Source organism: Pseudochaenichthys georgianus, chromosome 16 (assembly GCF_902827115.2).
Source record: "Pseudochaenichthys georgianus chromosome 16, fPseGeo1.2, whole genome shotgun sequence".
Taxonomy (NCBI): Eukaryota; Metazoa; Chordata; class Actinopteri; order Perciformes; family Channichthyidae; genus Pseudochaenichthys; species Pseudochaenichthys georgianus.
Window position 1 is genome coordinate 11984190 of NC_047518.2, and position 57500 is coordinate 12041689.

Consider the following 57500-nt stretch of genomic DNA (forward strand, 5'->3'; position numbering starts at 1 on the left):
AATAAGGGCAGGCTACATCAGACTTGGTTTTTCGTTAGGAGATTTCGTTAGGATCCTGACTCTTAATGGCAGTTTGTCCTTTTGAGGGTATTTCAGTGAAACAAGGCTGTTTTGAACATTTGACAGATTTATGCTTAAATTCTCTGGTAAAGTTACTGAAAGATACACTTTGTGTATAAAAAGCTGAAAAGTAGATAATGAAGTACTTTGTGTCAGTAGATTTCATTAAGAATCTTTGACGATTTATGCTTAATTCTCTCAAGAAGGTTACCGAAAGATACACTTTTGTATTTAAAAGCTGAAAAGTAGATAATGAAGTGTGCTTTGTGTGTACAAACACACAGAAAACACTGAAAAACACAACAAGAAGGACTGTAATACACATGTATAAGACACGCTCCCCTTGCTATAATGATGACAACAGTTTTTAGATGTAAAAAAAACACTTTTTTAATTTTTTTCACACAAAATCAATAGTTATACTGATTGTAGCATCCCCAGGACAGTCTCCAGCTCAGAATTCCCCATATTACTGGAGATATCGTGATGGAGTTTTTCACTTCAGTCAAAATATTCACGTGTATGCTGTTTTCGACGCAAAGATGCATTACATCTACAAACAGAGCATACAATGAGAGCACATGATACACTTTTGATGTTTGTTTCATTTCTGAGATAATGTTACAGAATGTTTCGGAAAATGAAGATTCCAGGACCACTTTAAATGTTTCGTTTACAATCGTTTCCCAATGACCCGGAATAGTACTGCCAGAACGAACGATATCCAAAATGTCTTCCAGTTTACAAACTTCGGCCATTCTTTTTACACAGGGGTCACTACTCGTTCTGTTTTCAATCGTCCCCATCACCACACTTATTAAAAGGGTAATGACTACATTATGATCAATATATACAGAGCGTTTTGCATAGTAGTTTCCCATTTTTATTTTACTTAAAGAAAAAAGTCAATGTATCGAACAAGTCCCTGGCTTCTCCATCCAACTGCTGGTTGTTAGTCTTCTTCTTCTCCATCCAACTCGGCATGGATCTTTTCAAGTCTCTCCTTGAGGCGTCTGCAATTTTGAGATTGTGAAGAAAAGCCTCCGAAGCGCCTTGGATCCTCCAATCATCCGTGAAAATGTCTTTATCATTAAGAGTCTGGTCGATCTCAGTAATGAAGTCGGTGAGCCAGAGTCTTTTCATTAACGCGTTGTAATTGTTTCTGAAGTAAAAATCGGACATGTCATTCAGAAAATCGTGTTGCCTCTGGCCGGGGTGACTGACTCGGCACCCGTTGCATATTTCTTCTCTGTACCGATGTATCACCCTCTCCACAATATCAACCAACACCGCTTTCACTGTGTCCATAAACAGAGACGTTTTGGCCCAAGGAGCAAAATCAGCAGCAGTAGTATTGCAAGATTCGGGTTTCCCCCTTGGTGGTGATGATGGTAGTCCAGTAGTCTGTTCCTGGCTGCAACTCGCGGGGGGAGTCTTGGCTTTTCTCTGCTCCATGGCTAGTTTACAACGGTCGTCTTAGCGAGGTCCTTCGTTTTAGATGATTTGCTGAGTGGAGGGTGGGGCTTATTGCGTTGAATGGTGGTAGTCAATTATAGAATTGAGAGTTTTTAGAAAAAAGTTCTTTAAGCGTTGTAGCTTTTTCATCTCATCTCCAGCAATAGGTCATCATTTAAGAACAAGTAATAGTTTTGTCAAGATTCTACAGAAAAAAGTCAAAAAGTATAGTATGTCAGAAATATGGAAAAGTCATATAGTATGTTGAAAATCAAAAAAAGAAAACTCAATTCAATACAAATTAATGAATATTTTACCCTGTTCTAAAGTTTTGCACCCTTAAAGAAAAACCCCTTCCTTACCAACTACTTCATATTATACCCTTTGTTAAGTGTTGCGTACATCAGGGTGTATCTCAAAGTATCTTGGTAACATAAAATAACTAAAATATGTAAGTTTATCAGAAAAGAAAAAACCTTGTTTATCTGAACAAGTGTTGCATACACCAAAGGTGTCTAAAAGTATCTTAGTAACACAAGAAAAAGAGAAGAAAGCGTTGATGTTAACAAAAACTGGATTGTTCCACTGAAATAATTAATAAATAATTTCAAAAAGTGCTCTTAAAAAGAACAAATGTATTCAGATAAAAGTATTTTGTTAGACTATTAAGTCCACGATGATTACATTTAACCCCTAACCCATTTGTATTATATGTTTGTTTTCCTAATAAAGCCAGAGTCACCTGAAATAATTTTGCCATGGCTGTAATGAAGGACTGAGCGTTGATTCTGTTTGCTTTTATACATCTTTGATTTCGTCTGCATCAACCCAGCTGTTGAATTTTTCGGGCCAATTATGCCAAGATACAAACATTTGTTTTTTCCCTCTCACCACACGCCTTTTTAGAATTTTCTCGACTTGAAAAGCCTTGTCATTGGCTATCTTCACTTTTTGTAACTCTTTCTCATAAAAAGTCCCCTTGATCTCTTCTCCATCATAATCTTTGAGCTTGTAAACAGGTGGCTGCCGAGGTAAGCCTTCAGACACCGTAAATAGTTTGTCAGTATAACTCTGCTCATATTTTTTATCAAATACCCCTCTCAATTTGGATATCCTTACAAGTTCGCCCTCCTTAAAGTTCATTTTGGCAGCAGCTTTTTTACGTTGGCTAGAGGGGGTATACAGGTTCCGAAACACTTGAGCCGCATTTTCCTTTGTCACCTGCATTGGCGTCATTTTAATACTTCGGTGATAACTATTATTGTAACTTTCAATTAGTTCAGGTAAGACGTCTATATATCTATGAGTGTTTTTAGCTGTAAAATACCTCCACATTTTAGTTTTCAGCGTACGGTTAAATCTCTCTACCACACATGCCTTCATGTCACTGGCTGTTGCATAATGTGCAATACCTCTTTTCTTCAACAAGTTTTGAAAAACTTTATTAAAGAACTCTTTCCCCGCGTCTGTTTGTATCTTTATAGGAATCTCGCTGTGTGTTAAAATTGTATCAAAGGCCTTGGTAACCTCAATACCCGACTTCTTTTTTAATGCTTGAGCATAGGCTTTTTTCGAAAATACGTCTACGACTGTTAACAAATAATTAAAACCATCATTATATTCGGACAGCGACTGCATATCGCAGAGATCTGCTTGAAATTGTTGTAGCGGTCTGAGTACAAAAACTCTGTTTCTTACAAAATGCACCCGTGCCGGCTTATGCAAAGTATATGCATCCTGCTCCGATAAATATTCTCTGACTTTCTCTACATTTACTTGTTTACCCATTTCATTCTGTACAGCTCTATGGAGTTTATCCACACCTCCTAAACTCCCTGGATTAGATGGAGTGTAATACACCCTATGCATAACACGTTTCTCAGACATGTTTCCTGTTACAGCCCAATGAGGTAATGAGTACAACAGTTTTTCTTACAATGCATTTTATTGATATGTATATACAACATTTCTCCAAGCAGAGAATAATAAAAGGAAGGACACACTATATCAAGTAAAATTAAAATAAAACATACTTTAACGAAAAAGTATCAAAAATAAATAAAAACTCTTCCTAATGCTGCCATTAAGGGCAGGGAACACTAACACTATCGCACATATAGTGTTCTAAATCTGCCTACCTTCCCTGCACTTTTGTGTATAAAAGCTGAAAAAGTAGATAATGAAGTACTTTGTTTTAGTAGATTTCGTTAACCCCCTGAGGCAGTCCAAAAACTAAGAATCTGTCTCTTAACCCACCATCCCCCGAGAGCCATAACATACTCAACTCCCTACAGCAGCTCGGGTGTGAACTCCCAACAGAATGTCAGTCACTGCGTAACACTTTTTTAGTTTTGGTCGATGTGAGTGCTCGTATATCTGAAATCGTTTTAAATGTTGCCAGTTTTTGAATGATTTTAATAGTTTGTTTTACTTCGCATATTGACTGGCTAATGTGCCATTTTATTTGTGTTTTACAGCTGTATTTGTCTGCCTTTCATGTCTGTGTTTTATATGTTGTAACTTTGTACATGCTGCCCTTCTTGGCCAGGTCACTCTTGGAAAAGAGATTTGAATCTCAATGAGTTTTTTTACCTGGTTAAATAAAAGAATATATATATATATATTAGTGACACTCTGCAGATTTATATGTAATTCACTCACAAAGGAACTGTAAGATACACTTTAATGGATGCAAACCTATAGTTAATAAAAGTAATTATACATTAGTTCACAATCCTACAACTAAAGGAACTGTAAGATACACTTGTTATGTATGCAAAACCTGTCATTTTGGAGAAACCATCTCGAGTGAGCTATAATTTGAAAGTACACAAACGGGGGGGGGGATATATCCCCCTTCCTTCAGACTTCCTTACAGAGCCCCTCCTCCAACACACATGACCAGAAAGAGGCTGTACTCTGAACCCATCCCCCGATGCTGCATTCGTTTCTTGACTGGCGCTTCAGACGGTTGACTTGGTAAGCTGAATTGTCTGTCTTTTTTAAATTTAGTTTTGAGCATATCTCTATATGGTCGTAGCCTAGTCATTTATACAGAGGCTTTCATCAGTGTGAAATTACATATCACATCAAAGGGCAGGCATCAAAGGCTAATTAGATTAGACAACAAAGGGCTCTGAGGGGCAGGGGTCAAAGAGACTATCTTATTCAATACATCAAAAGACCTATACAACAAAGGGACTGCCTGGGGGTAATCTAATTGCGGGGCAATTACTCCACTCTCTGGGTCAGGGGTCAAATACCTTATTCAATACAACAAAAGACCTATACAACAAAGGGGGCACCTGGGGCTAATCTAATTGCGGGGCAATTACTCCACTCTTGGGGTCAGGGGTCAGATACCTTAATCAATGCAACAAAAGACCTATACACAAAGGGGGTGCCTGGGGCTAATCTAATTGCGGGGCAATTACTCCACTCTCGTGGTCAGGGGTCAAATACCTTAACTATCTTAATTGATACAATAAAAGACCTATACACAAAGGGGGTGCCTGGGGCTAATCTAATTGTGGGGCAATTACTCCACTCTCGGGGTCAGGGGTCAAATACCTTAACTATCTTAATTGATACAACAAAAGAATCATGCCGGGGGGGCTTTCACGCCAATCTGACATCAAAGAATGGGAGACGGGACATGGGAGGCGGGACTTAGCTCATTGGCCAATGGGAGACGGACTTAGATCATTTGCATAATTGGGGGCGTGTCCACCTGTCACTTTCTATGCATACTAATTTGGCGAAAGGAACATGATTACTACTACTAACACTTCACGCCGCTCTGTCAGCACATGGCGTGAAGATTTTTCATCACGAGGAACAGCTGGGCATAGTCAGACAGGAAATGCGAGAGCTGAGAGGACGCCAGGCCGGGATTCAGGAAGACTTATCTACACAGATGCAACAACTGGTTGCCCAAATGAATAATTTGTTCACTCACCAACAGACTGCTCCTTCGGTGACGTCATCCACAGCTGAGAGGTTGCCTGTCAATACTCCAGCTGACTACCCAAGTCAGGCTGTTTCTTCCCCTTTACGGCTGGCTCTTCTGGAGAGATTTTCCGGAGATTCCCCGAATTGCAGAGCCTTTTTGGTACAGTGCGATCTGCATTTTCAACACAACCCAGGAGCTTTTTCATCTGACCATGGTAAAGTGGCGTTTATTGTGTCACATTTAACGGGACAGTGGATGGAATGTTCCGGCTCTTCGTGACGCCTTCATGACGGGACTCTCTGAACCGATAAAGGACCAGCTGGCTCCACTGGAGACACCCCGGGATCTGGAATCCCTCATCGCTGTGGCCATCCGGATCGATAACCGTCTTCGGGAAAGAGAGAGGGAGCGTCGACGCAACCGAGATGTTATTCCCAGCTTCCAGAATTCGTCTCGGAGGGTCGCGCCGCCAGCTGAGGATTTCCAGCCCATGTTACTGGACCGTCAGAGGACTACACTTCCGAATGACTCCGGTGAACCCATGCAGCTGGGAAGAACCAGGCTTTCTCTGGAGGAAAGGCAGCGCCGTCTACGGGAGGGTTGTTGTTTCTACTGCGGCCAGCGGGATCATCAACTCGCTTCATGCCCGGGAAAAGATCGTGCTCACCAGTCAAAAGGAGGGCGCTGGTGAGCAAGTTTCCCGCAGACTTCCCTCCTCGACCTGTTACTCAGGTAAACATTTGTATTAACAATCAGACCATTGACCAGGGTGTGTTAATAGACTCAGGGGCTGACGAAAGCCTTATGGACTGGGGCGTAGTAAATCAGCTAGAAATAAAGACTGTTCCGCTATCTCATCCTATTAATGCCAGTGCCTTAGACGGCCGCTTGTTGTTCAGTTACCCATTGTACTGAGCCTATTCAGATTACTGTGAATAAGGACCATACCGAGAGCATGCAATTTCATATTTTTGAGTCGGCTCAGCACCCGATTATTTTGGGGTTTCCATGTCTGAAGACCCACAATCCTCACATTGACTGGCGTTCAGGGGAAATTAAGGAATGGGGAGAGGATTGTATGGGCAGGTGTAAACTTTCGCAACCTGTTAATGTACCAACAGACTCTAGTAGAATCATTATAGATCACCCTGCCTATCCTGATCTACAGAAGGTACCTCCCTGTTACCATGATTTAAAGGAAGCCTTTAACAAGTCCAAATCCCTGTCGCTACCTCCTCACCGAGATTTTGACTGTTCCATTGATCTCTTATCGGGAGCCCCCATTCCCAAGGGGAGACTTTACTCGATTTCGAGACCTGAGAGCAATGGACGAATACATCTCCTCTTCACTCAAATCAGGGATTATCCGTCCTTCATCTTCTCCAGCCGGAGCGGGATTTTTCTTTGTGGGAAAGAAAGACGGGTCTCTGAGACCTTGCATAGACTACAGTCCACTAAATGACATTACGGTGAAGAACCGCTATCCTCTGCCACTCATGTCATCTGCTTTTGAACTGCTTCAAACTGCCAAGATATTCACCAAGTTAGATTTAAGAAATGCATATCACTTGGTTAGAATAAGAAAAGGGGATGAGTGGAAGACAGGATTCAACACTCAGAGTGGTCACTATGAGTACCTAGTAATGCCTTTTGGACTATGCAATGCACCGGCTGTGTTTCAAGCTTTTGTGAATGAGATTTGCGGGAATTTTTGAATATTTCAGTGTTTGTGTATCTGGATGATATTCTGATTTTCTCCCCAGACGCAAAATCTCATGTTAACCATGTCCGCCAGGTTTTGCAGAAACTGCTGGAGAATCAGCTATATGTTAAGGCAGAGAAATGTGAGTTCCACACAGAAGAGGTGTCTTTCTTAGGATACATAATCTCACCTAATCATATGCAAATGGGTCCTGCTAAAATCAGTGCAGTATCCCAGTGGCCCACACCAGACTCCAGGAAGAAGGTTCAGCAGTTTTTAGGGTTTGCTAACTTCTATAGGAAGTTTATTAGGAATTTTAGTTCTGTTGCTGCCCCTCCGCATGTTCTGACTTATCCTAAGGTTCCCTTCAAGTGGACTCCCCAGGCGGACTTCGCTTTCCAACGCCTCAGAGAGAGATTCACATCAGCTCCCATACTCACCATTCCAGATCCCCAGCCCCAGTTTATGGTCGAGGTTGATGCTTCCAATGAGGTAATTGGAGGAGTACTGTCTCAACATTCTGCAGAAGACAACAAAATGCATCCATGTGCTTACCTATCGCGGAAGTTGACAACGACAGAGCGGAATTATGACGTGGGAAACAAGGAACTGTTAGCTGTAAAAGCTGCCCTCGAGGAATGGAGACACTGGCTAGAGGGTGCAGAGCAGCCGTTTTTAGTCTGGAGAGATCACAAAAATCTGGAATATATAAGAAAGGCTAAACGTCTCAACTCCTGTCATGCCAGGTGGACACTATTCTTTAGTAGGTTCAACTTCACACTCTCTCTTCGTCCCGGGTCTCAGAACCAAAAACATGATGCTTTGTCTCGTCTTTACGATCCAGAACCACTTGCGGTAGAGCCCAAGACCATCCTTCCACTTAACCGTGTGATCGGAGCCTTTTCCTGGCAAGTGGAGTCGGACGTTAAAAAGGCGAATGGCATGAATCCAGCACCTAGCGAGTGTCCCAACAATCTGCTGTTTGTTCCTGAGGCTCTTCACTCCAAGGTCATCCACTGGGCTCACTCATCTGTGCTTTCGTGCCATCCGGGAGTAACAAGGACAATGTTCAGGATTCAACAACGTTTCTGGTGGCCAGCCATGAGGAAGGATGTGGCGGAGTACGTAGCGGCTTGTCCGGTGTGTGCGTGTAATAAGACCTCATCTCAAGTCAAGATGGGCTAGCTCCATCCGCTGCCGATTCCCCAACGTCCTTGGTCACACATTTCGATGGATTTTGTGACAGGATTTCCTTCATCCAGAGGCAAGACTACGGTCCTAACAGTGGTGGATCGATTTTCAAAGATGGCTCACTTCATCCCATTGACCAAGCTTCCCTCTGCCAAAGTCACCGCAGAGGTCATGATGAATCACGTATTCAGGATCCATGGATTCCCTGATGACATTGTTTCCGACAGGGGTCCACAATTCATTTCCGTTTTCTGGAAGGAGTTTTGTCGACTCATAGGTGCCACCGTCAGCTTGTCGTCAGGATATCACCCTCAGTCAAATGGACAGTCAGAGCGTCTGAATCAAGAACTAGAGACTACGCTACGTTGTCTCGTCTCCCGGAACCAGACCACATGGAGTGACCACCTCACATGGGTCGAGTTTGCCCACAATACACTTCCTACGGCAGCCACAGGTCTCTCTCCATTCCATTGTGTCAATGGTTTCCAGCCTCCGCTTTTCCCTAACAAGGAGGAAGAGGTGATGGTTCCATCGGCTCATGCCATGATCAGACGTTGTTGCCGAGTTTGGGCTGGTGCTCGCCAGTCTCTTCTCCGAAGTTCAGCTCGGATAAAGGCTGTTGCAGACGTCCATCGCAGGGTCGCTCCCTCCTACAGTCCAGGCCAAAAGGTTTGGCTTTCCACTAAGGACTTACCACTCCATGTCGCCTCAAAGAAACTGGCTCCGAGATTTGTGGGTCCTTTTCCGGTGTCCAGAGTCATCAACCCGGTCTCTGTACACTTGCAACTCCCCAGGACTATGAGAGTGCATCCAACATTTCACGTCAGTAAAATCAAGCCGGTGTGTGAGAGCACACTTCTTCCCACCTGTGTCTTGTCACCCTGTGCTTAAATTCCCCTGTCTCCCAGTGTTCTTTGTCAGTTCGTATTGTCTTATGCTATGGTCAGGTCGATGTTTCTTGTGCTCGTGAAAAATGTCATTCCTCACTACGTGAGCGCTTTCATTTTTTGTTCGCTATTTTTGTCATCTCGGCTAGAGATTGATAGTTACCCTTTTTGTTGTTCACTGCTGTATTGAAAAATAAAGTATCTTACAAATACTTTACCTCTGTCTCCCGGGTCGTGCAATTGGGTCCTACATCCTAAGTGTCTGAGTTCGTAACAAACCCAACCCTGTCCGCTGTATAGAAAACTGTAGTTTCCATAGTTTCCCCACAGCAGCAGACGCACATTTATGACGTCTGCTGGCGCATCATAAACACGTCGGATAGTGAAAGTGCAGTCTGAGGCTGCAGTCGAATAGTCCAAAAATCAACTCCTAAGTTCTAACCCTATCATCTATTCCTTGACCTCTGAGTGAAACGTCACGGGGTTAAGGGCTAGTGGATAGGATAATTCAAAAGGACTTAGGAGACTAGGCTAGTGCATTGCATGATGGTTAGTCACTTTGTCCGACTTGCTCTGGAGGCTCGCCTACATGAGACGTTGAAATCTCGCGGGACAAAGACGCCTGCAGACTTGAGAGCGAGGCACGGCCGGCGAGGCGGCGCAGTTCCTCTCCACGCGTTGTGGAAGCTAAATGCTTGATGGGAAACGACTCGCTGGTATCTCGAGCTGAGCGCTCATTGGTGGTTTTTACCCCGTGCTGGTGATGAAACTCTCCATTGGCTCGGCAAAAGTTTGTTGTTGTTTTGTGTAAATTTTACGTCGCCACATCCATTCACATTTTTCATCATTGTTCCACAATGTTTATCATCATGAAATTAATATCTATATATTTTATACTATAGAGTGGCGAAGTCCCTCCCCTTCCGGGGGAGCTCCATGGGACCTTATTTCGGAAAAATTATGTATTGAAGTCTATGGAGAGAGAAAGATTATCTTTCGATCCCGTTTGAATTGTGCCACGAATTACACATATGATGTTTGTCAATTTAAAAGATAATTTTGCAAGTCAAAACGCTTGTGTGAAACGCTTAATGAACTACATCTCTGGTCTTGCAGACTCTCACAACAACACACGTCACCAAGATGGCCGTCACTATGTCTTGTCAAAAAAGTGATTGACTACCCTCACTATCAACTCAATGAAACACGTCCAGAAAAATGTCATGCAAAGCTGCCTGCCTGCCTTCCTTTGATTCTCTCTGAACTGCCTGATATTTGTAATGTTTAATGGCAACCATTTGTGCAGATAGCATGAAGTAGAACAGATCACCGGTGCTAATGTAGCGTTAGCGTTAGCATTTCTCCCCGGGCTTAAATGGTGTATTATAGAATAATCACACCGGTGTGACAGTACTCTTCAAAGGGTTCACAAAATATGACTACTACTCTTACTGTTTAACATTTTGGGTTACTTCATGTTACTTCATGTTAAGGCTAATACAAATGACAAGGCTAAGACTGTATTGCTAACTAACATGCTTGCTACTAGCTAGGTAGCTAACTTGATCCAGCCAGCCAATCCTGGTCCTTTCATCAGACGGGAAGCGAAAGAACGAGCAAGACCCATTGCTGGTATGATAACAACCTGGTACTAAGCACACAGGCATCTTGTTAGAGTTATATGTGGGCGGCTGTGGCTCAGTGGATAGAGTGCTGGACTTCGAATCAGGGGGTATAGTTCGAGTCCCACTTCAGTCAACATGTAGTTGTGTCCCTGGGCAAGACACTTCACCCCAAATTGCTCCTGTGGGGATTGTCCACAGCAGGGGCGGACTGGGGGGAAAAAGTGGCCCGGGGATTAATTGACAGACAGGCCCACTTAATGCGCAGCATGTATCGGCCGGCCGACGACGAAAGTATGTTACTTAACAAAAAATCCTATGGATTTTATGTTATTTTGGACAATTATTCATATAGTAATCACATTAACTGAGCCCTTGAGTATAGAGCAAAAATAGTTACAGCATATATTTATTCATTTTAATGTTAACAGATCATTGATGCAATAACATTTGGACCCAATTTGCCTGATTTATGGAATAAAACATGGGCAAAGGAAGCATCCTCAATGTGGGCAAGACAATTTAACAGGGGGTGTGGGCAGGTGGTGGCCCAGGGGCAAGCTCCCCCGGGAAGATTTTTTTTAAATGTTGAAGTTAAATGCATCAATCTGGTGCACTTTGAGAGGAAAATTAGGGACTATGACATGTAATTATCTTATCTTAGCTATCTCTTATATTTAGCGGAGGAAAACAATTGTGACATCAGTTATGACATCACTTACGCGACTCTGGGATTTGTAGTCTTTCTAGTTGCGTATTTTTCATAGTCTTATATTTCAACAGTTTTACGACAAACTGTGACTTTTTTGACAAGGAAATGATTTTTTAAGATTGACAAACATCATATGTGTAATTCATGGCACAATTCAAACGGGATCGAAAGATAAGTTTTCTCTCTCCATTGACTTCAATACATTATTTTTCCGAAATAAGGTCCCATGGACCGGACGTAGATGGGCGTGACTTCGCCACTCTATAGCTCCTCCAGAGAGCCTCCTCTCCCTCCATTCTTACATGAATGAGTGGATGAACGTCTCAACTCGAGACGGAGTGAATGAACAATATTTGAACAAAAATGGCCGCTCGGCACTACCGGGTCAGAGCACGGCATATCCGGACAGCGACAGCAGTGACGCTGCCCTCTAGTGGCCGGCGATAAACTCTTCATCCCCCCCAGACCGGAAAACTATGGGCCGGAATAGATTAACGGTCTAAATCCAGCTGCCGGACTCGGGCTCGTAACGTGCAGGTGGCCTCCTCACGCGGCCTGGCCGAGTAGGCTGGGGCAGCGTCGGCGGCGACTGCGGCACCGGGAGCGGTGCGCCCAGGAAGGCACCCGTAGGAACGGTGAGGTCAGAGGACGCCTCACCAGCAGGTGCCGGTGGGGAAGCGCCCATAGCCGAGTCGCGGGGTCCAACAGCCGGCCGCTGAGCAATCCCCTGGGTCGCCCAGCCCGGGTGGATAGGTGGGGGCTGACTGCCCAGAGCAGCGGGCGGCGGCAACGGCGCAGCCGACTGCTCACGGGCGCAGGGTGCCCATGCCATAGCAGGCGGATATGCGGGTTCGAGAACTTCTCGAGGCGGTTCACGAAGGAAAGCGAGCCACGAAGGAGAGCGAGCCACGAAGGAGAGCAAGCCACGAAGGGGGCGGGCGAAGATGATCTGCGCCGGCGAGAGGTTGCAGTCGGGGTCAGGCGTGTTTTGCAACTGCAGCATAGCACGCAGGATGCGGTCCTGATCAAGGCTACCCGACGGGCCGGTGTTGGACATCGGGAGGCGCTTAGCAGTCTTAACCGCAACTTCCGCCCTCCCATTCGACTGCGGAAAGCTAACGGAAGACACACAGTGTTTGACGTGCCATAAGCGGAGGAAGTCCTCAGTGTGGCTCGCCTTGAATTCCGGACCACCGTCGCTCGAGAGCTCCTCCGGTACGCCGAAGGTGGCGAAGAACGAACGGAAGTGTTGGACCAGGCCAGCTGAGCCCGCCAGGGCAGAGCCCGCCAGGGCAGTACCCGCCGTAGAGCTCAGGACCTCTTCGGATTCGAACTCGCAGCCGGGGACAGGGCATCCAACAACGACCATGGTGTCGTCATGAAGAAACACACTCCTCAATGTCAATTTCGGTACTTTAATGACAAGGATGACGACACCCTGAAACAGAGCAATGCAGCAAGATAAGCTGACAAAGTACTAGATAGATACTAGATAAGATAAGCTGACAAAGTACTACATACATGCATGTCATGACCAATACACATATATTCAATTACATTCAATCAATCAATCAATCAATCAATCAATCAATCAATCAATCAATCAATCAATCAATCAATGTTTCTTTATATAGCCCAATATCACAAATGTTACATTTGTCTCAGTGGTCTTCACAGTGTGTACAGAATATCAGTATATTCAATATACATTGAGTAAAGACACACCAAACAATAGTGGAAACAATCTTACATGAATGAGTGGCTGAACGTCTCAACTTGAGGCGGAGTGATTGAACAATATTTGAACTAAAATGGCCGCTCGGCACTACCGGGTCAGAGCACGGCATATCCGGACAGCGACAGCAGTGACGCTGCCCTCTAGTGGCCGGCGATAAACTCTTCAATTGTGTTTCGCAACATGTTCTCTATCTATGGCACGTCTCTACTGGGAGTTGTAGTTTTAAAAGACGTTTTCGTATTTCCCATAATAAGAAGTTGCCAGTATTAAACTGTGTACATCCCTGGAGGTTTAGGGGATAGGAAACACTCAAATTTAAAACATATAATTATAAATGGGTGAAAATTGCTTGTGCCCATAATGGGCAGCATTAATATATATACCCACATGCCAGCTAAGGTCAGAAGAGCTTTATTTAACAGCTGGTGTTATGTTTATGACCCCTCCTATTGTTAATTGATAACATTACATTACATTAATTGATAAGCCTGACACGTGCACTTGTCAAGGTTCAGAGGCAAATTTTGCAAATATGGCAGTAGCCATCGATCAGCTTAAGATAAGATATACTTTATTGATCCCAAGTTGGAAACATTTGCATTACATCAGCATGTGTAACAGTTGTAAATATGCAGTGGTGTTTATTTGTAAATCATTTAGTATAATCACACAAATTCTGTGTTTTATATTTAACAATTCTGTGTTCTTTATTTATTGATTGTTCAATACCTGACAAGGCCGGAGATGAAATATCTACATACATCTTATAAGAGTATAATACATATGTATAATATCAGTTAAAATAAGTGCTTCAACATAGTTAACATTGCTGGAGGTCTGCACAAATATTGATAGAACCTGAGACCCAAGTTTTTCATTCAATGCATAACTACACCGTTTGTGAATATGATATGTCAATAAACCTTAGAAAATCTTGAAATCATGAAAGGGATGTGCAAAATAGTCATTATATACAGTCTTTAATTAACTATTAGTAGAGAATAACGAGTAATGAATATACTTTATAGGGATCCTATTAATATCTAATAATAAAAATAATGAAATTCAATAACATGCTTTAACCACTAGGTGTCCCTTTCAGCTGTGCACCTTTATGGTGTAAATACAGCCTATCTACCAATTGGATCAAATATAAAAGTCACCCGAATTAGTGTTGATACTGCAAGGAGACGTATTGTGTGAAAAGAAATGTAAGATGTTGTTTAATTACTGATATATTTATGATCCACGTCATGTTTTCAGTGTTGGCGGCAGTTCCTCATGTTTGTCTAGAAGTCTTCTCATCAGGGCTCTATAAATAGAGAACTACGGCAGATATGTAATATTTAATGCAGCCTAACCGTGTATTACAATGCCGTTATGTGATGACTTTCAAAGAGAAAAGCAAGCACACTCGGAATAAAGTATTATTTTTTTTGTTTTAAATGTTTTCGGTCTGTTTCCGGTATTTGTTAATGACGATGTGCTGTGAGATGTGAGACTGGAATTGCACAGGGGAAAATAATGTATCTTTAGATGCGGATTTTGTTAAACTAATACGTTTGCGCTGTGGACCAACACTATACATTGACGGGGAAGGGGGTAGCAATAAAGATAACACCATTAAACAGTTACACAACATAACAGAAATAATATCGATAGCAGCGTCCCTAGCAACCACCTTGGTAACAATTAAAACGTTCTATGGACGCAATTTCCTGAAGTAATCTTCGTAATAACTAGCAAACTAAAGATCATGTACATCCACTGCACACATAATCTGAAATAACAACTCATATTTCTCGCATCAAATGACATCAAAACGCATTTTAATGGCCAAACTAACTTTAAAATAGGCATTTTCCACCGAGAATAAAACGAAGTTCGGCAATGTTTTTTTTTTCTGCAGGGAGAAATTTGAAGATCACGTGACATATGCCAGCCATTGGAATGAATGGTGAAAAAAAACGGGGTTTGTCAAACAGATCACATGGTGTTGTCCTAAATGATAGCTGGGGATTCTGGGTAGTGTAGTGTCTACTGCCATCCTTTATTCCGTAAAAATATTTGTTTCTCCGAATCGAAGGGGAAAAATACAAAAGCATTGCACACAATTTAAACCAATCAATGTTGTGTAATTAACAAGGATAATCTGGTGTTTTTTAGTGAGTAGTGCAGATATCACTGTAAAATCAATCTACAGTAAGGGGAATACTTACTTCCGGGTGTACAATTCTCCGTTATCCAATGGGAATGGACGCTCACATTGCCTTTAAGGGCAGCCGACACAAACGAATGCTGTGCTTCCATGAGCGTCAAATCCCGCCGCAGATGGGAATACATTGCAATCAGTTGAAAGCTATTTGCGTCCCTTTATGAAGCTGAAGGAGCCTAGGAGCGTCACAACTGCACGCCATGGGACCCTGACCCAGGGGCGGACTGGCCATTGGGAATACCGGGAGTTTCCCCGGTGGGCCGATGCTGTGTGTGGGCCGGAGGGCCAAAAAAAAAAGGAGGTTTTCCTTCTATAAAACAGCTGGGGCAGCAGATACTGTGAGAGTCACAGACATGAATACATAGATCAAGGCCAACCTGATCATTAAATGCATAGGGTTTTTTGTTAAGTAACATACTTTCGTCGCCGGCCGGCCGATACAAGCCGCGCATTAAGTGGGCCTGTCTGTCAATTAATCCCCGGGCCACTTTTTCCCCCCAGTCCGCCCCTGCCCTGACCAAACGTCGCTCCTGGACGATTATGGAGTGAGAGTGTGTTGGGAGAGACGCAAGGAAACCACGAGAAGCAGGGAAATGAGTTTTAAGATAAATGGGACGTCCTTTCTTCCAGAGCATCACATGAAGTGACGTTCGTTTGTGATGACGCCGCACAGCTGTTCGTCTGACAGCAGCCAGCTCTGTCCCCGTTATTTCCACAAACACCCCCGCCTCTGTTAGTACACATTTACTGACACAAACATTTGTATCATCTGTTGTAGACCCAAATACATTAAATAAAATAAGAACTCATTCTCAAAAAAGATAAACGCCATTCTTAAAATGTATAAACGAAAAAAGCGATCATGAAAATGTTTCCAATAAATGAATAAAACATTTTTTGACCACTTTGTTGTTCAGATATATCACATATTTGTAACTAAATGATACATGAATTGAAACAAAACACAGTAGGCCTATAGACTGAGGAGTGACTCTCGTGAGTTTCATGTATTTTCTTCACTCCGCAGGGAAACTGCTCTCATGTCAAGAAGCATCAGATCAGTGCATGCTCTGCATCGTCCAATCAGTGAGTGATACGCAGTAAGGGGGCGGGGCGAGTATCTGTGGATTTCATCGGAGGATGGTCTGGTGATTCCTCGATTATCGCTCCTCCATTATCGCTCCTCGCTCCTCGATCCTCGGTCCTCCAGCAGAAATAAGCGCCATGGGACGGTACTCAAGATGGCGCAGACAAATCAACTTCCGGTGATACCGAGGAGCGAGGAAAAGGAAATTATTGACCTGAGAAGGACCCCCTGCTTCTCATGGTTTCCTTGCGTCTCTCCATGCTTCCGTGGTGGGAGGGACTAAACGCAGGGAAACGACGCAAGTGAGGGACGCAAGGATTCCATTTAACCGACCTGAGACCTGAGACGCAGCCCAATTCATTATAATGGCTGCCATCTTTATTTCAGTGTGCAGTACATGATGTTGGCCACTAGGGAGCAGCAGACTGCACATTGTTGAAGCAGAGGTTGTGCAGCAGCGTTAAACTGTTTTCGGTTCTTAATGGCTGCTAACTTATTATAGATATATTTCAACATCAATATATGTGTGTTACATTTTTCTGGTGAAATAATATAGTGATTACATTACATTGCATTTAGCTGACGCTTTTATCCAAAGCGACTTACAATAAGTGCATTCGACCAAGAAGATACAAACTTGAAGAAAACAGAATCATATAGGCCTAAGTACATCAGCTTCATAGAGCCAAAACATTTCAAGTTCTACTCAACTAGCTTTAGATAAGCCAGTCCTTTATTAGTATATAAGTGCTTTGTTAGTAATTCTTTGTTAGTAGGTTCTATCGCTCGAAGTGGAGTCGAAAGAGATGAGTTTTCAGTCTGCACCGGAAGATGATTGAGTTCTTGCTGCCACAGCCCTTGCTTATCTTACTGGAAATGCTGCTGAAGGAAGTGCGTAATCATTAAATAAACAGTGAAGTATCCCGAGCCTGGTTCATAGTCCGGTCACAGCCGAACAGGATTGCACGCCTGGCACTCTCAGCATTAGCACAAATAAAAGGCTTTAAAAAAAGGGAAATCCTCAGTTTACCTCTGTGCTGATCTGATCCTCCCTGTGTTGAATCAGCCACTTCCATCTGTACCTGTATGGAACAATATCGTTGTTATGGTGTTATAATACAGATGAGAACATTTGCTGACAAAGTCTCCCTTCTAAAAGCACATTGTGTCATACATTTCTGGGAGGCATCATGTGAAGGTTCAGTGTTTCACACTGTGTGGCTTTTTCTTCTCTTGTTTTGAGAAGAGTCTCGAGGAGTGAAGCAACCACAAGACCGAAGACCACAGTGGTAAAAAAGCTACAAGCTGGTCTGACAAATGCCGTTGGCCTATTTCCAAGGCAAATGAAATACGGTAAATTCCAGTTGTTTATGTGTCAAACCAACCACATTTTTTTTCTATGGGCTCAGAACAGTCTCATAATACACACATGCACACAGAAGGATTCACACTTGTATTTCATGATCCGCAAAAGGATTCACACTTGTATTTCCGGATCCACACTTGTGTTTTTCAATGCACACACAAATGTGTTCCGTTTCATATCCATGTAAATAAAATCCAATTACAGAAAAAAGTTTTACATGTGTATTTTTGATCCTCACATATTTGTTTTCCGTTTAAAACCTCTGCACCTGCAAACACAACCCGCTTTCTGTGCACGGATCGCTGTGCATTCGTGTGTGGGTTTTTTGAGACTCCCCTGACGCTCACCCGATTCGTACTTGTAATTTTTTCTATCTATAGCCAATCAGATGTCTCCTTCATTCTAAGCCAATCACATGAGCGCGCCCCCACAAGGGTATGCTTTATTGCGTTCATGACACTTCATATACACATTTTGCGCAGTCCGGTCAGCTCGCTAAACAGAGGGCGGAGCTTCAGGTGATCATGCAGAGCTGCGTCTCCGTCAGACTCAGCAGCTGATCTGATCTCTCTGGCGTGCGGTTATACTTCACCCGCGTTTATGTCCAGATCGATCAGATCCAGCTCTCCTGATCGGCCTTTATAGAGAGCACCGATCAAACTATTAAGAGTGAATATCGGCCGATAAATTCACTGTCTAGCACTGGCTTCGTAGTGCACTGATCGATTAGGCTAAGCTAACCTGTAGCTGCTCCCTCCACACTCACAACAACTTCGTACAGACATAAATAAAGCAACTGTATTCGCCACACAGGAAACACACATTTAAAACGGTTTTGCCTTCCGTTTTTGTGTACACAAGCATTCATCAATGGTTTGGAAAGTGGCGCTGTACCTTAATAATATAAAGGCTTGTATTTGCGTGCATTTCCTGTTTGGAAAGTGGCGCTGTACTGAGAGTGGAGGTGTCCTGAGATTAGCGCCTGCAGGCAGGCTCCATGGAGCTGTCAGCTCCGAACTGAGCAAAATGCGTACATGAAGCGCTACGTCATGAACGCAAGAAATCTACCCTCGTGGGGGCGCGCTCATGTGATTGGCTTAGAATTGAGGAGACATCTGATTGGCTATAGATAGAAAAAATTACAAGTACGAATCGGCTGACCGTCAGGGGAGTCTCAAAAAACCCACACATGAATGCACAGCGATCCGTGCACAGAAAGCGGGTTGTGTTTGCAGGTGCAGCGGATTTAAACAGAAAACAAATATGTGAGGATAAAAAATACATATGTAAAACTTTTTTCTGTAATTGGATTTTATTTACATGTATGAAACGGAACACATTTGTGGATCCGGAAATACAAGTTTGAATCCTTTTGCGGATCATGAAATACAAGTGTGAATCCTTCTGTGTGCCTGTGTTATGAGACTGTTCTGAGCCCATACTCCCCCCCCCTCTTGTGAAGCAGTTCTCATCAGATGCATGCTGCCTCGGCCTGTGGTGGATCAGTTAGAGGTAATTGACAACATATTGGTTTTTATTGATGGATTCCAGGCAGATGATCCAGGCCTGCAGATCATTATTAAATCATGGACAACTGTGCTTTACTGAAGCACTGAGGAGGAGGAGGAGGAGGAGGAGGAGGAGGAGGAGGAGGAGGAGGAGGAGGAGGAGGAGGAGGAGGAGGAGGAGGTGGAGGAGGTGGAGGAAGAAGAAACATGTCCATGTATAGCCTAAACTCATAGGCAATGCTTGTCCTTACATGGGCTTTTGAAATATAAACAGAGTGCAAAATAATACACAAGCAGCAGGCAATCGGTCATTAGATGAAAGTCTCAATATTACCCTGAAAACATGCCTTCAAAAAACTCAAAACGATCCCATATTATTTTTATATTTTTATATATTTAGATATTTTTTAGTTTAGTAGTGAATAATTTCCCCTGAAAAGTTTTAACAATCGAGCTCCAGTACTTTATTATACCAACATCTAAATCTAGAGCAGACATTATAAGAAGACAATTCAACATGTCAGATGCTCATTTCTGACTCCAAACAAAGAGCTACAACATGAAAGTTAATGATGATATAATTAAAACCAATAGGAAACTGTTGATGGGAAGCCGGTATGTTCCAGTAATAAACGTGGCTTCAATTAATGAGGTCAATAGTGTGCTATGTAAGATGATAAAAGAAAATGATGCCAGTAATTTTCCCTTCAAGGTTATTGCAGGACATCCATAAAGGGAAACAAATTAAATTAAAAGGAGGAAGAGAGGGTGGGGCTAGGCGGGAATGAAACGGAGGCAAAACATTTACTGTAACAGCCTTGGAGAATAGTTTCAGTATGACTCCCAAATATTTGGCTGTGCTGATATTTCTCTACTCATGTTCACTATGAAAATGATTTTTCTTTAATAGCAGGGTTTCTGCCTTGTCCCTTAAGGCTTTTGTAAGATGTTTTAATACCACAAAGAATGAACTTAAAAAAGGAATAGGGCAGCTTTTTTCAGTACATTACCGACAGTACATGGTGGTTGTTATGAAAAAGAAAATAGATAGAAGGAAGCAAAGAAATGCTGCTTTTGACCGTGGCAGCACATACCAGATATTACTCCTTTGACCAAAAGCAGTAATTATAGAAACACAAACAAGCTAACAAGAAAAAAAAGGTAGGAAGTAGTAAACCAGCAAGTTGTTTTCTGTAAGACTGTTTTTGACAAAGGAGTCTGGTGGATTTGTTTGCTGTTATAACAATCCTAATGCGATTGAAAACCAGAAGGGACACTAAAATGATCTATTATCATATAAATGAAATGCAATACTTTAATAAGACCTGAACCTATACCTGAAACTGGCAGGGAGCCCATTTTTCCTACCCTCTAACGTAAGAACCACTTTTACAGAGACAAACATACCTTTTGTTACCTTTATTTAATTATTTAAATGAAAAACAGAGGTGCTTTTTCATGTGATTACAGGAAATAAAAGACTTCAGTGTACATTGAGATATCATCTTCTACAGACAGCACAAGTGTTTCTTTCATTTAATATACTTTATTTAAAAAGAAATCTGGTATACAGTCAAATGATTTGGCTTTGGTTAAGAAAAGCACATACAGACATTACATGACAAACAATATCATCCCTTACACAATATGCTTTTAAAATAGAGCCACTGATGGAACCATTAGCTGCATCAGCCATTTTGGCACCACTGTCGCCACGTTTTGTGAAGCTTTGAATTCCTGTTTAGCTGGAATTAAAAAGAGAGCTTTGGTTCAATCCTAATATGACCGGAAAAAGAGTAGATCCCTTTTAGTGTGCACTCGATCAGATACACACACAGGCTCATAATTTCATCTTTTACTTCTTCAGCATTTCATTTTGAAGTCTAAAAATGACATTCTACTTTAGCATATACTTTTAAGAGTGTTAATACATATTTACAGTCAACAAATCTTTTTAAAGGGCAGCTATATTTAGCCCATCGGACAATCAGACAAATCCTTTTCTATTGCAAAACAATAACCAAAAATGAAATTTGACACAGTTTTGATAATCTTTTGCTATTTGAACATGAAATATAAGTCTTGGTATAATACTTGAGTGGAAGTCTTTGGACAGGTTGAAGCAACATTAGTCTATGGCTGAACTTTTAAGGCATCGATTTTGAAACATATTTTACAACCAAAACATGATGATGTTTAACGTTTCATAGAAAATAAATCCCAAACACAAAAACAGGCTGAAGAAATATGAATCTTTGGAATCTTGTTGTCGTTACTCTCTACAGTGTTTTAGAGTAATGGATTACAAGGCCATACATTTTTTATTTAAATATCAATACAATTGTTACCAAAATCTTTTTTGACCACTACCTATGTACTTGGTGTGCTCTGAAAATCTAATGTAAAATGAGAGTGGGGACTGAACATATGTTTAGTTGTTATGCATATTAAGCATAACCACGTAGAAGATGATGGATAGGACGGTGAAGCCGATACCGATCCCCAGGCCCACGTGGTTCAGGATACGGGCCCACTTGCTGTTGTGCTCCGCCTCCATCTGGTTCCCAACGTGATTGGCTTGACGGGTCTGAAAGTGAAAAATATATTTTCCAATTAGATACAAGTGAGGTGAACACATGAACATTTGTATATGGTATTATAATATGGTTAGATTGATGCACTGAATCTGTGACAACCATACATTTGCATCACATTATCAAAGCACATGGCATATTGCTAACATTAGCGAGAGCTGTGCCAGACCTCAGGGATGAAGCAATGAAACCTAGAATGGTATTAAATCAAATGTTTTCTTATGAAGTCAGTATTTAGCTTACTTCTTTTAAAATACACTTTAAACTTACAATAACAACATTGACATACATTTTAAGTTAATATGACTAAGTATCAATACAGTTAGTAACTTGAAATAGACAGATATGAGGAAACACAAGCTAGCTAGCCAACGTTTCCGCACACATTTATATACAGTTTATTTCCCCTTTTTTGGTCATGTTATGTTTACTTTTTTCATTACACTAGAAACAGGTTATTTAGATTTTGTTGTTTGAACATAGCTCCATACCCTAATAGAATTCTGTTTAAAAGCAGTGCCAACTATGGATAAAATGTATCCAAGAAGTCATCTCTAACATGCTTCAAACAAAAATTATGACAAATTGATCAAAGAATAATGCTAATTCACGTCCAGATGTAGGCAATACAAGCTAGAAAATGCTTCAGCTCAGGCAACTGGAGCAGCCCATTAAAATATCAATCAATCAAAACTTTATTACAGACTCAGGGTCCAGATAAAAGACAAGACATTACATATAATAAATGACATACACAGCATAAAAAGAAGAAGAATTTAAATCAGTGTCCTACAAAGACACAACTATACCAATGTCTCCACAGCTGTGATTGGTAGCGTGTAGTACTAAATCTTATGTTTGATGAGGCCACGAGGATTTCATTACCAGTCATTAAGCAGGCAAATACATTTATAAATGAGATTTCTTAAAACAGCTTGTAGAGTATTGACTCCTGCAGCCACAAACATTTCACTTGCACTCGACCATCGAGGTCTCTTCAGCAATATTCTCATGGCATCATTATAAGCTACTTGACGTTGCTTTTCTGTAGTTTCACCACAAATATACAGTATAGAGCGGTGTGCAATATGCTCTGAACAGAGACATCTTCACTCCATCTGTACACGCACCAAACCTACGTAGGAGAATGTTTGCTTGTGCATACATCATGCGGCATTGCCTATAAATATCTTCATCATCTGTAATTTGTTCTGTAATAAAGTGTCGAAGATATGTTAACTTATTACAGACACTAAGATTAATATCAGACAATTTAAAATCAGGACATTTTAGACATTTATCCTCTTTGGTTCTAAAGATCACAACAGCACTGACGTTGTATTTGATCTCATGTTCCACACCATACACAGAAAAAACAGTCAGGAGCTTCTGAAGACCAGCGCTAGATGGACTCAGCACAACAAGATCATCTGCATACGGTTCACTAGAGTACTACCAATCATGCATCCAGTATTACAGGCTTTCAGTCGCTCGGGCAGATCATCAATTAAAAATAACTGGGGACATAGTTCCACCTTGTCTGACACCATTGCTAACCCCAAATGGGGCTGAGACCCTATTGCCCCATTTGACTTGCACAGTCTGGTGCATACCAGTAGACCAGAATTCTCTCAATGTATTTGGGCTCCCCGCTTTGACTCAGTTTATCAAATAACTTCCTATGATTAACACGATCAAAGGCTTTAGAAGCATCAATTAAAACACATAAGAACTGATGAGTTATTACCTCTATATTTGCTAACCATGTCCTTTAAGGTGTATATAAGTCAGTGCCATGTTTAGCCTTAAAGCCAAACTGGTTATCTGTTGAGTTAATAAAGTCATCTAATCTGTCCAGCAGAATTCTTTCTAGGACTTTTGACAGTATGCTGGCTCACGCTATGGGCCTATAGTTATCTAGGCTTCCCACTTTACCGGCTTTGTCCTTAATAACTAGCACTAACAGAACAGACAGCATTGAGTCTGGTAACAAGCCATGACTCATAAAGGCAGTAAAGCAAATAGAAAGGAGAGGAGCTATCTTTACACTGGCATATTTAAGATGTTCAGCAGAAATATGATCTACACTGGCTTTGTTATCAGACAGCTTGTTTATAGCTTGGCACACCTCATGTGCCATTATCACCATTGACTCATTGTTATCAATATCATCTACCCTACACAGTTCACTTTGGACACAGTTGAATAAGGTACTATAATGCTGTCGCCATAACTCCGCAATGTTGTCTGTTCCGGATGTTCCGTCAACAGTGCATGGTAGAGATATTTTGCATTTATTAATAGCCCTCACTTCTTTCCAAAAATCCATAACATTGTTACTTAGCAGCTTCTTAGCCATGGAATCGGCCCTCATGGCTTGCTCATTTTTACAGATGAAGCGATAGCATACTTGTATCTTGCATTAGTAAGCTTCTTGTACTCAAATACAGACCCTTGTCTGGGTCTGCCTGCCATAGCCCATGATTTGGTGGCTTCACAGGCTTCAGCATGATACTCAGCTACATACCTATTCCAGCCAGGCCTGATGTTATGTGTTTATTGTTATGTTTGTAGTAAGGCTTACTGCCTTCATACAGAGCACTTACTATATCACTGTACATGGAGCAGATATCACTCCTATGCTTTGCATCCTTACAATTAACATCACTACACATAATTGCATCTCTAGGTAGATAGAATATTAGTTAAGGATGTATCCGTCTGAGCATAATAGGATGTACTGTAAAGTCTTCCTTTGTGAGGGTTGACCAGTCTAGTTTTTCTGTTTGAGCACTATTTACATTTCTGGTTAGCCCAGGTAGATGTTCAACATTTAATGTCATATCAAGAGGTATATGATCAGTCGTTGCTGTCCCATACTGCTCATACACTCAAGTGAAGCATGAGCATCAGCTGTACTAATACAATGGTCAAGCCATGACGTAGTATGCCAGGCCTCACTAATGTAAGTATAGCTATCTGCAGGCTAAAGCACCTTGCTTGACAATATAAAATTGTTATCGTGACAGAACTGAGCCATATGCTTGGCAAATAATGAGTTCCTGTCTGAGATATCTGCATTCATATCCCCAATGACATACACACAAGAATAATTATTGCTTTGAATGAAGGAATTAATGAAAGCAAGCCTATTTAGATATTCATCCTCATTCTGATGACATTCATAGGGTGTATACACATTTAGAATAATACATTCCTTGTCATTGTGAGTAAACTGTATTGAAATGCACTAGTCGGCACAAAGCCCAACCACATTTATTGATGAGTCAAGGTTCTTATTCCACAGGATGGCCACACCCCCTGATATCCTTACTCTGACTATTCCCATGCCAAAGTCAGTTGTTGACTCCCCAGCCCCATGGAAATGATCATTGAGAGAGTTCAGTTTTTCCAAAAATGTCTCTTGCATACATAGTATGTCACAGTACTTCAATGCGGCAAGCTTTATCCACTGCGCTCTGGCCCATATGAAGGCCATGACAGTTGTATGACAAAACCCATATCGTCATTTAGCGAGACAAGTGAGTGCCCATATAGCACATAAACAAAAAGACAAAAAGCAAAACATGACAAACAAGACAAACCACGTACAGTCTGTTAAGTACAATTCAAGTAATACATACAATCATTACAATCAACAATTTGAGAGACAGTCGAGCAGATCAGTTTCATCAATATCAGTTTCATCAATAACAGTTTCATCAATAACAAGTGCAGACCCGTTGAAAGTGAGATGATAATGTTTAAACATACACAATGATGCAAGAGATCTAATAGCAGCAGGTAAAGTATTCCAGTCTGTTGGGGCTTTGAACATGAACGCTCTTCTGCCAATAGATCTTTTTGCAGAGGGGACAGAGAAATAAATCTGGACAGAATGTCTAACTTGATGATTTGGTGAGTAGGGTACAACATACTGCTTTAAATAAGGGGGATAGTTAAGATAAATGCATTTAAATATCAGCTGAAGGCAATCCGTGTGTCTTACATTTAATGAAGGCCATGTTGGTTATACATTGTGCAGTGATGTGTACGAAAAGGACAACCAGTCGTAGCCCTCTCCACGTCCAGAAATACTCTCCATTTAAGACTACTATTTAGACGTGATATGAACTTAACCCTTTCTGGTGGCAAAGCTCTAACAGATGTACAGCTACTGCTCTAGGGAATAGTTCATACTTGGAAAAATAATTATATAAAATTATTCTATTGTTCTGCTGAGAACCACGGCCTCAGATTTGGAGGTGCTGATCCTCATCCCAGCCGCTTCACACTCGGTTGCGAACAGATCCAGTGAGTGCTGAAGGTTGCAGACCGATGAAGCCATTAGAACCACATCATCTGCAAAAAGCAGTGGTGCAAGAGCGGGATCCACCACAGCCTGTTACAGGCCAAAGTGGCTGGGATTCCAGCGATGGTGTGAAGAGGGGAGAATAGAGCCCCTATCTTGTACGATGGGCTCTATTCTGTCCTACTTACAGTTACTGGTGGACAGAGGGCTTGCTCATTCCACAATTAAAGTACATGCAGCAGCCATCTCGTCCTGCCATGAGGGATTTGGCGGCAGGTCAGCCTTCAGTCAGCCGCTTATGTCGCGGTTTTTGCCGGGGGTCAGGAGGCAGCGCCCAGTAGTGCACGCCTCCGCCCCGCAGTGGGACCTGCCGTTGGTGCTCGAGGCTTTGGTCACAGAAACATTTGAGCCTCTGGAGCTCTCCTCCCTGAAAGCACTGTCGTGGAAGACAGCATTGCTACTTGCCTTGACTTTGGGTAAGAGAGTGTCAGAGCTGCACCCAAGTTGCTTATTGATCCGGGGTGACCATAGCGGGCGACACTCAGACCGAACCCCTCCTGTGTTCCCAAGGGTCTAAGGAGCTCGTTCAGTTAGGGGGCTTTAATCTTCCACCCCATAGTGGGGCCAGGGAGGCTAAATTGCACCTCCTCCGCCCGGTGCGTGCGCTAGCATGTTATGTGGAGCGCACAAACTTAATTAGCTAAATTAAACTTATTTGCAAAGTAGCATCAGACCTGGCATCGAGGACGAAATCAAGGGGGGCTGGGCCATGAGCGTTATTGTCAGTGTGTAAGCCATGGATGTATATTAGAAACCTGTGGGCCAGAACATATTTTAAATGTAAGCTGATGTGAAGACAAGAAACGTAATGCGTGTGAATGTGAGATAGTCGCCACATTACAGCCTTTCAGAATAAACACGTCTTTGAACAGAGTGTGAGAGTCTGGTGGTCAGCCCTGAGCGACACAGGCATAGGAGGAGATACGGCAGAGCAGGATTATTTTCACTTCACAATTCATATCTTCAAAATAAACATCTGTGTTTTCGGTAATGTTACACCTACATGATTGAGACATGTATTTTGCATGTAAATCAGTAGCCATAACGAATTAAAAAGCATAAAAAGAGAGCATGTTTCTTAAAAAAAATAAAAAAGGGAACAAAAAGTCTGTCTGCCTCCTGTCAGCTGTCAAATTCCACCTATGATACCAATACGTAAAATAATATTAATTTGGCTTTTGACCAAGCGTATCTTTAGAGCAAAAACAGGCAGAATGAATACGTTTAATATAACACGCGCTATCCCAGGAAACTTCTAGGAAATTATGAGGAAATGTTTCAACAAAAAGATCTTTAACAGGATATAAACAACTTCGGAGGAGCCACAGAGGAGGTATTCATCTTCTATCCGCATGTCGAGTTCAGAAATAAAAAACAATGGATACTGCATCCTCTTGGATTACAGTTTCTCCTTAAATGTCAAGTACAATGTGTTATATTGTAGGCTGCAGTAGTTCTGCAGGATGTGCTCCGTCTTCGTGAGTGGAGAGCCTGTCTGTGGCTCTGTTTGCATGAGAGCAGTCTGAGTCATTGTGAGGAAGGATGGGGTTGGGAGAGAAGGGGGCTGATATTTGTGAGAAAATTGCAGAACTGAAAAGAGCTGATGAAAGAGAGGATGGAACAGATACCAAAGCCCCTCACACACAAAGACAAAATGAATGTCACCATGGAGGAAGCCTGTTAATTCCACATGGTGAAAACCCGCCACACAGCCATGTGTTTTGTATCTTCCACTCAGTCTTTCACTTTGACCATTTGCTGGAACATTTGATGACACTCCCTCCACAAAACAACCCCAACCCCAAACCTTCACGACAACAGCTTGACTCCTATTCAGCCATGAGCCTTCATCTGATTGGCTGATGGCTAAGTCAACAGGGGGGAACGCATTATACTCTGTGACATTGGTCTCTGCATGAGTTTACGCACGTGTACCTGTCTTTCGTACTGAACACATTTACAGATGCAGGGACACAGCCTCCGTGTGCTCATGTCATGTGGCGGCTGTTGCTCATGTGTACGCTAAACAGGCTGCAGCCGACTTCAATGATGCCTGCCTCACCAAACTTAGCTTTGTGGGATTTTAACTTCAAAGGGTTCTCTAGTTCAGTCTCAAAATCCCCCACCTAAATGAGATTTGTTTTAAAGTCTCGTACTCTGGTGAGACCCAAATGGTGGCTTTATATCTGCCTGGGTTTTGGTTGAAGTGCATCCAAATGCTGCTGCGGCTAATTTTCCATCCGAAAAACACGTCGCCTACCTGTCCTGTACCACTTGTTATGACTTCTCTCTCTCGCGCGTAATCCGTTAAGACGCACCCCATCTCACTCCTTGTGCTGAAACCTACCAATCAGAGTAGGGGGGGGGGGGGGTCTTCACAGAATACGTTTGCGGAACAAAATCATGCTTTTTAAAAGGCGAGTGGATTTTGGCAGGTAGGCCCAACGATTGAACGATAAAAAGAACGGCTCTTACCAAGTACGACTCGGTTCCCCTCGTTCGTACCAAAGAGCCTGAAGAGTTTATCGCCGGCCACTAGAGGGCAGCGTCACTGCTGTCGCTGTCCGGATATGCCGTGCTCTGACCCGGGAGTGCCGAGCGGCCATTTTAGTTCAAACATTGTTCATTCACTTCGCCTCGAGTTGAGACGTTCATCCACTCATTCATGTAAGATTGTTTCCACTTTTGTTTCTCTGTGTCGTTGTATATATTTGTATTGGTCATGACATGCATGGATGTAGTACTTTGTCAGCTTATCTTGCTGCATTGCTCTGTTTCAGGGTGTCGTCATCCTTGTCATTAAACTACCAAAACGGACATTGAGGAGTGTGTTTCTTCAGAGCCGTTCAAAAGAATTGGCTCGTTCGCGACTGACACATCACTATTATGTGTTACAATGGCGTTAGCAACCAGAAAATGACAGCAGTAATGACAAACAAATGAGAATGCTGCACGGGATCTGGGGGCTGTGTTGGCGGGACGTTGTGGGGCTCGCTGCTCCGCCCTTTGAGGCTCGAGGAGCGGACAGTGTGAGCTGGATTACTGGTGTTGTTTCCTGGTTGCTGCGTGGGGTCTATGAGACAGCGAGACACCGCGGAGCTCACACACAGCCTGAGCTCCGAGTGGTTGTGTGTACGGAGCTCCGCACAGCACCGCGGCTGTGAAAAGATAAGGCTGAGTGAGTGTGTGTGTGCGTGTGACGGAGCGGATCACATGAGTGACTGACTCCGCCACTGACAGCCGAACACACACACACACACACACACCACACACACACTAAACATTTCCTGCTCTCTTCCTAAAAAGGAACCATGCAATTAATTATTTATTGTGCGTTTGTTAATTTGTTAAATGATTATGTTAACAGGTGGTTAACCTGTTTATGTTTGGGTCGGATTTTTTTATGTTGACAATGTGGTTTGAGGTAATTGCGTCACCTGTTGACGGTAAGCCTGTGGGAGGGGCTCTGGACTTTTGGCCCTGGAGGATGACTCGGAAGAATGTTGCAATGAAGGCAACAGCTGGGACATGTTCGGGAGATGGTTGCAGAGAAGGCAACACCAGAGCATGTTTACTCTGATGAGTGATGGACGGTTTGATTTGGACATTTATTTTGTTTTGTTTAAGTTGTGCTGGTTCGTTATTTTACGTTTTGCTGCTGTTATTAACATTTTGGAGCTTAACCCAACCGACTAGGCCAGTGTTTTCATACGGACAATAGAACCCCGTCAACATATGGTGTCAGAAGTGGGATGGCTAGTCGGAGGAAGCTGGGCGGCGGAGCGGCGCACGGGACTACGATTCCGGCGTGAGCAGCAGGAGGAGAGCGCGGCTGCCGGGTCGGAGCGGGCATGGGAGACGGAGGGCGATGATGAGGACGGGTCCTGGGTGGGCCCAGCGGCTCCTGCGGCCTCGGGGTCGGCCAGTGAACCAGGGCGAGAGGAGTTCCTGTTGGCGAAGCTCCGGGACCTACGGACTTCAGTTCCGGTTGGTGGTCCGTTTCCTCAATCGGACTCCGGTGGCCAGCCTGATCGGCCGGCGCCTGGGTGGAGGCACTGTGCGGTGCGGAGATTCCACCGTACCAGAGCGGTGAGGACATGCGAACTGTTTGTTGCGGTCTGGACGCATTGCCAAAGCGTGGAGGTGGCTGCTTGCCTTTCCAGGTTGCCGCACATCGGCAACCTTGGGGAGGGAGAGGATAATGTGACGGAGCGGATCACATGAGTGACCGACTCCGCCACTGACAGCCGACACACACACACACACACACACACACACACACACACACACACACACACACACACACACACACACACACACACACACACACACACACACACACACACACACACACACACACACACACACACACACAGTCACACACACCAAACATTTCCTGCTCTCTTCCTAAAAAGGAACCATGCAATTAATTATTTATTGTGCGTTTGTTAATTTGTTAAATGATTATGTTAACAGGTGGTTAACCTGTTTATGTTTGGGTCGGATTTTTTTATGTTGACAATGTGGTTTGAGGTAATTGCGTCACCTGTTGACGGTAAGCCTGTGGGAGGGGCTCTGGACTTTTGGCCCTGGAGGATGACTCGGAAGAATGTTGCAATGAAGGCAACAGCTGGGACATGTTCGGGAGATGGTTGCAGAGAAGGCAACACCAGAGCATGTTTACTCTGATGAGTGATGGACGGTTTGATTTGGACATTTATTTTGTTTTGTTTAAGTTGTGCTGGTTCGTTATTTTATGTTTTGCTGCTGTTATTAAAATGTTGGAGCTTAACCCAACCGACTAGGCCAGTGTTTTCATACGGACAATAGAACCCCGTCACAGTGCGGAACTCCGCAGCATTACGTCACTATGACCAGGAAGAAAAAAATGGGAAAGAAGAAAAATCTCCAACGAGGCGTTCTGGGGCAGCATAGGCAGGTCTTTTCTGTGTTAGAGTTTTACTCGCTACAGGGTGTACTTTGAGGGTTTGTGACTCTGCAGACAGTTTACATGCATAAAAAGCTACATAGCCTAACACACAAGGGGACGGGTAATAACCGGAAAAGCATGTAATGGGACCTTTAAAAGCAGTAAGTATACTTTTCTTTAGCGAAGACTTTACCTTAGGCCTGCTATGTTGTTGTTGTTGTTGTTGTTGTTGTGGTCTGCCAATCACTTACAGTATGCCATGCTGCAGAGTCCCAACGCCCTCGGCCATCTTGACTAGCAGGCAACAGCAGTTTGGGTTCATGTTACTGTCTGCAGCTCAGTGATTCAGTGGGACCTGAATCCCTTCAACTGGCAGCATAACAGCATGCAGTGCAGTCGGAAGGAGCTGCATTCCTGAGCCTTATAATATTTATTCTCATTCTGAGAGTTGGCTAGATAAACCATCTTGGAAAACAGGATGTTGATAAGTGTTTAGAGGAGCATAGGGGAAATGATCTCAAGCTGCCAATATGGTGAAACAAACCTCTGAAATACAGAAACAGCCAACAATTAATTATGTTCACGATGATGTTGGATTATTTTAACTATTGCAGAGTTAAACATTTAAGTAACTTTTAACATTTATATTTGGTCTACTGATAGTGCAGGATAGGTTTAATAAGTGATTTTCTTTGATTAAATGGATGTAATAATCCAATACAACGGTAGACAAAGAATATTTTCATGTCAGAACCAAGGTTGGTTAGAACTGTTTGTTCTGCAGATAACAGGAATTAAGGATCTTGGCTTTGTTATTATCTGGATGTTCATCCACTGCCAGTTAAAGCTCATGTTTTTGGAAACAAAGGACTGTTTGATGATGCGTCACAGAAGCGAGGAATGGCTTGGAGCTAGACACACAAAGTGCTATGTCGGATCCTGACAAAAGAGTCTCTTGTCGGGACACTCCAGTAGCTGCTGTGTTGAGAATTTCAACTCTTAATTAATTCAGAGTCCAGCAGTAAGTAACTCCTTTTTTCTTGACGTTATCAAAGTCCACACAAAATGAATGCATGGCGAGCAGTGCGAATATTGCTTTTTTTCTCAGCAGGAAATATTTTAAAAGAAAGGGAAATTAAGTCCAAAATGGTTCGATTGAGAGGTCACTTTGCTCTCCTTCACTGAGGACTTACAGAAATCACGTGAGGTGAGAGATTCCTGCAGCCAGCTCTACACCCCACCACCACTAACCCTTTCCTTGTCTCTCATTTCCTGTCCTGGTTTAGCCTCTGCCTCCTTTCCTGTTTAGCCTTCCGGCCAAATGCTTTGATAGTTTTATCAACAAAAACTTACTCTTAAGGGCTTTGTCTCTTCAGCATCTCTTCATCTAGGTCCCCTTGTGTTAGCTCAGCTACATAAGAGTATAATGGGGACACAATGAGACACACAATAAAAGACTGCATAATGAGGACACCATTATACTAAACAGAATTGTTTTCCTCCCCCTACCTTTTGTCATATGTGCTCTTTTACCTTTCAAGGGAAGTTCAGTGAGGCTCCCCTGTATTTATTCCAGTTCCTTGCCCAAAATAGGGCTGATCCTCTGGACGTGTTGATAATGAGTTTCCTGTGTCCTAAACACATTTCCTAGCATCCCCAGGATGCCAATAATTCATGTGGCACTACTATGGTTCCTTTAGTGCTCTACATTTTCAGGCATTCCTGAATACAAAGGAATTTGTGGGGGGGGGAACTGAACATATTACTCAACTTCCCTTTGCAATAACAAACCAGAAAAAAATGTGATGTTTGGGGAACAACAAACTTGGTAAGCGTGATTCTTCCCTCCTCAAATAAAGAGGACCTTGTAGCTGTTTCTAAGGGGGGAAACTAACATTCAGGTGGCAGCTGGTTGGCATTTGTGCTCTTGCAGTGTTGCCTAACACTCAGGCCACGTTTACACGGAGACGAAAACTAACCTTAGTCAATTTCAAAAAAGTCTTCCGTCCACATGGAATCAGCTCATGAAACGTGTCCGTCTCTGTGTAAACGTGGCCTTAATGGCATGGCCTATACGTGTTTAGCGAGCTCATTCTGATCAGAGAAAGTGAGTGGGTGTCAGGTTTTATCGGATTTATGTCGCCACTCCACATCCTTTGGGCGTAGTCCTATTACCGAGCTCCGCTGCTTCCAGTTAGTGAGTAAGTGCTTGGATTCTTGGATCCCTCTCCCAGGACGGACAGACGTGCAATAGATGCCGTGTGTAAATTGAAAAGATAATACATTTGCAACATAGGTAGTCCAAATGTTTGGAAATGCATGTGTGTATAATAGGAAGATGAATCCACGAGGATATCCATACAGGACTATATATATATAGTATGTTTATCTTTTGTTTGTCACAGCCCCTCTTCTATTCTTGGTGTGAAAATGTGGATATAAGACCCTCTGCAGACCTTGTGACTTTTGTACTTCGTTGCAGACTGCTTGACACTCTCTAACGATGTACCTTCTTGCAAGAATAAAGTCCCTAAAAGACTGTCTTATTCCAAGAATCTTCATTTCAGTATAACGGAAAGTTTCCTCATCATTATTATTATTTACTAGTTTGTCTTAGTAAGTTTCCACCACAGTCTCCAATTACAATATCTGACTACGAGATATTCTTAAGAACAAGGAACTGCTGTCATTACCTGTTGTTCTGGTGGACCCTTTGCAAAGGAATTGATCATTTCATACATTTTAGGATCTGAAGTATGAGAAGTAATGAGAGGAAGAAACGGGTCTGCCGAGGTCGTGAAAGTGTTAGTTGTAAAAATAAACTATACCAAAATTCTTGTCTTGAAAACAAAGTAAATTAGATTTCGGCCATAACTATGTTTAACAAATATTTTTTGTAATATTCTGTCACTGCTAAATGAAAAAGCATAAACTCTGCAGGATTAGAGAGCAGGTTGAGAAACTGGAGGCAGAGTTACAAGGAACACAGTCAAAGTTATACTGGGGGTTTCCATGAGGTTTGTGAGCTTAGGCTGAATGATTAACAAAACTCGAGTTCTGTTTCTTTAACCGTTTCAGGATCATGCTTGATCTTGCCACTTATTTTCCAAGCGATTAAAGATTAAAAGGCTTCAGCAACGTTAAGGTAATTAAAGTTGTTTTCATGTAATGCATGAAAGAAGAGACGTCCATTACCAACGTCAATACCAAGAAGAAAAATATAAACATACTTTGACAAAAATATGTTTTTTGTTCTGTGTAATATACAGTATTTGCATACTTAAGTTCTTGTTATATCTAAAATTCCATCATCACGTGTGAAAACCGGCAAAACATCATGAGAATTGTATTGCATTTAAAAAAGACATTTCACAGCACATAAAAAAGGCCAAAAAGTCAACTACGTGAATGCGCTTCAATGTTTCAGGGCCAAATAGCCTACTTGTTAGATATGTGGCTTTTAATTTGTTTAAGAAAATACGGAGAAGGTCAGACAAGAGTATTTTTTTCTTCTCTGGAGGAAGATTAAACACAGACCACATGGAAACTATCAAATAACTTTTCTTCCAAAAGACATGTTTCCTTTCCATATGTCAAACCACTTCAATGTGACACACTCAAAAGCAAGCTCTTAACTTATAGACGACACAAAAACAGGATGACCTAAACCTGGGGAATCAATCTCAAAGTGTTGTGGTGTTTAACTTTTTACTAAAGTTCTCATGTATTAAAACTACATTCCAAGTTTGGTGAAGGCTGCCTTATTTAAGCTGGACTTAAATTGCACAACACACTTTGTGAATTATAACTGTTACATAATCAACTGCCACACACTGCAATTACCAAGGAAACTTGATACTTTGATGATTGCCAGACAAACCTCTGAGGATGTCAAAGAACAGTGTGAAAAATACAATTGTGCAAAATATACATGTAACGCAGGCCAGGGAACTTCTCTCACCTAATACAAAATTCAGGACCACAAAATATCTTCTCTGTTCTGTAGTCGGCAACATACGACCTGTTATCTGACTCGCTCCCTCCCTCTGCTCTCTTCCTTATAGAGCACCACCCTTTCAGTAACTCTCATTCACTTTCCCAAACTTGGCATTTAGTCTGCTAACACACCCATGCCCATATAAATGAGTTTGCTGTGTCCTGAATCAACTATTTTCAGGTGTTGGATATTGAGCTGACCAGTGATTTCTTTAGATAAAATTAGTCCTTTACATAATGATATTTAATAGATAAATGTTAACACAAGACTTTGAATTTGTTTTCCACATGTCATGGTCTGGGGCAGATAAGGTAGAAAGCACAACATTAAACTATTATTTGGATGAGAGGTTGCTTCTCTTTTCAAAACAATCTCATCAAGCCACTATCATTACCACAAAACCAACAGTGCTGCAGGATCACAAGTGCCTCAAAAGCTCAAGTCAGCACTGTAAAGCTGACCCGACTCTCACAAATGACTTAAGCCAGTCATTGTGAGAAGCTAGCAAGAATGCGGGAAGAATTTTAGAAACCATAAAAAAAAACCCGGCCCAGTGTTACTACCTCTTCTCCAATGACAGAAGCTAGCAGCACAAGCTTTAAAAGTTGATAAATCTTGCAAGAAAGTAGCCAAGTTGGCAAAACTGACGCCATTTGCTTCAGGCTTTCCTTAATTCAAAAGCCACTCCCCCAAATGTATCATGATTGTTATCATAGATGAGAGCAGAGCTACGTCACTACCTGGTGAAATGATGTCCAATCCTGGGATAGCCACACATACAGCATTTTTTTGTCAAAGCAATTGATTATTAGGATTTGAGTTGGAGGACATTTTGAATAGAAAAGTTGATCAAACTCACTGAGATGGAGAAGATGAGGGCAGCGATTCCCAGGGGCAGGCAGCAGCACAGCATGGTGAAGATGGAGTAGCACAAGTGGTCGTTGACAGGGTGAGCCAGCGGGCCCTGGGTCACATACACTGTGGGCTGGACAGTGACGGTGGCCTGCTGACCCATGGGGTACGGCTGCTGTCCAACTGCACCCCCATACTGCGGAGGGGAGCTGTAGCCCTGCAGGCCAGACACAGGAAATACACTTCAGACTCACTTTCAGTAGCATGAAAACAAGTTTGGGAGGGGTAGAGTCATTTACAGATGATGTGGAGGCTTCACATAAAATGAAACTATTGGAACTGGACCACAGCCATACAATGATGAAATGAGATTTTACAATGAAAAATAACAGAACTTTGACAAGTTAGAAAATATTTAAGGGAGTCTTATCCTGTTTACCATCAGTATTTCCTGCTGATTACAGAGACTTCATGTTCAAGGTTCAAGGCTTTTATTGATCATACGAACATAGCTACATTGTATGACCATTAAAATCTTAGCTCACAGGCTCCTCCAACAGTGCAACACAATAAAACATTAACAAATAGTTAAAGTAAATAGTAAATACAAAAAGAAAAATAGTAAAAAAGTCAAATAGTCAAATAGTGCAATAAGAGTCTATATACAAGTTATTGGAATATGATACATTAGATAAATAATGTCTAAGTAGCAGCCAGATTAGGTTATGGATGTTGTTTGATTCCACATAGATATATGTAACCTCAATATACTGTATAATAAAAAGGGCATACTGATCATCCGTTTAATTCAAACAGTATCCTCATTAATTTCATCATTTAAAACGTGATTCATGTATTTACAGCAAGTAGTTACTTATCAGTCAAGAAAAACACATTAACAATAATACAAAAAAAAAACCTTCAAGACTGATTTAGTAGACTACAGTTAATTTACTGAAGTTTTAAACATATACATTTCTTATATTTGTACAACAATATATGATAAGGCAATGATTGAATAAATAAAATGTTCTCAAATTGCTTTTCGAAATGAAATTAAAGGACCACTTTCGAGGAAATTAACATGAACATGGAATATTGGCAGTGTCATCATTGGCCCGGTGTTGGGCTGCATACCTGCGGATGCGGAGGGTATCCAGGGCCGGGCTGCGGGTACCCCGGGTACGGCTGGTCCTGGTAGGGCGGAGGGGGCGCATGGCCCATGGAGGACTTCTCACCAGACCATCCCGCTGGAGGTGCACTGGCACATTTGCTGGGGTCCATAGCAGAACAGCTCGGGCTCTCAGTACAGAAAGGTTCCCTTTACCGACGGACTTTTTTATTCAAGTGTTTGGAAAGTGTTCACTGCTGTCTAGCTTTGTTTACTCCACTCCCTGCTGCTACAAAATAAATCGTCCAATGGTGGGGGGATTTGATACAACTTTTGACTTTACTGTCAAGTCACGCAGAATGGTAGAGGAATCTGGGAATTGACTTCCAAAATAAAAGCCCCCTCGAATATGCTGTCTTCTGATTTGATTTATTAATAGTGAAGTAGGCCGCCTATACATCCACGTCGTAATTTGAGATAAAGTCAAATGAGTCAACCCTTAGGAATTGAGCATGGCAGAATAATTCGAATACAATATAACAAATGGATTGACAGATAATTGATTTTAGATTACTAGATCAAAGTTGTTTTGTTTATTAAAAGAGATGAATACACATAAAACATATTTTCGAGGTACATGTATTTAGCCTTTTGAGAAAAATATAGGAAGTGGCCAAAAACACTCTTACATTTAAAATCCCCTACACTACATGTAGATTTAATTGTGGATGACAGAGCTCTGGACAATTTCAGCTGCCAGTATACATCGTGTGTCCTTCTCAGACCATGTATGTGCATATCCGGACTTCTCCAAAAAACGTTCCATACAGGGACATCATGTAAGTCACCAGTGTCATGAGATTTGTTGCAAGGATAAACTCCTTGAGGTCAACTATCAAGGATGCATTTGAAACAAATATACAATCACTTGTTAACAAATACATACAAACAAAAGCTCTTCTTTATCCTCACATGAAATGTACAAAAAAAACTGCAAGGGGTTCAACATTCAAGAAGCTTCTGAAATATTTTAGGATTTCATCTTTTAATTTGTCTCGTTTCCGGTCCTATCCTGGCTTCCAATAGCTGACTTGATGTCCCTAATTACAGGCAGCCAATCAATGACGAGGGAGGGGCAATGGGGCCGAGGTTGGGGCACATTTCAGGAAAACATAAACTCAACTCGACGAACAAAAACCCTCCTCAGGTCTTTAAAAATACAACACACTTCATGCAGTGGATAACATGCTGCCACTCTTCCATTTCTATATACAGTGTGTGTCTTTGTGAATGTGCGAAGAAGAAACAAAGAATGCAGATAATTGAAAAGCGAAAACGGAATGTGTTTGTTCAGAAAATAGACTATAACAGCGTCCACTAGGGGAAGCCAGAGCCTTTCAAATACTAAATAAATGACCCCCAAGTATTAATTCAACCTTTATTTACACTGGAGACAATAGAGAACCGCAGTGACGCGTCCTAAAACCCGGATGTAAACTTCTTCCGGTTCCTTCGTCAAAAACGCAATGCAATTTCTCCATAGGATTTTGGAAAATAGCTCGAAATAAGGTCTGTGGTTGACACACATTTAAGAGAAGGATCACGTTTTGTTCAGCCGGATAATCTCCACATGTCTCTCCTACTTTTATAATTTTTGAATCATAAATCTAGTCGCCAAAAGCGAAATGCTAACGTTATGCTATAAACGAACTACAAGCCAGTACAGCAGCGTCGCACGACTTCAACGTCACGCCAACTTAAGATCGTTTCAACTGACTTGCACTGAAACTGCACTTTGAACACTTTAAATATATTAACATTTTAAACTGTATACCCCGTTTATCTAGGCCCTTTTTGTTTTATGTATAGGCTACATGTCACACTGTGGGAAACGATATTTCTGGATGTATAACACATGTAGAATTTGTTTACAATAAAGCTGACTTTGACTTCCGCGTGCTTGCATATTTTAACAAAGCTTTTCATTTTAGCCACACTGAATTTAACTAGATGTCATGGCTGTGTCAATTACCAGTCTGATATCGTTTTACAAAGATGACAAGAAGAATGGAGATAGAGGAGAGAACCACTACAAGTCAGGACACGGGCAGCCTAGATGAAGGTGTGCTTACCGGTGTTGTCAGGGCTAGCATGAGGGACAAGGTGTATAGAGTGTCGGTGAGTAGTTATAGCAAGAGTACCGTTAACCTAGAGTTAATTTATTCACATTAATTCCCATCAACAAATCCATTTTATGTGTCACATGAAATCTTTATTAGGCAAGGCAAGTTTATTTATATAGCACTTTTCAACACATGGCAATTCAAAGTGCTTTACAAAAAATGAAAGACATTAAGAAATGGCATTTAAAATCAGTCATTAAAAAGCAAAGCTAATAAAATAAACATTAAAAGAAAAAATACATGGATAAAAGTTACAGTGCAGTTTAAGATGTGAATAGTTCAATTAAAAGCAGCGGCAAAAAGAAAAGTCTTCTTGCTGGATTTAAAAGTAGTCAGCGTTGCAGCGGACCTGCAGGTTTCTGGGAGTTTGTTCCAGATGTTTGGAGCATAATAACTGAATGCTGCTTTACCATGTTTAGTTCTGACTCTGGGGACAGAAAGCTGACCAGTCCCTGAAGACCTGAGAGATCGGGATGGTTAATCATTTAGCAGGAGGTCAGAAATGTATTTTGGGCCTAAACCATTCAGTGCTTTATAAACCAGCAGCAGTATTTTGAAATCTATTCTTTGACACACAGGAAGCCAGTGTAAAGACTTCAGAACAGGAGTGATGTGATCCACTTTCTTAGTGTTAGTGAGGACTGCAGCTTCCTAATAGATGTTTTAGTGAGACCTGTGAAAACACCATTGCAGTAGTCCAGTCTACTGAAGATAACGGGACAAGTTTTTCCAAATCCTGCTGTGACATTAGTCTTTTAATCCTAGATATGTTCTTTAGGTGATAGTAGGCTGATTTAGTAACTGTTTTAATGTGACTGTTGAAACTCAGGTCAGAGTCCATGACTACACCTAGATTTCTGGCTTTATCTGTTGTTTTGAACATTGCAGACTGAGGCTCAGCGCTAACTTTTATACGTTCCACCTTGGCTCCAAAAACCATTACCTCAGTTTTATCTTTGTTTAATTGGAGAAAGTTCTGACCCATCCAGTCATTGATTTGTTCAATGCACTTACTCAGTGTTTGAATTGGAGCATAGTCTCCTGGTGAAATGGTTAGGTAAATGTGTGTGTCATCTGCATAGCTATGCTAACTTATTTTGTTGTTCTTCATTATCTGAGCCAATGGTAGCATGTAGACGTTAAAGAGAAGAGGCCCCAAGATTACACATTTTACACACCAGAAAACACAGAAATATCCATGAAATAAACATACAGTAGGCTATAATTGGGAAGGCATTATAAATGTAAATATATTTTAAATAATAAAACAATCCCACCACCACAGGTATCTACAGGAGAAGAGGGAATTCTCTCCACAAAATGTGAATGCCCATGTGGAGAATGGAAATGCAGTCATGCGGCTGCATTAGCCATCTTTGCCATCCACACTTTCAGCTGCACTGACACCCCCTGTCAGTGGAAGAAGCCAAAGGCAGCTAAACGTACGCATTCAGTGGAGGAGCTATTTCCTCCAACCAATAACTCATTCAACCCGCTGACAAGAGAGCCCACCTCCGAAGATCGTGACTGGCTGAGGGACAGACTCGGGGGCAGGTTCTCAGGAATGTCTTGGCTTCTCTCCCCCGAGCCAGAAGAGGAACACTACAGCTTGGAAACACTTACTATTCCTAAAATTCTCAAATCTGTTGGGCATCAGGGACCTGAGGCAATTGTGGCAAGCATGGCATTGTCTGAGGAGCAACAGAGGGCAATTCAGGTGGCTACACTGGTCAGCGAACCAACCCAAACTGGCATTTGTTCAGGAAAGGAAGGTTGACTGCCAGCAACGTTGGAGCTGTCCTGAGGTCAAAGCGTGTGACTGCTTCCCTTATTGCCAGGGTGCTAGGGCAACAACAGGCCCTTGGTGGTGTTTTGTCTGTACAGTGGGGGACTATGAATGAATGTGAGGGCGTCAGGGCATTCACCACTGCAACCCAGATGCAGGTCCATGAGTCAGGTTTGTGGCTCTCCCAATCAGGAGTGTTGGGGGCATCTCCAGATGGTCTGGAAGGGTCTCCCGCTGTGCTGGAGGTAAAGTGTCCCTACGGAGCCAGGGAAATGACAATTAGTGAAGCAGTGCAAATCAAGGGTTTCTGTGTCAGTAAGGAAGAGAAACATTCAGCCTGCGTGAGGAGCATCCTTACTGGCACCAAGTGCAAGGTCAGCTTCACCTCACTGCAAGAAAGAAGAAGAAATTGTGAATCGTTTTTAATTTACATTTACTCGCCTTTGCAATGTTGTGGTTGTTAGAGTGTTACCCCCTAAACGCACCAGGAGCGTCTGCGCCGCGTTACGTTGCGGCTGCGCCACGCTGCGACCTCCTCCTGCGACCTAACACACCAGGCGCGTTTCAAAACGTTGCGGAAGCGGAGCGTCGTGTGTGCAGCCTCGCAGTTCTTAATTAACTTTAAAACATTAATATGTAGTTGTTACCTTCCACTCCACAAACTGCAGCGACTAAAAACCAGGCCTTGTCCTTTCTGATGTTGTCCTTGTAAAAAGCATTGGTTACATCGTATACAATGGTGTGTTTCTCCACTTCCATTATGAACTCCTCGTCGTCCATTGTGCGTATCGTAGTGGAGGTGTTGTGATGAAGGAGAGGGGTCTGCTAAATTAGTATATACGCGGGATGGGCCTGGCCCGGATGCTCACCTTTCCACTTCCTGCGAGGGGGGGGCTGCCTGTCCGACCTTACGGCTGCGCCGCGGCAAAAATAGGATTCATCCTAATTTTAGAGAAGCGCTGCGCCGAGCCGCTTCTGGGACGCGTCTGAGACGTAACGCGGCGTGTGTGGTGGAATAGCACCCATTGACTAGAGTGGCCGCGATCCTTACGACCGCCGCGGCGCAGCCGTAACGCGGCGCAGCGCAGACGCTCCTGGTGCGTTTAGGGGGTTAGGCTTCCTGTCAGCTCGTCTGTTGGGAAGATATAAAATATTAGTTTCATGGAAGTCACATCGTCACAAATAAGAGCATTAAGACATACAGTACATAGGCTAAAACATAACATCTAAAGATATAACCTTGCACTTTGTCTCGTGAACATTTTCACTATTTTGACATTTTTATAGATCAAAATTGAACTAAAGAAATAAAGGTAGATTAATTCATATTGAAAATAGGTGTCAGCTGCTACACTAATTATAATAGTTATATTTCTTAATTAATTAAGATATTACTGTATTGATCCCAATTGGGGAAATGTTTGTGTTGCAGCAGCATAACAAGAAAAACAAAATATAAGTTATTATATATACAAAAGTATGTTAGGGATGGAATATTAAATTGAATATAAATGTAAAATGTACATGTGATGTTACGTCCAAGAGAAGCTATGGAGCAGAGAGTTCTCTGCCAGCCAGAGGTGATTTGTTATTAGTTCAATATGTCAAACTGATTTCCCTGACTACAATCTTTAGTTACATGGTGAAACGTTATGCTGCTTGTACTAATTAGACTTATCATATAAGCCACACAGGTTTTAATAGGATGTATTCATTATCTTTACTTATTTTGCGGTCTTTTCAGCAGTGCCATCTCTAAAACGGCGATACACTACCCATCATTTACATTTCACCGTGACATGGACAACAATGTAACGTCAGCTTACCTCATGGCACGAATCCAGACTCTCCTTTGGAAAACATTGGCCGGGAAACGATAGAACGAGCACGTTTCATGCGAAGACCTGTGGCTGCAACCCGGAGCAAAGCAACAAACCATTGCGTAGCTAACTAGTAGCGCTAGCTTTAGCTAACGTTAGCCAATGAAACGAACTGCCGAGTAAAATTGGAAAACACTGGCAATTAATTGTTCTATAATTTATAAAACTACGGTGTTAAAAATGACCATTTCAAAAATAGAGATTCTAATGGTAAGATATAGATATACAGATACTAAAGAGACTACAGATAGGCTACTAAAGATAGGCAGGTACTTGCTTTCAAGCAGAACACAGGGGAAAACAAACTTAGCGGGAGTGTTTACGTGTGTAGGCGTAATGACGTACAACGGACTCGACCATTTCTGTAGTCCTATTCAGCCACTCGGTAACAACCATCGTTTTTCAGACACGTAAACTCTTCACAAATCACCAGTGGGGTCACTGCTGATGTATCTACTGTCGTAGAACAAAACGTGATTTATCTCTTAAATTTGTGTCAACCACAGACCTTATTTCGAGCTATTTTACAAAACCCTATGGAGAAAATACATTGCTTTTTTGACGAAGGAACCGGAAGTGCTAAAAATGCTAACTTACTTCCGGGTTTTAGGACGCGTCACTGCGGTTCTCTATAGAGAGGCGAAGTTCCTCCCTTTCCGGTGGACCTCATGGGACCTTATTTCGGAAAAATTATGTATTGAAGTCACTAGGCTTGTTTGAGACAAGCAAGACTGCATTTCGTTGTCTCAGTACCTGTAATATGTGCAATAACAATAAAGTTTCTCTTTAAGTTAAACCAAATCATTAAAATAAAATCTATTGTGATGTAATGATTTGGTTTAACCTTATTTATTGAATACATCATTTAAAATGGCAAGATTAAATCAAATTACATCCATGTTGTACACATCATAAAGCTTAAAGTGGCAGCTAAAGAATTAACACAGCAGCAGGTCTGTTCAATTCATGCTCATTCAGCTTCATGTGTGCGGATCTGAAGGGACTGATCATTTGTATCAGTTTTGCAAATATTAAGAGGGTGGAGCATTTCTAATTATGGAACCCAGTCACTGGTGTGGTTCATCATCATGACTGAATTAACAAACCTATATAAAGCAATGGAGATCACCTTTGTCTACAGTGGGTAAAATGGAATTTCCGCCATTGCAAACCCAGCCAGTCAAGCCGACTCCGAGTCCGAGCTGTCCGACTTAAGACGAGCTGTTTGACACCTCCCCCGGCTGCGATCGGCTACTCTCGTCTACTTTCGAGGCGAGCCGCAATAGCCGCGTTCACACTGCGGTACTTTTCCCACAAAGGTTCATGCGAACTTAGTTCATGAACGCGTTCACACCAAAAAGAGCCGGTACTAAAAGTAGTTCATGCGAACCTTTTTACCCCGCGGCTCTTTTTTGAGAAAAGAGCTATATTCCTGATTGGCTGGGCGGATTGCAAATCACGTGTTACGAACGGGTGAAGCAGGTAGGACTCAAATGCCGAATAGCGAAAAGCGAGCTTTATTAAATAATAAAGCTGTGGCAAAAACAAGGCAGAATCCAAAATATCCAAAGCAGCACAAGGAACACAGACCGTGGAATAACATGGAGGGAAAACAGACATAAAGCAGACAGGCAGGAAACGGGGGTGAACACTTTACACAATAAAACCCAAGGACAAGAAAAACACCAACACAGACAAAACTACAAACGTGACAAAACATGAGAATCGTGACAGAACCCCCCCCTCAAGGGACGGATCCCAGACGTCCCAAAAAAAAAAGGTCCAGCAGGGTGGGTGGAGGGGGACCGGAGGGAGGACACATAACTAGGGCCAAGAAAGGGTGGGTGGAGGGGGTCTGGAGGAGGGGTCTCGGGCGGACGGCCCGGGGGAAAGGCAGAGACCAAGGAGGGGGTCTCGGGCAGAAGGCCCGGGAGCAAGGCAGAGACCAAGGACGGGGTCTCGGGCGGAAGGCCCGGGGGCAAGGCAGAGACCAAGGAGGGGGTCTCGGGTGGACGGCCTGGGGGCAAGGCAAAGTTCAAAAAGGAGCGAAGGCCACAGCGGGCAAACTCAGGGGGCCGTGCATTAGGGCAAAAGCAGCGGCAGGAAGAGTCAGGGGGCCGGGCCCGAGGACGAAGACCGCGGCACTCAGGGGGCCGGGCTCGAGGGCGAAGACCAGACAGCTCCGGAGGCCGGGCAGGACCCGGTGTCGGCCGAACAGGAACCGGAGCCGGTGGGACAGGCTTCGGCAGGATCCCCCACGGAAGAGGACCAGTAGTTGGCAGGACCCCTGGTGAGACAGGTGATGGTGGGGCCTCCAACGGAACAGGACAAGGGGTTGGCAGGACACCCGGCAGAAGAGTTGTCGGCGGGACCCCCAGAGGAACAGGACATAGGATTGGCAGGACCCCCGGCAGGAGAGCAGTCGGCGGGACCTCCAACGGCACAGGACATAGGGTTGGCAGGACCCCCGGCAGAAGAGTAGTTGGCAGGACCCCCGGCAGGAGAGTAGTCGGCGGGACCTCCAACGGGACAGGACAAGGAGCTGGCAGGACCCCCGGCAGAAGAGCAGTCGGCGGGGCCTCCAACGGCACAGGACAAAGGGTTGGCAGGACCCCCGGCAGGAGAACAGTCGGTGGGACCTCCAACGAGATGGGACAAGGAGCTGGCAGGACCCTCGGCAGAAGAGCAGTCGGCGGTGCCTCCAACGGCACAGGACAAAGGGTTGGCAGGACCCCCGGCAGGAGAGCAGTCGGTGGGACCTCCAACGAGATGGGACAAGGAGCTGGCAGGACCCCCGGCAGGAGAGCAGACGGCGGGACCTCCAACGGGACGGGACAAAGGGTTGGCAGGACCCCCGGCAGGAGAGTAGTCGGCGGGGCCTCCAACGGCACAGGACATAGGATTGGCAGGACCCCCGGCAGGAGAGTAGACGGCGGGACCTCCAACGAGACAGGACAAGAAGCTGGCAGGACCCCCGGCAGGAGAGTAGATGGCGGGACCTCCAACGGGACAGACATACGATTGGTAGGACCCCCGGCAGAGGAGTAGTCGACGGGGCCTCCAACGGGACAGGACATGGAGTTGGCAGGACCCCAGCGGAACCTCCAACAGACCAGGACATTGGGTAGGGACTTGAGACGTGACTCGAGAGGGGAACTAGAGACGGAACTCCAGAGGGGACTAGAGGAGAGAGGAGGAACAAGAGGAGGGACTAGAGGAGGAACTAGAGGAGGGAACTCGAGAGGGGACTTGAGAGGGGAACTAGAGAGGGGACTCGAGGAGGGACTAGAGAGGGGACTAGAGGAGGGACTAGAGGAGGGACTAGAGGAGGGACCTCGAGAGGGGACTGGAGAGGGGACTCGAGAAGTGACTAGAGGAGGGACTAGAGATGGGACTAGGGAATTGACTAGAGGCGGGACTTGAGTAGGGACTAGAGATGGAACTCGAGAGGGGACTGGAGATGGGACTAGAGAAGGGACTAGAGAAGGGACTTGGGAAGGGACTAGAGAAGGGACTTGGGAAGGGACTTGAGAAGGGACTAGAGATGGGACTAGAGAAGTGACTAGAGGTGGGACTGGAGAAGGGACTAGGAAAGTGACCTGAGGAGGGACTAGGGAAGGGACTAGAGAAGGGACTAGAGGAGGGACTATGGCAGCTGGGACCAGGACTGGGGCCGGAACCATGGCTGCTGGGGCCAGAACTGGGGCTGTAACCATGGTTGCTGAGGCCGGAACCAGGGCCGGAACCATGGCCGCTGGGGCCAGAACTGGGGCCGGAACCATGGCTGCTGGGACCGGCACTGGAGCCGGAGCCGCTGGAGTACGGGCTGGAATCCTGGCCTTGCATCTTCCAGAGACCTTTTGGAGGCTCCGTGGACCTCCAAACGCCAGACGGGTTCCTGAGAAAAGGTCTGAGGTTGGAACTGGAGCCGCTGGAACCGGAACCGAGGCCTGGACCATGGCTGTGTGGGCCAGGTAATCGAGCAAGGAAACATAGCTCTGCGGGCCGGTACTGGTGCAAGGGCAAAGAGGCGGTGCTGAGGCGGAGCCGAGGCGCGACAGGGCGGGACCTGCTGCCACCGAGCGTGACGTTCCAGACCTAGCTCAGGCTAAGAAGCTAAGCTAACATGCTCTCAGTATTAAGCTAACAACCTATGCTAACAACAGTCTATGCTAACAACCCAGCTTGCGGTCACTGCTCCTCGTTCCCGGCATATTCTGAAGGTAAGATACCCTGTAACTTTTGATTTCAGATGGTTGACATTACACACAAACATACTATACATATATGTATATATACATGTGTGCACAATTGTAGATAAACAGCACACAGTATATACATATATATATATATAAACTGTGTGCTGTTAATCTGTTTTTTGAGGTTTTGCTCTCTTGTTACTTTTAACCATACAGGTATGATTTCATAGTTATTTTGCATGTTATTGTCAAAGGAACAAAATGAGAAACCCTTTATAATTCATTTGATATTCCTCATTATCTGAAGCATTTGTTACTCTCATTTATTTTCCTCCCAGTGACTGTATGGATAATCGGAGACAGCTATGTCCGGCGTGGAGCCCAGAGAGCTACAGAGACCATCAGCAGCAACCTTGGCCTCGACCTTAGGGTGTGCTGGTTTGGTTGGGGTGGACTGCGCTGGAGAGGTGTCCTCCCTTTCTTTTCCTACTCCCTGCGAGGAAGAGCAGTCCCGGATGTCCTCCTCATCCACTGTGGCGGAAATGACTTGGGGGATGTGCCCAGTGTTCAGTTGCTGAACCAGATGAAGGAGGACCTGGACCAGCTTCACCATCGGCACCCTGGCATGAAGATCATGCTCTCCCAGAGGCGCCGGTGGAGGGCTGGTGCAAATCCTGTCAAAATGGACAAGGCCCGGAAGTTTGTTAACAGTGTTATGGCTACTTTTGTTCATAGCCTAAATGGTGCCATTGTTGACCACTCCAACATGAGACATGACAGTCCTGGGCTGTTTTTTTTTCCCTAGGGGAAATTATATATTTTTTAAGTCACTAGCCAATTGCCTGAAAGACCACCTCCAAAGACTGTGAACTGCTTAGTCAGTATCACTGTCTTTGGATTTGGCCTTTAGAGTATGTATTCTAAGGCCCTTGCTAAGCCCAGACTGCCATGGCTAATGTTGAGTTAGATATTACATCTGTAGCCATAACACTGTTAACATGGCTGCTCTTCCTCTTCCCCACATCCCACCAAATATGTCATAAGCATACCATAGAATTACGAAGTGCAATCCCTACAGGGTCGTAACGTCACAGAAGATAATACCTTTTAGAGTTTCGAATTGTTCAGTATGCAGATAAATATTTGTTTTACAATAGAAACATTTTTCTCCATAAATGTTCCCACATGTTGTGAGCATCAACTTTAAATCTTTTGTCAACAAATAAAAAACATCTTAATTTCCTTTAGGACAACATTTTGTTTATAACACCACTACATTAACAATAAGCATAGGAAAATGATAAATGTCAACATTTAAGATTGTGCTTTTACTCTTTATTTAATCAGATCTATTTCACATTGAAAATGTGATAAATACACATTGAAAGTTACATCTTGCATTTTATGAAAAGTAAAGGTTTCGAATCATTTTATGACTTAAGTACACTAGCAAATAAATTAAAGATGTGCAACAACTGTATCAGTAATTAAAATGATATAACTTATGTACAGGCTTGGGAGGGCTACTTGCCAAAAACACAACCAGTAACTTCATGTGAGTATCAAGATATAAAGTAATGTAACGTGATAACTTTCTTTTTCTTTTGGATTACCTCAATATCAAATGCAATGCAAATAAACACAGGAGAGAAGGAATATGAATATGATTTTTGTACTTAAATGTATAATATAATACCATAAAGCAGATTCAGGCAGTAGGTGTACAGATTCACAATTAAAGTATTAGCCTACAGAACAGTACCGCTTCCAGAGAAGAGATACCATTTGATCATTTTACAACAACCACTATATGCTCTTTTTAGGTTTTGAATAAGATTGTAATCCTGAGTTTCCCTATTATTAAAAAAAGTTAAACTAATCCGATTACATCTTTTCCTATGTAACTAAGGATTACACTTTCCTTTTTTTCTATACGATCTTGATTCGTGTTAGATGTAATCCATTACTACCTAAGCCAATACAAGTCATAACTTTTGGAAAATGGTCTCAAGTTATAAATGATGCCTTCAATCTCTTTCACGTGGAGAAGACATCCCATTGGCCGAGGCGTTGCAACTTCCCTCAAGCGTCCTACATGAAAGAAAGATCACATGTTAAAAACGTGTGCACAAACTATTCAGTATGACCCGTCTTAGTTTAAAGCCCACTCACCACGACAAGGTGCAGGTCAGGAATGGGAACATATAAGACGGGACAAAAATGCAAAATAAACTGAAAAGCATGGACACAGGACATGGACAAACAAAAAATAAAAATGAGACAAACACACACAACAAAGTCTGCACACAATGCTAAAAACCAGTGCAGAAGGGTCAAGAAGAAAAAACAGGTTAAGGCAGTTGTCAAAATCTTGAAAGATAGAGCTAAGATAAATGTTCGATAAAATGTAATAGGAACGTGAATTTGATGAACAATCAAAAAGAGGTAAACAATGAACAAAAGAACACTGATACATTCCAAAAGTATGTTTTTACAGTTATAAACGACCTATATCAGAAAATATATAATATCACATGCCAAAAGTTACTTAGCCTTTCGTCAAAACAGCAATCGAAGAAAGAAATATGTTTTTTATAAAAGTTTTACATTTTATATATATATTTTTTTTTTTATTTGCATTGAACTAATCCTTAACTTGGACAAACACATCAAGAAACCATAGCATACAAATGAATATTTGAATAAGCATATGTTTAACAAATCAATATGAGATTAGGCCCCGTTCATGCAGACTCTAAGACATATTGAACAGTTTTCCATATGCTTACTCGTTTGGCAATGAACAGTTGTTTAACTTTGACACACAACTTATGAAACTATCTACAAAAACATGAATATGGAGGAGGTTGCAAATGTGGTTTATGGATCACAGATCAATATAAACTTAGGCCCCATTCATGCAGGCTCTAAGATATACTGAACAGTTGAGGTAGGCAATATGTTAAGGCTCTTTGAACAATTTAGTATGATACATTCCGATGGTTATGTCTTTGAGTAGCATCCCGGCTTGGGTTTGAGAGTATTTTACAGTTGGGCCCCGTTCATGCAGACTCCAACTGATAATCGCAATAAACACTGCAAACAACAAACCAATAATTTAATATATATTATATAGATGTATAATTATATTTACAGATATTTACAAATATGTACACACAAGTATAGACAAACACAGATAATAAACAGTTGTGCCCCGTTCATGCAGACTCCAACTGATAATCACAGTAAACACTGCAAACACTGCAAACAACAAACCAATAATTTAATATATATTATATAGATGTATAATTATATTTACAAATATGTACACACAAGTATAGACAAACACAGATAATAAACAGTTGGGCCCCGTTCATGCAGACTCCAACTAATAATCAGGTTCACACAATACCCACACTGCAGTGCCACAAATACGTTGAAATTACCCAGAATATTTAACAGTAGACATTGAAAGTTACTCAGGCCCCTTTCATGCGGGCTCCAAGCAACATATACAATGTTTTCCAAAGAGAGTAAGGCTTGCCACTAGCCATGTTCCTTGTTCTAGGTCCGTAAATTACAAAAAAGGTATTAATTGGCCATGACACGTAAAACACAAACCAATAACTTAATATATACGATATAGATATATGCATACACAATTTTTGACAAACACAGATAATAAACGTACACCTGCAAAACACAGAAATGGCCAACAACCTTTTTTTTAGTCTCCGTAAAAATGGATTAATTTGGTCAGTTTTCTACGGACTACTTTTCCTTCTTTAATCCGTCTGCCGTCTTGCTATATGATTTAATCTGACTTTGCAGTACAAGGCAGAAGCCATCTTTACCAGAACATGGACATGGTTAGCTTCAACACACATGTCAAACATGTGGTTGTGCAGCTGTGGGAAGAGATTTTTCTCAGAACACTCAGAAAGCACCTGATGGACAATTGCCGCTGTTGTTCCTCTTCCCTGTGGAGCCTTTCCCTCATTGGCATTTAGAAGCCGCTGAAAACATGTCAGTGCATGTGAGCAAGGCATGCAAGACCTTCTGTTCTATCTGTTTGACAATGAAGCCTGCGATGTATGAGATCGCTGCTTCTTTGTACTCAGATAGATGGTTAACATCAGGAAGGTTAGCAAGGGTGTCATCCTCAGTCAAAATCTCTTCCACTGGCTCAATACCCAACCTGCGTGCCATGTTGATATTTGCCGGTGTTGAGTCAAGGATGGTTGTGTTGTCACGAAGAAGACAGTTACCTGTGCCTTTTTTCACCTGGTGCCTTACAAGGAGACGCTTGTATGCCCCTCGGAACTGCCTGACATTGGGGTTGTTGTTGTAACCTCCACGCGCTCTGATTGCAGAGAAAAACAGCTCCAAATGATCCTGACTTAGCTTGTAGGTCAGAAGGTATCGACAGGGGGCAGCTGGCTGCTCTACCAGGTCTTCGTAGATGCCAATAACACTTCTCCCACAAGCAATGAAACCACAGATGGGTGTTTTCTTCTGTGTGGCATGTAAAGGAACACGTTTGTTGTCCTTTCCTTTCACTTTAAGCCCACGGAGAAGGGACTCAGCTTCTAATAGAATACCTATGGCACGGTGTTTAGTTGCTGGCTTGATGGGTGCTTTGTGTCCTCTCCCGAGTGGGTTTCGGCTGTTAAGGACGTCAAAGGCTGCATCAATTGTGCGCAGGAACTGAACTGTGGCTGCACTTCCAGTAAACTGAGGATACTTAAGCTCATTTTCTGAATATTCAAGGGCATCTGCCACACTGCTGCTAAATAGTTGGGCTGCAAGATTGACCTTCATTTTCTGATTTCTCCACTGGATGTGGGCCATTTTTAGTTTGTTGCCATTCCTGAAACTTGCTCCATTTATTGGTGCCAGTCCTAGAACCATACCCTGAAAAATTCTTGACGGTGGGATTCATAGAAACATATTTTGGGGTGGGGGCATTTTATGACAGGCCAAACAATAGTTTTATTGGTTGCAATGACAGTGGGTTAATGATCGTCCCTTCAGGGCATTATGTGCATCCAGGGCACGAGTACGGTTGATCCACTGGAGGCCTTTGTACACATTGGTGGTGGTACCACCGCTGACAAATGTCACAGCAAATCTGAGAAAACAATAAATACTTGTTATGTAAGGTATGCATTATGGGATTTTTTTTATGATAATAGAATATCTCTAATGTATTTCCCACTAACATTCTATGGTTCTAGGACTGGCACCAATAAATGGAGCAAGTTTCAGGAATGTCACACTTTTATTTTGTAAGATAGCAAGGGGGGGCATATCGTGATGGCCAGGCCTGTCATAAAATTCCCCCCCCCCAAAAAGAGGTTTCTATGAATCCCACCCTCCAGCATTTGTCAGGGTATGGTTCTAGGACTGGCACCAATAAATGGAGCAAGTTTCATGAATGTCACACTTTTATTTTGTACGCATAGCGTATATAATAATATGCTGACAAAGACTATGTAACATTTGTAAACATATTTTGATTATTATATGACAACTATGTAAAATTAAACAATACATTTTAAAGCACGTTTATACAGACAGGACGTAACAATAATGATAAAAAAAAGATTAAAAAAAACAAAAACTGAAAAGGAAGTGACGAATGAATTTCGACATCTCAAATACGGAGCGAAAGTTAAACCATAAGAATCAGACTATGAGCTACCACTAAACAACTCACAGTCTGAATATTACCATTAATAAAAACCCTGAACGTTTACTTTTCGTTTTAAACATCTTTTTAAGGTGTAAACCTATGGTGTAAACGTGTCATTTAGAGGCGTAAACGTATCATTTAGAAATGCGCGTTCCCGTGACAAGGGGGGCATTTCATGACGGGGAGGCATAATGTGACACAACACCGGCTCTCGCCCGCGAACGAGCCGTTTTTTTTGCGGAGGGATCTAGATCGGCATGAAGGCACATTATGCAATCTGCAATGTGCACATTATCCCGCTTATTACACATGGCAACATTCCCAACAAAGTAACGACATGACTCCCAATATTAATTGAAATGCTTTTATGGATTTAGAAAATGATTTTATTGATTTAAAAAATAGTTTTATGTATTGATTTAAATTGACATGCATCCGCTAAGAAAAGTAGTCCGTTGTTACTGTTTGAACTAACGTAACAAAGGCAGGAACTGCTTCGATAGTGTTTTTGAGGAGCTTTTTGATTACAGATTTGAAAACATCGTTGCTTGCACAATGTGCACAAAGTAGCACAATTGCTGCAGCCTAGCAGCTGATCTCAGAGCACGCTCCCCTCTCCTGCAGGGGGGCGTGGTCAGCTGCAGCTCACAGAATCAGCCCCCTGCAAAAACAGCGCTGGAAAGAGCAAATGGAGCGAAATGAGGCATGGTATTTGATTTAATTATAAAAGGTATAATATGTGGTAAACTGAAGAGCCCTTTGGGAGCCGAAAGAGCCGGCTCTTCTTGGTGAGCCAAGCCAAATGATCCGGCTCACCAAGAAGAGCCGGAATTCCCATCACTAGGCCGGCACTTGACTGATGTTATATCGCTTTGCATTCTGGGTTAACAGACTGGAAAGCGATAGGTCGCTTTTTCTGTCAATCAAGTAAACTCCTGAATTAAGTGGCAGGGAGGACAAGGGAGGAGGGATCAAAACCTGTTTTGTCTATTTTAACGGAGCTTGATTTTTTTTATTTTAATGAATGACTCGCGGTCTACCAGCATTGCTCGCCCGCGGACGTACTGGGCACCTCTGATCTAAAGGAAACCTTTATACAAAAATACATGAGAAGTTATATGTTAGGTGTAGGGTTACAGACTGATTAACAAGCAACACATAGAACTTAAAATAGTGATGCAATGCCGAAATGTAAAAATGTGACAGTCAAAAAGTGTTTTCCCCCTTAGTTTGGTGTTCGCGGTCAAATTTGACCGGTCCTGTTTTAACTGCGATTACATTAACACAAAAACCATCACCACATTTAATTTAACAGTCTTTCAAACTGTGGGGGGATGGGCACATAAGAGCGGGAAATGTATCAAATTGTTCTCTGCGTGTGTTTGTGTGTGGCAGGTGTGATAGGCACATAATGGGGAGGGGAAACCTTTATATGCTTTATATACAGTCTATGGGGGAAACACATCTAGTTTGTGTGTGTGTGTTTTATCTGATCTGGATGGTTAGTAATTCCTTTTCTTTATGGCGGTGACCGGGAACACCGTGGGTGTTACAACGTTGACTAAATCATCCATAATTTAATGAAAGTGGTGATCAGTATTGAAGGATGAAGATAAGGAAAAAGTAACTGTGAATATAAGATATAGTAAATCCTGTTATAGGAAACCTTGAGCTGTCTGAGTGGAAAAATAACGTGTTTAAGTTTACTGCTGTTAAAGTTTACTGCTGGCCGGCTACATCCTGTTATCTTCAAGGACGAGATGTGGGGCCCTGATCCTCACCAGACGCAACTGTCTTGTGAGAAAACCAGTTAAAACAGGTAATTAGAAAAAGGGAGTATGGCCCTGGCCTGACCTTAGCTAAAACTGTGTGTTGCTGGGCAGAAAAGGCAGACTGCAGCACAGAGAGCACCAAAGGTGGGGGCTTCACAGCAAACACTATAAAGAACAAGATATATTCAGAATTCGGCACTCACTTCAACTGGGACCTCACACTGACGAGCCTGTCACGGTGGGAACTCAAGAAGGAGTCCAAAGCGCTTTGTGGTATAGTACGGATTGATATATCTTTGTTGAACTGTGTAATAAAGTGCTTATTTGTAGAAACAATTCATTGGAGTGCAAAGTCTAGTTTTTGTACAGCTAACAGAGAATAGTGTCTAGGACACAATTCCTTTCCCCTCAGAACTAAGAAAGGTCATCGGCAGATCCGGACGGCGACCCCGCTCTGGCCATATCCAAACGATCTGCGCGGAGGACGGACCTGGTCCGGTAAACTCCAACAGCATATGTTCAAATGTGTACTGTGAAGGATATCATAAAGCCTTAATGCAATCGAATGTAAAACATGATTGATGAATGTAGTAAATCGGTCAGATTTGACCCGAAGACAACAGGAGGGTTAATGCCATATTCACTTAGTAACGCATGAACAACTTTTACAAATATTTCTAATATACTCTGTGTTGGTAAATGTCATCTAGGTTGCACATTTCCTACTGAAATACATGCATGGCCTACCAAGTTACTGCGTGGCACTTTAGTTTGGATAAAACTAGTATATAGTTTCACTATATAAACGTTACATTCATAATCAAACGAGACAATCTGCAAGATAATTAGCTATTTGGTATGATTCTTAATGCTTGTCATTCACAATAAAATAAAAGAAGTACCGATACATAGCAGAATAATTGTGGCGGTGTTCAGCTTACCTTGTTCAACATAATTTATTTAGCTAATACTACAGCGGGCTGCAGGCGAACCAAGTCCGCGTTTCGATGCATTCCTTGATCTCCAGTTATAACGCCGGACTCCGCCGCCGGTCAAAGCTAACGGAGCCCCAGGGGGCTAGCTACGGCCGCCGGGACCTATGGCCGGGACGCGCTAGCGAGCTAAACCCCCTGCAGCCCCGTTAGCTTCGGCGGCGTGGACTCCGGCGGCCCCACTGGGATAATTGAGTCCCCTTTTAACATTTGCTCCCGTTTAGCATTATGGGCGTCATATCCATATAGTATAAAAGTCTTACCCAAGGCTGAATCATAAACTAAACTGTATATATGTATAAAGGGTTAGGTCCTTAGCTGGCTAATAAGCTACATAACAAGCTAAGCTAACAAGCACACAAACACCTGCTAACGGGGTGTATAATATTATCATTTTACTCACCAAAAAAAGCTGAAAGTAGACTTCTTGGAAGGTCTGTTAGTACATTCAAGCGCACAGCACGACATTTTAATTATCTGGTATTTGTAACAATATTCCCTAACAGGCACGATCACCACGAACACAGCTAAAGGGTCAAGTACAGTAACTACGACTAACTAACGTTGTAGCCTCTATGGTTTTAGCCTAGCAGAGTGGACAAGTTGCTGTTAGCTGACAGTGAGGCACGTATCTGTCAATCAAAGTGACCACGCCCTAATGTATGCACAAACTTTAAGACCTAATATAAATAAAAGGGTCGCGTTAGAAAACAATTCACTCACAGATCCATAATCATGAAGGTGGAATCTAACTATATCGATAATAAAATGTATGGAGCCAGGGAGAGAAACATGTTTTTTTCCGCTGTAAAGTTGGGCATTTTAACATGGGGGTCTATGGAAATTGCTCCTTTCTGCAGCCATCGCCTATCGGCCAATATATGAACTGCAGTGTGTGGCACTTCCGTATTGGCTTCCCGGCTCTTCCCCACATAGACATATAAAGAGTAGACGCCGCATTGGCTGCTGGGGCGCAAGAAATACGGCCGCCATCTTGGACCGGTCATCCTACAGACATTCTACCCATAGACAGCAGAGGTTTCAAGATGCCAGAGCACTGTGCAGCATATTGCTGTGCAAATCGGCGGACGATTGCGAACAGGGGTCGGGGGATTACTTTTCACAAGTAAGATTCAACATTATAATTGGTTGTATTTTGTAAATAGAATATTATTGTACTGTATTGATGTCCGCCAGCGAAATCGTAGCCAGCAAACATTATGTTCATGGCCAACTGAGACTTTATAAATCGCTGCTGTAACAAGTGAATGTCCCCGTTGTGGGATGAATACAGTAAAATCTAATCTAATCTATCTAGGAAGAAGAAGGAAGAAAATAAGCTTGACCTCCTTCTTAAAATGTTTTTGTGTTGACTCTCAAATCTCCCGTTTTTATTTTGAAGGTTTCCCAAAGACAAAGATATGAGAAAGAAGTGGGAAGTTGCTTTGAGGAGGGAAGGGTTCACTGCAAGCGAGTCATCCGTGATTTGCAGTGAGCATTGTAAGCAGGACGAGTTTGACAGGACAGATTGTCCGACTCAGAGATGGTGTTATTCCCTCCATCTTCAGCTTCCCGGTTCACCTCCAACGAGTAGGTGTATCATCATACGGTTATTAGCATTCATAAATGTAAATATTCTATT

The 57500-nt window shown here is 42.7% G+C and overlaps 1 protein-coding gene and 1 long non-coding RNA gene across 2 annotated transcripts in view; one reads left to right on the forward strand and one right to left on the reverse strand.

Moving 5' to 3' along the window:
- Nucleotides 1–20899: 20899 nt before the first annotated feature.
- On the reverse strand, nt 20900–37667 carry LOC117460591 (uncharacterized). Its single transcript, XM_034102122.2, has 3 exons — nt 37378–37667; nt 36248–36457; nt 20900–22082 (listed from the first exon to the last, which is right to left on the reverse strand). Exons 1-3 carry the CDS (start codon nt 37522–37524, stop codon nt 21927–21929), a joined length of 513 nt encoding a protein of 170 aa, XP_033958013.1. The 5' UTR covers nt 37525–37667; the 3' UTR covers nt 20900–21926.
- A 19197-nt stretch (nt 37668–56864) lies between these two features.
- Nucleotides 56865–57500, forward strand: part of LOC139435474 (uncharacterized) — a 1665-nt gene continuing 1029 nt past the window's right edge. Inside the window, exons 1-2 of the long non-coding RNA XR_011644716.1 lie at nt 56865–56984; nt 57261–57448. This is a non-coding gene — a long non-coding RNA (uncharacterized lncRNA). The remainder of the gene's footprint in view (nt 56985–57260; nt 57449–57500) is intronic.

Excerpts from the sequence above, each read along its gene's own strand:
- LOC117460591 (XM_034102122.2), bottom strand. The coding sequence starts at position 37,524 with ATGGACCCCAGCAAATGTGCCAGTGCACCTCCAGCGGGATGGTCTGGT. Across the intron at positions 36,458-37,377 it reads GATACCCTCCGCATCCGCAG|GGCTACAGCTCCCCTCCGCA; the intron begins GTATGCAGCCCA and ends TCTGGCCTGCAG. Across the intron at positions 22,083-36,247 it reads CCCTCATCTTCTCCATCTCA|ACCCGTCAAGCCAATCACGT; the intron begins GTGAGTTTGATC and ends TTTCACTTTCAG.